General features: G+C 49.3%; 4 protein-coding genes across 6 annotated transcripts; 1 reads left to right on the top strand and 3 right to left on the bottom strand.

The window, feature by feature from the left end:
• Positions 1-9,640: 9,640 nt before the first annotated feature.
• On the bottom strand, positions 9,641-18,585 carry RBFA (ribosome binding factor A). Its single transcript, XM_086472581.1, has 7 exons — positions 18,470-18,585; positions 17,885-17,927; positions 17,061-17,237; positions 14,471-14,583; positions 13,235-13,319; positions 10,991-11,064; positions 9,641-10,372 (listed from the first exon to the last, which is right to left on the bottom strand). Exons 1-7 carry the CDS (start codon positions 18,583-18,585, stop codon positions 9,982-9,984), a joined length of 999 nt encoding a protein of 332 aa, XP_086328707.1. The 3' UTR covers positions 9,641-9,981.
• A 584-nt stretch (positions 18,586-19,169) lies between these two features.
• On the bottom strand, positions 19,170-23,336 carry LOC104341240 (uncharacterized). The gene is made up of 5 exons (XM_009950270.2): positions 22,955-23,336; positions 21,840-22,011; positions 20,327-20,505; positions 19,707-19,803; positions 19,170-19,323 (listed from the first exon to the last, which is right to left on the bottom strand). Exons 1-5 carry the CDS (start codon positions 23,334-23,336, stop codon positions 19,170-19,172), a joined length of 984 nt encoding a protein of 327 aa, XP_009948572.2.
• Positions 23,337-30,088: 6,752 nt separating this feature from the next.
• On the bottom strand, positions 30,089-38,710 carry LOC104340996 (uncharacterized). Of its 2 annotated transcripts, none has more exons than XM_009950391.2 (6): positions 38,681-38,710; positions 34,004-34,388; positions 32,646-32,817; positions 31,634-31,812; positions 30,827-30,923; positions 30,089-30,433 (listed from the first exon to the last, which is right to left on the bottom strand). In XM_009950391.2, the coding sequence occupies exons 2-6, from the start codon at positions 34,383-34,385 to the stop codon at positions 30,277-30,279; spliced, it is 987 nt and encodes a 328-aa protein (XP_009948693.1). In that variant the 5' UTR covers positions 34,386-34,388; positions 38,681-38,710; the 3' UTR covers positions 30,089-30,276. The 2 variants fall into 2 exon arrangements, with proteins under 2 accessions (XP_009948693.1, XP_086328735.1); XM_086472609.1 differs by lacking the exon at positions 38,681-38,710 and adding an exon at positions 36,468-36,644.
• A 445-nt stretch (positions 38,711-39,155) lies between these two features.
• On the top strand, positions 39,156-46,021 carry TXNL4A (thioredoxin like 4A). 2 transcript variants are annotated; one of them, XM_086472540.1, is made up of 4 exons: positions 39,156-39,186; positions 39,379-39,552; positions 45,049-45,152; positions 45,844-46,021. In XM_086472540.1, exons 2-4 carry the CDS (start codon positions 39,400-39,402, stop codon positions 46,013-46,015), a joined length of 429 nt encoding a protein of 142 aa, XP_086328666.1. In that variant the 5' UTR covers positions 39,156-39,186; positions 39,379-39,399; the 3' UTR covers positions 46,016-46,021. The 2 variants fall into 2 exon arrangements, with proteins under 2 accessions (XP_086328666.1, XP_086328667.1); XM_086472541.1 differs by having other exon boundaries at positions 45,049-45,247; positions 45,844-45,882.
• Positions 46,022-62,503: the final 16,482 nt, after the last annotated feature.

The raw sequence follows: 62,503 nt of genomic DNA, 5'->3' as shown, positions 1-62,503 counted from the left end.
TGAAGAGAAGAGAAGAGAGAGAAGAGAAGAGAAGAGAAGAGAAGAGAAGAGAAGAGAAGAGAAGAGAAGAGAAGAGAAGAGAAGAGAAGAGAAGAGAAGAGAAGAAGAGAAGAGAAGAGAAGAGAAGAAGAGAGAAGAGAAGAGAAGAGAAGAGAAGAGAGAGAAGAGAAGAGAAGAGAAGAGAAGAGAAGAGAAGAGAAGAGAAGAGAGAGAAGAGAAGAGAAGAGAAGAGAAGAGAAGAGAAGAGTTGAAAGTGACCTACAACGATCATGGAGTCCAACTGCCTGACCACTTCAGGACTGACTGAAAGTTAAAGCACATTATTAAGGGCGTTGTCCAAATGCCTCTTCAACACTGACAGGCTTGGGCATCAGCCACCTCTCTAGGAAGCCTGTTCCAGGGTCTGAGCACCCTCTCGGTAAGAAATGTTTCCTCATGTCAAGTCCAAACCTCCTCTGACGGACACAGCTTTGAGCCACTCCCATGTGTCCTGTCCCTGGATCCCAGGGAGAGGAGATCAGCATGTCCCTCTCCACTTCTTACTGAGAGAGCACTGAGTCAGCTCTGAGCCTTCTTCTCTTCAAACTACACAAATGCAGTGTCTTCGTCCACTCCTCACAGGACACACTTTCCAGCCTTCTACCAGCTTTGCTGGTGTCCTCTGGACACATTCAAGTACTTTCAACATCCTTCTCAAAATGGTGGGGCCCAGCACCGCACACAATACTCAGGTGAGGCCGCACCAAGGCTAAATCCAGCGGGACAATCCCCTCTCTTGACCGGCTGGTCATGCTGTGTTTGATGCCCCCTAGGATGTGGTTGGGCTGCCAGGGCACTCTGCTGGCTCCTATTCAGCTGCTGCCACCCAGCATCCCCAGATCTCCTTCTGCAGGGCAGCTCTCCAGACACTCCTCTCCCCATTTAGACTGGTGTCCAGCACTACCCTGTCCCAGGTGCAGAATCCAGCATTTGTTCTTGTTCAGTTTCATGCCACTGATGATAGCTTCCTGCTCAGTCTGTCTAGATCCCTCTGCAAGGCCTCTTGTCCCTCAAGAGAGTCAACCAACAGCACCTCCCAGTTTGGTATCATCAGCAAACTTGTTTGTGGCACGTTCAACCCCTGCATCCAGATCGTTGATAAAAGTGTTGAACAGAACAGGCCCTGGAAATGAGCCTGAGGAACACCACCGGGGACCGGTCACAGCCAGATGTAGCCCCACTCACTCACTACAACCCTCTGAGCTTTGCCCTTCAGCCAGTTCTTTGCCCAGCGCACCATCTACCTGCTCATCCTACAGTTGGACAACTTGTCCAGAAGGACGCTGTGAGGGACAGCATCAGAAACCTTACTGAAATCCAGAAAAAACTACATCCACCACCTTCCCTTCATCCACTGGGAGGGTGACCTTACCATAGAAGGATATTAAATCAGTGAACCCCGTTGACTGTGCCTGATGATTGCACTCTTCTCTAAATGTAGTGGTAGGATGAGGGGTAACGGTTTCAAACTGAAAGAGGGGAGATTGAGATGAGATATTAGGAAGAAATTCTTCCCTGTGAGGGCGGTGAGGCACAGGCACAGGCTGCCCAGAGCAGCTGTGGCTGCCCCCTCCCTGGCAGTGCTCAAGGCCAGGCTGGATGGGGCTGGGAGCAACCTGCTCTGGTGGAGGTGTCCCTGCCCACGGCAGGGGTTTGGACTAGAGGATCTTTGAGGTCCCTTCCAACCCAAACCACTCTATGGTTCTGATAGGATTATGAGAGTGTCTTTACAAAAATATAGCACCATTTACCCAGGGCTGGTACAAGGTACCACAGACCTAAACAGTGAATAGATAAGGAGGAGAGTGTTTTTGCAAGTACAGGGCCTTGTTTATCCAGAGGAGCCATGTGTTTAGTAAGTAATAAGACTAAGACAAGGAGGTCTTGACAGATATACAACACTATTCAGCAGGCCTCATAAAACAAAAAGGTGCCATTATCTCAGCAATTAGAGAATTTCAACAGGAACCAAGGACAAGACTACAAAGCTCTGTTAGATAAGACAGCTTGCAAGAGACAATTAGGAGAACTCACCAGACAACAAAGCTCTGTTAGCTAAGATAAATCATTAAAAATTTTCCTCGAAAATTTCAAGGGAAGTCTGAACTTTTCAACTTTAGGAAACAGTGCACAGGCTTAATAGAATTACTAACTTCTCTGCCCAGGAGATGCATAATGACATGCTAATGAAACACACGTGCATGATGCAAAGGGGGGTACACGTTAAGGGTAAAAATGTAGTCTATGTAGTAGGCGGGTCAGGAAGTCTCTGCCTTCTAGTACCTCAGCCAGTGGGGAATGGGAGAGGGTTCTATGCGGCCGGGAAATTAGGATAAATAGGGGGCTGCGACCCCAGCAACTTCGAGAGACCCCACGGATGTGCCCAGTGGACTCTCCTTTATTCAAATAAAGTTTATTTTACAGGACTCCTCTGTCTCCTTTGTGAACACTGACCACTGGTGCCAGGATTTTCTGCACAGTTCTATGTAAGAAAAGCTCTATTCATACCTGACAAGTAATGCTGTAAATGTCCATACAGCTTAAAGAAGACATTCTACAAAATTTTATCTTATGCCACGTGACTGTGTTCTCTAAATATACACTGTCTACTGGTATAACAGAGACAGAGATGATAGAAAAACTTTAAAAGTTCTAGCAGCTTGATTTAATGTGTTAGTTGACGGGTGTATGCCCCTGTAAAAATTAAACAACAGTCAAATGAGGAAATGGCACCTCTTTCCTCCTCTTTCCCTAGTCCTTTCATACATTTTCAGAATCATATCTGTAAAATTTCATGGTATGTTTCCTTTATCTAACTCCAGTCTGCAAAGCAGTCACAGCTAAGCCAAGCACACCCCACACTGCTTCATAGACCCACTTCTTGCAGCAGCAGCAGGTCCCACAGATGTCACAGGGGCCTGAGCACAGCCTCGGGGAACAGGGAAGCCTCTCCCTGCCCTCTGAAATGGAGCCTCTGTAGCTTCAACAGATCTGGAACTTGTTATCCAATACCCCAGCAATAAGCATGGACAAGAGAGCCCATACTAACCCCACGGGAACTCTCTTTGAGCTGCACTTAGGCAGAGAACTTCTTCAGTTCTTTGAACAGGCTGCATGGCAGGTGAATGAAAGCAGTGGTTTGAAGTGCACTCTCCTTTTTCTCTGCTAGTCTACGGCCATGTATCACCAACTCGTCCATAACATCTGGCTTCCCTTGAAATACTGACCTGTCTGGGGAGAGAAAAAAAAAATAATCACTGTCAAAGCCAGTCATCTGTCAGGATAAGGTAAGGTGGGAATGCAGCCTCAAAAACCAAAAGGGGGGAAAACCAGAATTACGTGCAGTAAGTGTGAAACAACACTACTTGGGCGCTATCAAACAAAACTTTGTTAGAGCTAAGGGTCCCCCAGGAGGTGGCACATATTCAGATACAGGACCTGGAGATCAGAAATGAGCACAAGAGCACCAGACACAGGGTTGGTTTACAGTCCTGTTCTGCCTCTGCACATCTCGTCTCACTTCACTGGGATTGCAGCATCCCATCCCACTCTTAAACCTGTTGAAAATGTCCCCAGAAAGATCAAAAAGCCAAAGTGATAGCATAGTTCATAAAGCTGAAAGGCGAAACATATGGGGAAAAGTAAAAGCAAGTCTGACAGCTTGTTCTTGCAAATTGCGATGTTTATTTACCATGACAAGTGTCTTACAAATCTGCCAGCAAACAGCCTATCAACTTAAATAGAAAGTAAGAATTCTGTAATGGATGCACTCAGAATAATGATTTTTAAAGATTCCCATCCCACAGATCTTAACGCAAGCGGGCAATCATTGCCAGGAGTCACACACCAAAGGGCAAACAGAAGCCTGAGTGTCTGGGACTGACCGAGCGTCAGGCGTCGTTTCTGTTCGAATAGAGGTGTCGACTCCCGCTCGCTGCTGCTGCCGGCACGGAAACAGAAATGCACAAAATGTCAAACTCTTAAACAAAGCAGCCAGAGGTACCAAGGAGGAAGTTAAAGTTCAGGCATCTAAACCAGTGGCGCACAGAGAGTACCCGGCTGTCTTCTGCTGGCCTTTGAACGCTGCTGAGTGCCTACAGCTTGTCCCAGCCTGTTCCCTCCATTCTTGGTTACAAATCACCACAAATACAAATTAAAAAAATAAAAAGTCTAATTTGCAGCAGAAACTTTGCAAACAGAGGAGAGTTTGGGAGAAGGAAGACTGAAACCCATTTCCCCTCTTCCTGCAATATATTTCAGCGGTGACAAGAAGGAAAAGACTTGAACCGACTTTCCATTGACGAGATATTCACGATTTTGCTCTGAATGAACTGAACTGCCAAACTCACCTTTCAGTTATGCAGCATGGCCCATGCCAGCAGGACGCAGGAGCTCTGCAGCAGCCCCGCAGCCTGCCCCTCCTTGCACCCCGCCCCCCGCAGAGATGGGGGTCCCTCGCAAGACGGGAGCCAGACCCCATTCCCACCTGGGAACAGGGAGCTTCAGGGTAGTCACAGTTCCCAGGCACAGATGAAATCCGAGTACAGATAAGGTGAATAATTGCATCCAGCCTGGAGAACACTCCTGTGCATTTTCTGCAGGACATGGTACTTTCTTGCTTCTACCCCATGTCCTGGTTTGGGCTAAACCAGAACTAATTCTGGTTTAGTGCTTTAACTTTTCAGTCAAGTCTCCTCTAACTAACGGCACTCTCTGAAACAGCAGCACGTTTTTCCAGATGGTGACTGCTCCTAGCAGTGACACCCCTGATGGTTACAGTCAGTACCAAGGGATGGGATGCAGAGAGGCCCTGGCTTGGACTTGTTCTTGTAGCGACCAAGGTCACTGCTAAACCTTGTACCCCGTGTTGGGGTGCCGGGAGGGAAAAGGGTCACAAGCACAAAAAAGGTCGCCCCTGCAGGGAGGAGCGAACCGGACAGGTGACCCAAACCTGACCCACAGAGTGTTCCACCCCATAGACGTCATGGTCAGTGTAAAGCTGAGGGATCACGAGGGTCTCTCTCTTCTTCGATGGCCGACATCTGAGGAGGGCTCTGTCTGTCCTTCTGTTGTCGATCCCGATCCATGCATCCCTGAATCCAGGGCCTGAGTCCAACTCCTGCATCCCGTCCCTGTCTGCTGCCCAGTCCAGCCTGGGACTGCCCCAGTGCCAGCCCTGCAGCACCAGGGGTGACGTATTGCCATCAGGGTGGGGGGAGTTGGGTTCGGTATTGGTGTTGTATCTGTTTGTGTATATTTCATTATTTCCTTATTATTATCTTTTCTTTTACTGTTATTGTTTCATTAAAGCTGTTTTAGTTTTCTTTTCCAAACCATAAAGTCTCTCTCTCCCTTGTTCTCTTTCCTTTTCCCTTTTTTGAGAGGGGAAAGGTGTTAATAGAGAGCGTCTGTCACTTGTGAGTGACCGGCCCAGCCTCAAACCGTGACACCCCAAAACCCTCTGTAACACAACCGTTTCCTGGGCAGTGTTTCCTTTCTTCTGCAGCAAACCTCATTGCTTCTTGATGGTGGCTGAAGAGGGAAGCTGTGGAGTCCGGCGCGACAGCTGCAGTGACTGCTCCAGGAGGGGAGCAGGGCTGCAAAGGGAAGACAGCCCGTGTGGATCTTCTGTCGGGGCTTGCCCAGGTGTGCGGTGGCACACGGGTGCTTGGTGCAGCGTAACTGTATTTGTGTGTCTGCCCTGAGCTCCACCATCCACTTTCACACCCCAAGCTCTCACCAAGTGTCTTTCACTGTGTTTGAGGTCTTGCCCGGCGGCAGAGACCACGCGACATGAGTCAGCAGCAGTGATGAAGGATTTGACTCTCTTAATGAGGAGATGGTATCATATCACTGCTTGCTGGTTTGCTTTTGAATATTCATTGAAGCTATTCAGCATCTCTCTAAGGAGGCGCACACTCCCTAGGCTGTAATAACCAGGTGGAATCTACCAAGCAAAACCAGCACTGCCAGCAACAGGCAAACCCACATGCACGTCAGCTCTTCAAACCTGTTGTGCTGCCTAAGGAAAAAATATGTGAAGTAAGCACTTTGGCAGCCCTTTCATTATATATGAATTGTGAAACGTTAGATGAAGTTCTGCTTCCTCCCCAGAAAAATTGGCCATGGATGCAGCTATTTGGAGCCCATTAGCTGACAACCTCCATCTTTGTGTTTTGGGTGTAATCATTAAAGCCTGGCTTGATCGTTGCTCAGGACAGATGACACTGTCTCCAGCCAAGCACTCGGGGAAGGCAGATTTACTGTGTGAGCAGCACTTGCTCTGTGAATGAAGCTCCCGCACCTTCAATACACTTTCCTCATTGGTTTTTGCCTGTTTAAAAACCTCAGGCTAGCGCAAAAATGTCAGGCACTCCCTTTGGTGCTCAGTTCAGCATTCAAGAAGGTATGAGATTGCTCTAGCACAGCTGATCCTTTCTTTCCATCAGCCTTACAGATGAGAGACGTGATTTTCTTTCCGTACCGTGGGATTTATGCTGGATAGGTATTTTGTTCCTGTAGTTCCAGATATTTTCTAGCCGTAAGTTTGTAGTGGATGGGGATTTTTGTTATGTGTCCAGGTGTTCCCTGGAGCTCGGGAGTTGGTCAAGGACTGGGTTAGGCGCTTCTGCATGGTAGCATTTTTGTTTTGAATTGCCTGCTTCCTCTTTGGGAACACCATGCTCTAGAAAAGCCGCGTGTACTTAGCAAGTCTTGGCTCCTCATTTAGCAAGTAATTAAACACAGGCTGAATCTTAAGATGATCATTTATTTCAGTGTTACTAATTGTTCACAGTATAGGGCACGGAGCATCTCTCATAAAAAGGGAGACTGAGAGATATAGGATTGCTCAGCCTTGAGAAGAGGGCTCAGGGGGACTTCAGCAATGTTCATAAATACCTGGTAGGAGGTGAAGAGAAGACAGAGCCTGGCTCTTCTTAGTGCTGTCGAGTGACAGAAAAGGCAGCAGGCAGAAACTGAAACACAGGAAATTTTGTCTGAACGAAAGAAAACACTTTTCTACTGTGAGGGTGGTTGAACACTGGAGCAAGTTGCTGAGAGAGGTTTTGGAGTCTTCTTTGGAGATATTTGAAGTCCAGCTGGACATGGCCCTGGGCAACCTGCTGCAGCTGGCCTGGCTTTGAGCAGCAGGGTTGGATCACACAGTCCATGGAGGTCCCTCCCCTGCTCAACTGTTCTGTGATTTTGTGGCTGCCATTGTGGCTCGTCATCAGGCCAACAGGAGAAGAACCCAAGCTCTGTTGCACTGGGTTTTCTTTTGTCAGGAGACACCCTGTGTTCCCAGGAGAGACTTTTTGGTCTGATTGCAGCCAAAGGTGTATCAAGCTGCCTAGAGCCCAGCAGTAGCAGCTCCCCCTTCCTCACTGTTTGAAGCCTCTCCTCAGATCAGGTGATGATGTTCAATTACAAGTTTAGCAATGTCAATACAATGTCAATACAGTTAGCAAGGTCTTGTGGACCAAAGCAGGGGACTGCTGCAAAATCCTGGACCAAAGTTTTCCACTGAAGAAGTAAACAGTAGAAACAGAGAAGCCTCCTTCTCCCGAGACACACACCGGTGGAGACACTCAAAGACTTCTCAGTCTAGCACTGAAGCAAGCACCTAGCACCCTTGAAACCCCCATGTCAAAGAGAGTAAATACTGACTTCTGGCTTTAGTGTGGGAGCCAGGAACAGGCATATATGCAGTGCTTTGATTTGGGAAGCCACGAACACACCACCAATAACAAAAAGTTTGTAAATCTTGCGACTGCAGACAGATCAAAAAAAGGCTACAAATATTGCTTGAACCTGCAGAATAAAAACAATCATCACATGAAATGACGCCAGGTTGTCCCAGGTAAGCTGCTGAAAACTGTGACAGCCCATGGATCTCAGCTGCTGAACTTGGCTCCTTCACAAGACACCGCAGATCTCAACACACCAGCTGCAGCACCGCCATTTTACTGCACCCATTCCTATGGCTTCGTTTCCTCTCTCTTGCTTTTCTTACCTATTCCCTGGAGCCAGAGAGTAACTAACTGAAGGTAACTACAAGTGTTCTCCATTAGAATTTGCTTTCCAGGAAGTCCGAACAAAGCCCACCAGGTACGATGGACTACCTGAAGGATGTACTACCAAAAAAAGTCAGAATTACCGCAATAGACAAACATTCCTGCGTTTTTATTCTTACAGTTTGAAGTGTGATGCTTTGTTGGTTGGGTCTTTATGAGAATGACTGGTCTTTCACCACAGTAGATTTTAAAGTACAAACGAGTGCAGCACAGCAATGCGCCGTCAGCAGTGACCGAAAGCAAGAAAAACAGGCATGCAACTCATTATTCCCAATTAATGAAGATTTTCTTCTGGCTTGACAGGGCACATCCTATAGAGCTTTGAAATCTTTAAAACTAAACCTTTTTGTCTTCACTTGCAGAAGTTAGATATAGGACAAAATGGCAAAGCATCGAGCAATATACCCATTCCTTTCTCTTTGCTGAGCTTTCATTCTACAGTTCTTGGCTCTACATATGCAACCAAGTCTTCAGGGTAGATTGGCTTTCATGACAAATAAGTAACTCCTTGGACAGAAAATAAGATCTCAGCCAGAGGTGCATCTTGGTTTTCTAGTTTCCCTTCCATGATGCCAGTTTTGTCACTGGCTTTTCTGGAGACTGTTGCCCTCCTTGCGTTACACGTTCTGGAGAGGGTTAGTGAACTCCTCGCTGTCAGCCCATATCCTCTCCATTTTCTTACAAGCAATCAATCTGTAGAACATGCTTCGAGGGGATTCTTTAATAACGTACAGTGAAATTCAGTGTTCTTCCCTGACCTGAACTCCTCTCTTCAACCTAAAAACCCTTCAGATTATTTTTTATACCGTGGAGCTTACACTCACTGTCTTTTTGAAAAACCAGAGCAACGCACTGCAGCGCAACCTCCCCGGCATTGTCTGTCTTTACTTCCCCATTAACTAACGGAATTAAGTGTTCCTTACTTCTGGTAGAATTCCTTTTTACTACCTTGTCAATTATAACTCATTTTGAAGCTTCAGCCCTTCTGACTTTATACACTCATGCCATTATTTTTTACTTGTTTTGAGCCAGAAAGCTTTATTCTCATTTTTCTTATGATTGCCCACCCATTCCCAAATCTCAAACAGTTGCTGGGGCATTCTTCCCTGCTGCTGCTTCTCCACCTTTGAGTTTTTAATACATTTTTTCAGCCATGGTCAATGCTCTGCCCAGTTTTACCCAACAGATGAGCAGTTCTCCATTCTTTTCTGGTTACAGTTCCTCTTGCACAACTGTACATTTCTGAATATTAAAATAAATAAATTTATTTTTTCAGGGTTGTAACTTTATTGGCCATAAGTGCAGTAAGTTTCACCTTCTTGTGGAAAGAGTTCCCCCATGAGACTCAGTCCTCTAGAGAACACCCCGTCCTGGTCTGTGTGCGCTGAAGGCTGCTCTTTGAACGCCACTGTCATTATTTTGTTTTCCTCTTCCTTCCTGACCTTAGAATAACAGACACCATCACTTTATGGTTATTTTTATCCAGATGACTCAAAAAAAAAAAAAAAGAAGACATTTTACTTCCACATAGAAACCATAATTTTATTGCAAATAATCAACAGAACTGCAAAAAGTTCCAACTCAGTGTCGCACTGTGTGTATTTTGTTATTACAAAACCGCTCGCTGGTTAAAAGTCCTACAACTGCAGCAGCTCGAAAGCTGCTTAACAGAAGGTCGCAAACAACATTTTTGGTTTTCTCATCACATACCTTGTGCTAGCAAACCTCCCCACGCACGGCAAGCCTATCAGTTTGAAAGAGGAAGTGGTAAATGGGGGGTTGGGGGCAAAACTAACCTTTCGGTATCGATGGCCGACGGGCTTTTGCTGTTGGCAGCCTCCGTTTTAAAGGGAGTGGCTTTTTCGCCTCATTCCAGTTTAGCAGGAGGCTGACTTAGAGTTCTGCTATCACCCGCCTCCAATTCATTGACCTCATCCTGTAATTCATCCTCCAGCTCACAGCCCGAGCCCGACCCAGTGTTGTCATCCCAGTACTCAGCTTTGTATCTGTCCAGCAAGTATGTCTGTGGGGTAATGTCATCATCAGGAGGATTCCTTGTTTTTTTCTTATTCTTTTTCTTTTGAATCTTAGAAAGCTGCTGCTGCTGTTCTTCTGTCCAGGCAATGCTTTCTGTATCTCTTGACACTTTCAGTCTTTTGTAGTCCATTATCTGCTTATTCAGCAGTTCATGATCGATACCAAACAGGTTAGACCGCATCGGTGAATCTGCAGACTGAGTTCCCGAAGAGAGCAGTTTACTGTGGAAAGGAAAACAAATGCTGTGGGTTTTCTCCCTGTGTATATTTCAAGGGGCAACGCTAGTTGTGACAATTTGACTAAAACAGAAATAAATGGAGTTTTCAGTTTATTACTGCGCTGTGCTCAGCACTGTGCTCCCTATGCTAAGAAGGGACAGATACCACCATGTCCACGCACAGGCTCTGTATAAGCCTGTCAGCGTTGTCAACAGATTTAATGGGAGGAAGCCAACACCACAACTGCATTCCAGATGAAACGGCTTGTTTCTGGGAGAAGCTGTGCATAGGTAACTGTGAGCACCAGACCTGGGAGCCCCAAGGAAGTCAGACTTCTCCCAGCTCCCCCAAGAAGGGAGAAGCAGCAGCAGCCTGTGCCCAAAACACATCACACAGACCCCCGAATGACAGCATATGGCACCTTAAGCGGGACTTACTTCCACAAGACACAAACAGAGGAAGATGTTAGACGCCCTGTGGAAAAATCTGTCACAACAATGATTTCCCCCAAGAAGCTATTTCTGATTTGCACCTGACTTTGTCATGTCAAATAATACCAATTTAAGGTGGCCAACAGAGATGAAAACAGACACTTGTACAATTCTGATTCAAAAAACCCACCTAGAATCATCTTGAGATAATATTTCTTCTTCTTCTGGAGGTCCAAAATCAGCAATTGACAGCAACTCCTCAATCTGTAAATACAAGAAGACAATAGATATTAAAGGTCCTGTATTAAATTTACTTTCATCACACCTACTCAAGAAACAGACAAGTATCTAACAGAGATATTTTATTTTCTACATGTTTGGAATATTTAGCAAAACCATTTCAAAACAGCCTTTCCCTCCATCGACACAGAACTGCCTGTACTTCTTGCCTGGGAAGTTTGTGTCAAATGGCATAACTGATCCAGGGACTCCCACAAAGTCTTTTGCCTCACGGACATTCTGCACAGTTGGCTAGGGATTGTGGGACATACATCATTTTTGGTTTATTTGGTCTTACTTCAGTCTTGCAAATCCTTTTTCGTAACATTCTTACACTGAGATTTTTTTTTCACTTCTGCATTTCTGCAAGTTTGTGTTTCTATTACATGTAAATGTTGAGTTCCCAGCTCCCTTTTAACATGGCACCTACCCAGTAAGTGCCGCAAATTTAGTACATCCAGTGCTTATAGACTGTACCTAATTGTGAAAATTTTATCATCTCATTTGAAACTTTTATTCCTATTTTTCTTCACATTACTTCCCTTCTAGTTCAGCATATTATTCTGGGAGTCGAATTGGATGGTCCTTTCCTCTCTTCCAATACTCAAAAATCAGGCTTGATTATTTCAAGCCTTGTTATTTGAACCTCTGGATGACACGAATCCAATGATCCACAAAGTGTGAAAAGATATTCCAAGGGCTTCACAGTGCCTTCCACTGACAGAAGCTACACAAGGAGGGCTTTCACTGCCTTGTGTGGTTAACTTGCTTGGTGCCTATGCACTGAACTCAAAGGTAAGGTAGTCCAGGGGTTTTCTTCTTCAAAAAAGAGTGGACGTTTAGCAAAGTTGGAGAAATAGTGATTAATGGAACAGGTTCCTCAATAACAGACCTGAAAGGCAGGACCTGCAGGAGCAGATGTTTATCGCTCCATCTGGGTATGTTAACAACAGAGTAAGAGTAATAACAAAGTGCTTCCACAACCACTCGTTACTTGTCGTGTAGAACTTCTTGTGTTGATCAGGGGGAGCAAAATAACGAATATAAACAACTTTCAGAAGCGTTTAGAACACTTCTATTCTTGTGGGTTTGGTTGATGCTAATGCAGGTGAAAAATACTCACACTGTGGATCAGCAAATTGGCATGAAACTCAGAATCTTTCTGACCACAGGAAGTTCAAGCAGTTCACTGCATTTCTAGAGAGCCTGAAGTTCTTGTTACCCCTCCCAGCTCTGCTAATACACACTGCCTGAGCCCGTAAGTCACTAACAGTAATCGGCTGTAATAGTAACGCAGCTAAGGATAAAGCACTTCAGGGCACAGAAATGGGAACACGCTCTTTTCAGTTAACGTTCTTTCCATTCACATCAACAGCTGGAGAGGTTTTTCAGGACATTCCACTCGCTGGTGTCATCTTTCTCTTCTGGAAATCTCACTATCGAAGAGTTCTCTCTTCACAGCCCTAATGACAGAAAATTCCTAGAAAACACCATTATTCTAGCAATACTTCAACTAGTTAAAACTAGAACACCTTGACAGAAAAATGTGAAATAGTAAAGATAATTTTTTAAGTGGAAAAAAAAGTAGTTATGAGTGAGCTTACATCCTCCGTTCAAAGATCTGCACTACCCTAGAAACGTTTCAACAATTTGCAGATGGAAAAAGATTGGGGTTAAAAAAAAAAAAATTAGATTCAACAGAATTTTAAAAACACAGAACATTCAAAATGCGGAAGACAGCTCCTCAGAGCTCATTTGTATAATCATGTACACCAGGCAACAGACAACTGCCTACTCTGTATTATTCCTTAAAATTGTAATTTCACTTTTTAGGATTCCCTTATTGGCTTAACGATCCGGCATACAAGCTTCTCTGCAAACACTACTTCGGAAATTTTAGTAGCAGCATCAAAAGAAGTTCATGAGGCAATAGCCACAGGGATTCTTTTACATTGTATAGAAGCACCAGCCTTGCTCAAGATTCTTTGCCAAAATGCTTTGGAACATGAAGAGGAAAGGGTATAGGCAAAGACTGATATTTAATGAGATGGAACTGAATGACCAGCTCTCGCTGTATTCCTAAGCACTATGGTAGGCCAAGGGACCATGGTTGCACATCAGGGTATTTGCACATTGAGTCAAAGATTACAATTACCTCTTTCACAGCTGCAGCTTCTTTGTCTTTGATAAATATTATCGGGGGTACATTTCCTACAATCTGCTGACTCTTCAGAAGATACCTGGCAAAAATACAGCAGTCACCAGTATGACTAACAGTACAGCACCTCCAGGACAGATAAAAGATGTTAAATTAATTCCAGCAGTACTGCAAATTTAAGGATATGGTTTGCAAAACTTGCAGTCTGATGGGTATCCATTCAGGTTACTGCTGAGCCATACATCGCTCAGAACCCCAACTCTGAATGTGCGACATACAAAAACTACCAGCTGCACATCCCGTTGAGATTTGCCTCCTATATGCACAGGCGGGCGCAGGTCTTGCCCCACTTCACTTGGCTTCCTCATCCCCACTGTAGGGCTATGAGCAGCGGGGGAATAGAGCCCCCACAGCAGGGCAAGACAACAGGTCCTACATGCCAGCTGCAGGAAGGACGGACAGGGCTCCCCTCGTCTCCTTCCCAGCCAGCAACACTCCTGCTCAAAGAGTGGAAGCTGTTGGGAGTAGAAGCAAGCACTGTGCTGGAGCAGGAATTACAGAGCCTAGGGAAATGGGGGGAAAGCAAACGGCTCTACGAGTCTGTTTCAATGTCACCTTCCCCATGGGCTGAAGTCCTGATCCTCCAACAGACTGGCTGGATAGCAGAGGGTAAGCCAAGGGAAGAGGGAGAGACAAAAACCTCTATGATATCCTGAAAACTCAGTGGACTCTCTGCCAAAAATGGGTAAATGCATCACAATAGACAGCAGCATCCCGCCATTTCTTTTTTTAGTATCAGTATTGTGAAGAATTTCTGTACTATCAGTCCTCCCTTCTGGAGGTCCAAATTGTCCCTAGCGATCGGAATGGCCCAGAGAATCTGCAAGGAGATACTGCTGGTAACTGCCAGTCCTCTTGTGCAGCGTCCTATTCCGGCCTGCTCTGGGCAGAGCACGCCCAGCCCACCGCCGCTAGCACGACCAAGTGACACGTCACCCGGGCTCCTCTTTCCTTCTGCTCAGCCCAGGCCAACCCTCGGAAAGCGCCGAAGCCAAACAAGCCAGCTGTGCTCCAGCAGGAGGCTCAGCACAGGAGATGCTCTGGCTCCAAATATCTAAAATCCTAACGCATCCTGACAGGTCAGACACAGGTTGTTAGAAATACTTCAGAAATGGTGCCAGTACATGGCTGTGAATTCACGAGGGGGTCTCACTGTTTACCCCACCGCAGTACCGTATACGGGGAGCGCTCCTCTGCAGCACGCCTTCCACGTAACTTTCTTTCTCCGCAGTAGCAGCAGGATTCCAGTACACACGACACGCTGAAAAGTTTGATGCCAGGGACACCTGCAAAGGGACAGATGTTTCTTTAAAATTATATACACACACACACTTCATCATCAGCGAAGTCTCTAATTCATGATTAAGCACAGAATGACCGAAACTGGATATGTAAATTCTTAGCAGAATCTCTTCTTCCATCTCTCCTCTCAAGAACCATAATTACATGGTGCCTTCACAGAGGTAGAGTCTAACACCAAATCAGATTTACATTCAGCACCTGAAAGGACTTCTTCTATGTAGGCAAGGCACTGCCTGATCTCCCCTTCAACTGAAATCAAGTGCAGAAGCCTGCCAACACCTCTGCGTTACTGACAGTGCCACGTTTAGTCAAGACAAAGATGCCACCGTCACAAATAGTCCAGAACGACGACTTACAGCGCTGCTCTGGAACAGAGTTGAAAGCCTAAGTTTCCACCAAAGAAGGACCTGTGACACTGCCTGGTTTGTTGTCACTCAGAGTCTGTCACTGACAGAAAAGAGGACGCCCTCCACACCACAGTAACGTCAGAGTCTTCTCTCCAGCTCTAAACCCTGCTGGGAACCTCCAGCGCCCGAACCTCTGGCTCGCTAGCAGATAATACCCTTGGCGGTCAGGCACTGCAAACGCGTGGTGTGCAGGGGCCGAAGCACACGTGAGACAGACTGGCAATCCTCACAAGAGCAAACTTCTGAAAGATGAACTGGATTCTAAAAGATCTCTGCTACTGCCCTTCAGCGCATCTAGCAGCGTCTGACCGAGCAGGTTCTTCCTACGAGAGCACACTCAGCAAACTTCTAATACCCGTCTGCCCCGGCCAAAGGAAGGAGCCGAGCAAGGGGGAGGAGAGAGCATCAATGACCCGTTGGAAGGCACAGTTCAGCAGCCACCCAGTCCAGAAACCAACTCTTCACACAAACAGGGGTCTACATACATCAGTGGGAAAAGGCAGCTCCATCGGAGTATTCCCGGGAGGGAAAACGGCACCACAGCCTGCTGTCGGCAGCGCTGCTCTCTCCTAGGGCAGAACCAACTGTCCCCAAAAACCGAAGGAGATACTGATTTTTTCCACCACCAAATAACTCCTCCCTCAGGAAACCCACTGTGATCGTTAACCAGCTGTTTCTACCGCAGGACCAACCCTCCTCATCTCCCACGCTGAGTCCAACGTAAGCCCATGGACAACCCTATATCTAACACACGCCATTTCTTCGTCATCACATGGGTAGTGTTATCAAGTGGGTAAAAGCTTGATGGCTCAGCCTGAAGCATGATTCTTGTCTGTATTGCTATTATGTAATTTTGACTTTTGATACCGAAAAAACCAAATTCTGATGGATTGCAGAAAGCCTACTGGGGTGTTTCCTTTGATAATGGAAGTAACACTGTCAGACCAGAATGAGCTCAAGAGGAAAGCAGGACCGAGCCTCCGCCACGTCCCAGCGCAGCGCAGACTCTAAGCACTGCGCAGTTACAATACAGACTGCACTGTATTTGGAAGAAGGCTCCCTCCGTTTTTTTGTTTACAGCAGTATCTCTTGAAAGTGCTGTGGCTTGCCTACACCAGCCTGTGTTCTTACGTGCCAACACGCCATCCGAGTTGGACAAGCAACCCTCAAAGCCCTAGAGAGAGCGAACTCCTGTATGGAGGACACTGCACGTACAGAGCTAAAGATCCAGCTTGCCCGTGTCGTTTTACTCACGTGCCCAAAGACAGAAGGAATTCAGCCGGCAAGAACATCCGTTTCAGCCATAAACGACAAACCCCTTGTCAGAGAGGGAGCTATGAGGTACAGGTTTCTTCCCACGCTCCTAACAAAGCGAAGCCCATCAAGCTTTTATGCCAAACATTGGCACCATTTAATCTCAACAAAACAGCAAGCGTAGAAGAAAAAAAACCACAGACTGAGAATGTGGAGACTGACTTAGTTCCTGAATCAGAGCTTTAACATCCCTTTCAAACCCATGAATTATGCCAACACTAGCTAAAATTAGGTACCAATTCCAATTCTTTCTGGAACCTTCCTTGCCAATGCCATTTTCTTAGCCTTGCCTTTTTTTGGAACTAAGCTCATGCCCCACACTTAGGTCTTCTGCCTGTTAAGGATGCTGGTGAGGGACACAAGGAGGTGTTAACTCCCACACAGCTGCATAAAGGCTCTTGGAAAGATACACCCGAGTCAGTAAAACCTCCTGAAAGCACAAGGCAAATAGTACATGTGCCTGTAACAGAAAAAACCAGTCGTACCAGCAGAATCACCATTTAGTGGGCCTAAGCTGCAGTTGTGCTACAGCAGCAAAGGTCTGCTAAGCCGGGTACAACAGCGGCAAAGCTCTCCTGCTGTGCGAGGTGAACCCAGAGCCCCGTCTCACCGCACCCTGCCACGCCACAAGCGATGCAGTAAAGCTCCTCCTGCCCAGATCACAGCCCAGGGGAGCTCCTCTGGCGTGCCGCGCTGACCTCAAGGCGCAGCCCAACACAGGCTGTAGCTTTGGCACTTGCCTTGCAGATTTCCAGCTTGAGGTCATAAAGCTCTTGGTTAACTTCACAGGTAGCCATCATCTCTGTCACAGCTTTATGAAGAAGACCATTCAAGACTCTGCAGCGTATGTTATCTTCTTTTCTAGTTTTCATCCAGTCTTCTTTCCTTACCGAGGCCAACTTGGCTGGTTTATACATCTTAAAAAAACCCAAACAAACAATGTATTAATCAGTAGTTACAAACTTGTATTAGGCAATTATATACAGCTTTGTGCACCCTACTAAGTATGCTGTTAGAATGCCATTACTGCAGCTGTGATGATTTATTTATATAGGTCTTATGTGCCAAGTGTTTCAACGAAGAATATTTCTGATCACAAAATCTTTGACCTTCATGTATTACAGTCAAAGTTTCTTAGTTTCTTTATTATTTTGTAGCAAGTTCTACAGCTCAATAAATTCATTTTCTAAAATACAGCCTGCGTTAACTGAAAAGCATTGCTTGTTTGAAAAACAAACATAAAACCTTCTTTTCCATAAAAGTGAAACTAAGCTGGTATAGAGGAGTTTTAATCTGGATCAGTTCTCTGCTCTGGGCTCAAGAGTGTGCGAGAGAGGGTCGGTGCTGGCGCGGATGAGAGATCAGCACAGAAGAGGAAACAGCCACGGGGAGCCAAATGGTTTCTGTCAACAGCAGCCCCAGCATGTCATAGGGAAAGTGGAGAATTCACCAAATTCTGCTATTTCTCCACCAGAACAAGCTCTTCCCAAAGTCAGACACAACGGCAGGAGCACAAGCTTGCTCCTCCCGGCACAAACACAGCACCTTAAAAGCCTGCACTTACCGCTGCAGATCCCAGGGTAGGGCTGTCGTACCAAAACTTCTTTCTTTGGGAAAAACGAAAGGAAATCAGCTTTATCCTTCAGCAGCTCAGCGGAACAACGCGTCCCCCGTGTCACCGAACCGCCCCACGCGCTTCAGGCCGGGGGGGCGGTGCGGGGCGCAGCGCTGCCTCCCCCGCGGCTGCGCCCGGGCGGGGAGCGGGGGCAGGACGGCCCCAGGGGTCTTTCGGCATCGGAGTCACTCGGCGCGACGCTGGGGCACCGTCACCAGAGCCCCCGGGCGCTGCGGGGCGACTCGGAGCGGGCGGCTCTCCCCCGCGCTGCCGGGACACGGGAGCGCCCCACAACCCCCCCCCCCCCCCCTCCGCCCCCCCCCAACCCCCCGCCCCAGCTTCACCCCGCGCCCACAAACCGCGGCGGGGGCGCAGGCCGGGCACGGTCCCGCCTGCCCACCCCGGCGGAGGCAGGGCAGGCCCGGCAGCCCGCCTCACCCCGCGGCCCGGCCCGGCCCGGCCCGGCCCGGCGGGAGGGCCCGCTGTCCGCCAGCCCCCCGGCCCGGCCCGGCCCGGCCCGGCCCCCGCACCCACTTGTGTTTGCGGAGCATTTTCCCCAGCAGGTTCCTGGAGCCGCCCAGGGCGGCGGAGCAGCGCAGCGCCCGGCACCACCGCGGCACGGCCGCAGCCGCCGCCCGGCCGCCCCACATGCTGTCGCACCGGCACGGCCCGCGGCTCCCCGCTGCGGCGGCGGCGGCGGCAGCTCCCCCTGGCGGCGCGGCGGCCGGCGGCACCCGCGAGGGGCCGTGCCCAGGCTCTGCCGCTCGGGCGAGGGAGTGCGCGACGCTGGCAGCGGGCGGGAGCCCCGAGGCTGCCCCGGGCCCTGCAGGCCCTGCCCCAGCCCCGAGGCTGCCCCGGGCCCTGCAGGCCCTGCCCCAGCCCCGCGGCGCTGCCGGGGACGGCCGGGCCGACACCCGGGCTGCGGGGCCGTGTCGGGCGCCGGTGGCACCGGGAGACGACTAAAACATCCTTCCAGTCGGAGGATGGGCAGCCCGAAGAGGTGCGAGCGAAATAAATCACACCGACCCAAGTCTCCAGGCTCTTGAGTTTTTCATTGAAGTTCGTGACAAAATACTGCAGTTTCCCACCAGAATCACTTTTGGTTAAAGAAACCCCCACATTATGTGTTTTAGCTGTGTAACGCTCGCGGGACAGTTACATGAAGAGTGATGGAACCACCGTTTCCTCACACCAGGACAAACGCCAGTGGCAGCACCATTAAATGCAGGCGGCTTCACAGTGACACTTCGTTAGGGACAGGCAGACCTGCGAGAGCCGCCTGGATGCTCTCAGTCATGTTTTCCATCATAACGCGGCGTGTCTTTTTGGTGGCACTCCCAATGTGAGGGGTTACTATAACGTTCCTCAGCTTTAACAAAGGGTGATCCCTGGGAAAGGAAGAGAAATACTGAGCTAGTCACTCGCAGAGCATTTATCTGTTATTTCGTCACCTGAAGGGAGCGGGGGAAACATTTAAACCAATTATAACTAAAAATAAAACCTAATTGCATGACCCAAGCATACTCAGAGGAGTTCAGACTGCTGCCTACCTGGTGGGGGTTTTTACGCAACAAATCCCCCAAAGGAGTCAGCGTGACTTTTGCTTGGCTAGGACAGAAAGATCGGTGGCGGCGTTTCAGTAGGACCCGTGCAGACATACCACGTACCCCTACTAACAAAGCGATGTAACCCCTCACATGCTCACAAACTTGCACTGAGTTTGAACCACACACATACGCTCATTTATATTTAACTGAGAGACATGTCTGACCTCGGCAAAGGCTCGGGGTGCGTCACATCCAGAGCTGCTGCCTTAATGACTCCGTTCTGAAGGGCTTCCACCAAGGCATCCTGATCCACGACCAGACCTGGGGAACAGCAAGGAGGACGCTCTCACTCCCAGAGCTCTTGCCCTCTCACCCCGGCTCTGGGCACGGCAGCGGGGCGAACGGCAGGGCCAGCCCCGCTCAGAGAGCAGAAGCGGCCGCAGGGCGTGCGGAGGCGGGAGGGGGAAGCCTGCCTGCGGGCGTCAGGGGTGGGCAGCTGGAGACTGTCAACGGCCGGACGCAGAGGCACGGTGCCAGGCTTCAGTGGGCTGCGCCACCCTGACGGGTGGCAGCAGCAACGCTGCACCAAGCAAATGAAAAGCTGAAGTAGGGGATCATACAAACGGACGTGGGCTCCAAACGAACGTTTGAGAGACCTACTTGCTCATAATTACGGAAGTGCTTGAATGTTTCGCTGCGATACGACCACGGACATCTAAATAATCTACTAATCGGAGGATTTACTGAAAATTTTGGAGCGACAGACTCTATATTTAGGTTGGGGTTTCCCAGGACTTTTCATGCCAGCAAACCATAATGCAGTTTCATTTATTCTGCACCCTACCTCTGCTGATGTTAATGAGAGTAGCCGTGGGTTTCATCAGCTCCAGCTCCCTCTTCCCAATCAGTTTGTGTGTCTGTGGAGTCAGGGTCACAGACAGCAACACAAAATCTGACTGCTGGAGCAAATCATCGATCTTCTTACAGTAAACAGCTCCAACGGCACTTTCTTGTTCCTTGTTTCTGAGGGGAAAAACCTAAAATTAAACTCCAATAGTAAGCAACAAGAAAAAAGCTCAAATCACCATTACAGAAAAGGTTTCTTAATTGTTTTCTTCGCTCCACAGCGCAGACCAGTTAGCCAGTTATCTGACTGAAACTCAGTAAAGGAACATGCTAAGCTGTTTCCCACAGTACCAAGTGTGCCATACACAAATGTGCAGTACTACACCTGTTGGGATGGAGAGTAAGAAACGAGTATCATGTAAATGCCCTGAATGAATAATAAAATAAACGCATTTGTGTCACAGATGCTGAGTGCAGTGGGAATTCTTTTCCAGCCCGAAAGCCAGACTGATGTTTGACATGAATTCCTTCCCCTGTGAAAAGTAACTCGTCTGAAAATTACTGAGGAAACCCACGAGACAAGGCTGGGGTTAAATCTTCAGCAACTCGTGTCGGCAGCAGCCTGCTCGCTCTGTGCGTCAGTGCTGGCTCACTGAAACCGCGCTGCAGGACATAGCAGGACAAGGCTGGGGCACGTACTGCCCAGCTCCCAGCGGATTCCCACAAAAGAAAGGGATGGGATTGGATGGGACGGGCCCCTGGGAGTCACGGCACACGTGGAGGTCACAGCGTCCAGAAGGCAGCAAACGGGATGGCAAGTCCGGCTCTTCATCGCCAGCTGGCTCTGAAAGGGCGAGATGTCTCTGCCTGCGACCCTGCCTCGCCTGAGCCACAGGAGTTACGTCCTCCCAGACTGTTCCTCCTTTCCTCAGCCTATTGCAATGTCACCGAGATGACAGAAAGGCCCAGGGAGCCCCAACTGATGGGGAGACCAGTGAGATGTATCTCTCCCATTCCTTCCTGACTGGGTTTCTGTACAAACTGGGAAATCAATGACCATCTTGAAGCAAGTGTGTGTACTTTGCCACTTAAAGAGCCAATAATAAGACAGTGACTTATTGTCATGGCCCTGAGGACACCACCAGCCCTGGCCAACCCTGTCTGGCCCCTCAGGGCTCCCCCACTTCCCGGGACCCCCAGCAGCTCCCCCTGGGGCCATCAGCCCCTGCCCCAGTGAAGATGTAGCAGGGCTGGTCTCCAGCTCCCCTCAGCCCCGACCTGGCCTCCACCCGCCTTATCACCATGAACTCGCCTGACAATTTGGACTTTTGGGTGAAGCTGGCCACGAACCGTGGCCTCGCTGCTGCCTGGCACAATGTTGAACAACAGCAGTGCAGCAAGCACATCGTCCTAGCCTGACGCAGAGAGAAGAGGAGATCAGTTTGACCGTGAAAGGTACATTTAAAAGCAGTGACAAAATAGAATTTTTGTGGAGCTGCAACCAGCCTTACCTCTGATTCCTGTTGTGGTACAAAATCATCATTTCAAAGGCTCTGGCTCTCTGGGCCACTTTGTAGCCAATGGTGCCCATTCCCACGATGCCCAGAGTTGCCCCAGAAACCTCAGCCCCCAGCCAGTCAGCGGGGAAGTACTGTGTGTCAGGGGAGACCGCAATCTGATAGCCTTGGAGGAGGGAAAAGAAGGAAACGGGTCATGCAAGGGATGTCCAGGCATCTGGTCACTTTTTTTCCACTTCTTAATCACAAGACGAGGCAGAAGCACAGGAGCAGTAACATCACGTTATTGTGTTTCTGCGCAAGAAGTGGCTGATGCTGCACGGTCAACATGACATCTGACAGGGACTGCTTGCCTAGGATGGAAACACATCCAGCCCCTCTTTGGCAGACAGGGAAGGGAAGGCCAAAGCAGCGGCCCCCCTTCAATGTACACCACACGCCTGCCCACCATCTCTCTCTGCCTGCAGCACAGACTACTGCACTGCTGAAATGCACCTCGGCAACCACACAGCTTCTTACACGTGGGGGCTCACCAGCAGGGCCACGGATGTCACCTATGCTGTGAACACTGAGCGGTGCAACTGATGAATCAGTGGTGGTATCATCAGGACTTTCAGCAAGGCCAAAATGCGATTCCCAGCTACCCTGCAGATACACCAAAGCTGGCAGGGAAAAGAAACCGAGCGCGTGGTGGACAGATTTCTGGACAGCTTGTTCATAATGACTCAGATACATGTCGGCTTGGCAAGGACAGGTTTCAAGCCTCCTTGAAAACACCTCCTTTTAATCCCCTTTTATTGAAACATAAAAAGCACGACTGCGGTGAACAAGCACAACGAGTTAGTGGCTAAGGGCTGAGGGAGAAGAGGCCTGAATTTAGTGCTGTCTGAAGAAGGAACGCATCCACCTTGCCGATATGCCCGTTTGGAAATGGTATGCACTGCGTGCCAGTTGTCAACAGGACAGGTTTGTCTTGACTCTTCCCTCATCCCTGTATTTTCCTGTATTTCTACTTTCAAGCTTACCTTTGCATCAGCACACACTTCCCAACCACATGTCTTGGAGAGCCACCTTTTCTATGAAAAGACTAAGACCATTTCAGTTATTACCTTCCACAAGTCTCCTGGAAGATGCCAACATCAAAGCCATCGCGAAGTCCGCAGTGTCGGTGGAAACAGCAAATGGAGTGTTGGACACTTTCACACCATAGCTGAAGATGAGGTTCAGGTCCAAGTGATCTATTCCCACTCCGGAGACTGCAACTATCTTCAAATTAGGCAAGCTCTGGAGCAGCTCTTCATTGATAACTGGTTTATGATACCACATATAAATAGCTCTGATCTTTTTGCTGAGAAGTTTCTTGTTTTCAAGGTATTCTTTCATGGTGATGAGATGAAAATGTTTCTCCAGAAATTCAACATGATCTTCATATACTCCATGCTTCCCTCCTACACAGTCAATTAGCACGTAAGGCAGTTCCTGACCCTCCATGCCCTACAAAAGCAATGAGAAACCAAAAGGACATGTCGTTAAGTGGCCCATTATACTTTTTTAAAAAAACAGGGCCTGACTGGCTCCATGACATGCTGTTTTCCCACCTGATGGCAGAGTTGGCTAAAGATACCACTCCCACAGGCAGAACTTTTCCACTGTTCTTGCTGTGCTATTCAGAAGGACGTTCAAATTTTATATCGCCTCGTTAATAAGACCAGAAAACATTGGTTTTGGCACACCAGCTATGCGACCACTTAAAAGAGCTACCAGATGTCACTCCTGCTCCGTATTCAATATTCAAAGGCCAAAGTCTTGATAGTTGAAGAATGAGGCCAGGTGAGCAGAAGGGAACCTTTTAGCCCCCAAGTTCTGCCACCTATATTACGGAATTAGCGTTAACGAGATTACTTCAGAGGAAATCCCGTTTCATAGAACAGAGCCATAATTTGTCAATGATGAACTTCGGAGTCATCAGTTAGAGCTTAAGTTTACCCTTTTCCCCTCGGTCTCCGCTGGTCTCTTCACAGCTCTCTACTCCGCCGACTCTGGAAGGAACGAAGTCCATCACCCCAGCCCCGCACACGGGACCCCCTGCCGCCCCCCGCCGCCGGAGGGACCGACGGGGCCCGGGCCCGACACCGGCCGCCGCCCGCTCGTCCCGGCGGACACCGGCAGCGTCCCCAGCTCCGGGGCCGCTCCCGCACCGGCGCCCCCAGCTCCTCCTGCCCCACGTCCCGCCCGCGGTGTAACGGGGGTCCCCCGGGCTGCAGGCGAGGCCGCAGGCGGGACCGACAGTAGGAAGGAGCCGGACCGGCGGCCCCGGACATGGACCGGCCCCGAGGGACGGCGGGGAACTGCGCCATCCCGGTCCCGGTCCCGGTCCCGGTCCCAGCCGGGTCGGGCCGCCGGGCGGGGCGCAGAGACCCCGGCAGACCCCGTGCCCCGCGCGCCCGCTCCTACCGACGGCACCTCCCACCGCGGCGGCGGGCCGAGGCGCCGAAGACCCCCCGGGGGGGACGGCGGGCTGCCGCGGCCGGTGCTCGGGGCCCGGGGGTCCCGCCGCGCCGCACGCAGCACTCACCCACCCGCCAGCCCGCGGACGTGCCTCTGCGGGCCAGGCCGGGGCCCGCCCCGTCCCGCCCCGCCCCGCGCGGCCTCCGCGCCAGCGGCCCCGGCCCCGGCCCCGGCCCCGGCCCCGGCCGGCCCCGCCGCCCGCCCTCGGCCCCGGCCCCGGCCCCGGCCCCGCCGCCCGCCCGCCCTCAGAGGCGCTTCCGCGGGCCGGCGGTTGGGTGAACGGGGAGGAGCAGAGGTGCCAGGGCGGCGGGGAGTACCCCAAACCCCGCCGGGGGCCGGGAGGGAGCAGCGGGTGTTCACAAAGAGGGGTGTTCTTTTAAAAAATGTGTTTCTGCGCCGTTAGTAATTTCCAGATCGTGGGGAGCTTCGCCTCAAGCGGCCTGCTCTTTCCTTACCGGCTTTGGGTACCCACCGTGGTGTGGTCTGGTCTCTCTGCTGGTCACTGCACTGTTTGCACGTCTCTGTGCCAAGAAGAGCCGTCTCTGACCGGCAGACGCCAGCGACAGGTCTCATGGCGCGTGTGAAGGTCTCTTCCAACCCAAACAATTCTAACCCACCCTCGAAACCTCTCTTCAAGAGCGATAAGCGACGGGGCAGGCCCAGGTGCTCAGTCACTGCGGCTGTTCCCTGGCCGCGGGCAGCCCTGCTCCCGCCCCAGCTGACAAACCTGTGAGCGTGTTCCCGACAAGGTTACTTGGACTGTAAATCTCCGGCGATGGAGGCCACCAAGCGCAGCTCCAGCGCTCTGCTCGCTCAGCCTGCGCTAGAGCCACCCGCTGCGCCGTGCGGGCGGTTGGCACCCGCTGGAGAGGTGCGTGGCTGCTGTGGTGGGAACGGCTCCGGAGCCGGGGAGCGTGGCTGCTGCGGGCACCGGGCACCCCACCCGCCACGCTGCGTTGTAATCCGCCATCGCACGCTGCTGTGTCTCTCCAGGCTACTGCAGCAGAGTGGATTGCAAAATTGTGTCGTCTTGGATTCTACCAGACATAGTTCGATATGCTGGACATTAAGGCAGTCAAGTGTAACACCAAATCTTCTATAAAATGACTAACGAAAAGACAAAGTATAATAAAATGCTGCAGTAATTATATAAAATCATAAATTGTTCTTGTTATCCTGGTGATGATGTTTGGGTATCATTTGCTTACGTGGATTTCAAGGTCAGACAGTTCAACTTTAATGCAAAACCTCATCAACTAGAGCAAGATGGAGTTACAGCATATTAACTGGATTCTTAGTTAAGTCGACTTGAATTTTCTTCTTTAAAAAACCAACGAACCATAAAATGCTTGCACCCTCCCTCTTTCCCAGCAACTGCTTCCAAGTTTGCTGACAAGATGCAAGGGGTGATCTTTTAACTTACTGCTCACGTGGCAGTACCTGAGATCAAAGGACCATTGTAAAGCCTCTCGCAGAGACACAAGTCACCCTTGCTGTGAACCCAGGAAGGAGGTCTACCACATTTTAGTTGTGAAGGTAAAAAAACTTTGGAGGGACGACATGGTAGTGTTTCCCTTTGTGCATCAAATTAACGAATTTGAAGGAACAAAATGAAGGAGCGATTTGTCAGAAGAGCCAAAAAAAGTAATAGTCAAAGGAATGTTACTCTTTTTTAAGCAAAAATCCAGGACATACACATCAAACGTCAAGAAAATGGGTGTGTTGAGTGCTTAGATGTGGAGAGGATCAGACAGCTTGCGTAACTTGCACATCTAATTTTCAAGCTATGGTTCAGGAGACAAGATACCTCTATAGGAGATGTAGCTGTACAGCAACACAGGTGACAGAAGAGGCCAGACAGAAGCTATCTATATTTTCAGTGACTGAAGAGCTGGTTGAATTACCAGGACACGGAACGCCACAGAGTAGAGCTGAGTGCGGAGGTACCATCAGCTAAGTCTGGTTGAGATGAGAGCGCTGCACCAGTGCCCTGCCGTGTCCTAAGGAGACTGAATTTGCGGAGCACCTGACAGGCCCCCCTGCAGCCTGCTAAGCTGCATTACACAGCGCTGCAGTGTGCTGTTAGTTTTCTATTACAGAAAGGGATCTACTAGGGAAGGGAAGGCCCTATTGGCGACCGGACCCACTTCTGAGGGAATTCTGCTGCCTCCCTGGGGCCAGGGTCAAGGACGTAAAAGAAAACTTCCTACCCCGGTTCTTCCCTCAGATTACTACCTGTTATTAATTTTTCAAGTAGGTAGTGGTGAACTTAAATCAAGAAGTCCACGGGCCGTGAAAAGAGACTTCAGGGCCCTGGGTCAGCTGGTTGAGGGATCGGGAGCACAAGTGGTGTTCTCCTCTATCCCTCCAATTGCAGGGAGCGATGAGGGTTTTGTCAGGAAGAGCCATCAGACGAATTCTTGGCTTTGAGCCTGGTGTCACCAGCAGAACTTTGGGTTCTTTGACCATGGGTTTGACCATAAGACACCCAGCCTTCCCTCTAGTCTCAAAGAGGGAAAAGGACCAGAATTAGCAGGGCTTATAGAAAGAGCTTTAAACTAGCTTCGAGGGGGGGACAGGAATGAAACCAGGCTTGCCAGAGAGGAGACTGGATGTGGCATATCGGTGCTCGTGGGTCGGTGCGCTGGTGTGTTCTTTCAGGCTGACATCTCAGTGGAGGTGGGGGATGGTGACCCAAAAACACTAGGCTTGATGATAAGTTAGTGACCATGGAAGAGGCTGAGAATGGTCAGGTAGGAATTAGAACTTCTCCTCCCAAAATGGAGGCAGGGTCCATAGCTTGGCTGAAGTGCACCTATACTAATGCACACAGCATGGTCAACAAGCAGGAGGAGCTGGAGACCATTCTGCAGCAAGAAAACTATGATATAGCTGTCATCATGGAAACCTGGTGGGATGACTCCCACAAGTGGAGCCCTGCAACCAATGGCTACCAGCTGCTCAGAAGGGATAGGCGAGGAAGAAGAGGTGGTGGGGTGGCCCTCTGTATTAGGGAGACATATGAATGCACATAAATTAATGACAGTGATGATAGGGTCAAGTCACTATGGGTAAGAATCAGAGGAAAGGCAAACAAGGCTGATATCCTGGTGGGAATCTCTTACAGACCACCCAACCAGGATGAAGAGGTGGATGGAATATTTTATAAGCAGTTGGGAGAAGTTTCACAATCGCTACTCCCCTTGTGGGGGACTTTAATTTTCCAGATATCTGCTGGAAATACAATACAGCAGAGAGAGAACAGTCCCAGAGATTCCTGGAGTGTGTGGAAGAGAACTTCCTGACACAGCTGGTAAGGGAGCCAAGCAGGGAGGGTGCTCTCCTGGACCTGCTCCTTGTGAACAGAGAAGATCTTGGGGGGGGGAAGTAAAGGCTGGAGGCCGTCTTGGGCATAGCGACCGTGAAATGCTAGAGTTTTCAATCCTTGGGGCAGTAAGGAGGGGGGTCAGTAAAACTGCTGTCTTGGCCTTCTGGAGGGCAGACTTTGGCCTGTTCAGGAGACTGATTGTCAAGTCACTTGGGAGGCAGCCCTGAAGGGTAAAGGTGTCCGGGAAGGCTGGACATACTTCGAGAAGGAAGTCTTAAAGGCGTAGGAGCAGGCTGTCCCCATGCGCTGAAAAACAAGTCGGAGGGGAAGAAGACTGGCCTGGCTGAATAGGAACCTTTGGCATGACCACAGGAACAGAAGGAGAATTTGAGACTTTTGGAAGAGGGGGCAGGTCTCTCATGAGGACTATGAAGAAGTAGTGAGGCTCTGCAGGGAGACAATTAGGAGAGCCAAAGCCCAATTAGAACTTAAACTAGCCAGAGCTGTTAAGGACAATAAAAATGTTTCTATAAATGCATCAACAACAACAGGAGGGCTGGGGACAGTCTTCCTCCTTTACTAGATAGAGAGGGAGACACCGTGACAAAAGATGAGGAAAAGGCTGAGGTGCTCAATGCTGCCTTTGCTGCAGTCTTTAGCAGTAGAACCAGTTGTTCCCCAGACACCCAGCCCCTTGAGCTGGAGGAGAGGGAGCAGGGGCAGAATGTTGCCTTCACAATGGAAGAGGAAGTGGTCAGTGACCTACTGCAGCACTTAGATGCACACAAGTCTGTGGGGCCGGATGGGCTACATCCAGGAGTATGGAAAGAGTTGGCGGATGTGCTCACCAAGCCTCTTTCCATCATCTACCAGAACTCCTGGCTAACTGGGAGGTCCCAGTGGACTGAAGAATAGCAAACATGACACCCATCTACAAGAAAGGCCGGAAGGAGGATCCAGGAAAGTACAGACCTGTTAGTCTGACTGTGGTGCCAGGGAAGGTGGTGGAGCAGATCCTCTTGGGTGCCATCACAAGTCGTTTACAGAACAGCCAGGTGATCGGGCCCAGTCAGCATGGGTTTATGAAAGGCAGGCCCTGCTTAACGAACCTGATCTCCTTCTGTGACAAGATGACCCACCGGATGGATGAGGGAAAGGCAGTGGATATTGTTTACCTCGATCTCCGTAAAGCCTTCAACACTGTTTCCCATGGAATTCCAGTGAAGAAATGGGCTGCTCATGGCTTGGGTGAGCACATGCTCTGCTGGGTAAAACACTGGCTGGACGGCCGGGCCCAGAGAGTGGTGATCAGTGGGGTTAAGTCCTGCTGGCGGACGGTCACACAGGGTGTTCCCCAGGGGTCAGTGCCAGGGCCACTCCTGTTTAACATACTTATCAATAATCTCCACGAAGGGATGGAGTGCTCCCTCAGTCCGTTTGCAGGTGACACTGAATTGGGTGGCAGTGTTGATCTGCTGGAGGGCAGGAAGGCTCTGCAGAGGGATCTGGACAGGCTGGATCGCTGGGCCAAGGCCAACTGTGTGAGGTTCAACAAGGCCAAGTGGCAGGTCCTGCCCTTGGGTCACACCAACCCCAGCAGCGCTGCAGGCTGGGGATCTTGGAATCCTCTACAGCAATCTTTGCTGTTGTCTCATTAGTGGTATTTCACTGTTTGCATCTGGATGCCTAACTCTTGGGCTGTCGGCACTTCCTGTGCTAAAACTTCATCTTACCACCCCTTCAAGAAGCCCAACCATACCACAGAATAATGGAAAGGCTTCCTGATTTTATGGAGATGACAAACATTTCACTGAATTTTCTGACTTTGTTGCTTGCTCATAGGAAAGAGAATGCAAGAAAAACCTGGCCTTGGGCTGCAAGTTAGGACTGATCAGTAATTTTGCTCTAGGTTGTGCCCTCACCTGTGTGATTTCTGTGGTAGATCTACCATTGCTTCAGGGCTAGTCAAGATAAAAGCATCATTTTTGTCTCTTGGGATTTACTTTAGTTTTCAAAGGATCCTCTCAGGAAAATCCTAAATACTTTTTCAATGACTGGCTTTGCTTTGATTTAACACCTAGATAAAGCAGAGCTCTTCTTACATAGGAAAACCTTAGGCCTATGATCATTTCAAAGGAGTCTGCTTTCTTCAGTGTTTTGGTATAAAAAGAGAATATTGCCATATTGGGTGAAAAATATTGGCCGTTTCACGATATAGTCAAATTTCTGCAGGAAATTAATGCTCAATTCACCTTTAATATATTTGAGAGTGTTACACAAGCCGCTCGGTGTACTTGCTTATCATTGTGTAGCAGCAAGTACTGGGAACAGAACACAGGTAATCGTTGAAATAATGGACTGAAGATATCAAAGTGCATAACTGCTCAGTTTAAAATCAGCAAACAAATCCCTTTCATCAGGTCCGCTTTATTTTTCAGAATTGTAAATCACAGTACAGATCCAGTCTAGTGAGACAACAGCTTTGCAGTATCACGCCAACAAAGGCAGCGCAGGAACAGGTTGCTTTTTTTTAGTCTAAACGTGGTGCTGTAAGAAATAATGCCTTCCCATACACAGGAGATAGTCTGGCACACGTCATTTGGGAAACACTTCACTTGGAACGGGCTGGCCATTGAGAACAGCCAGCATATTTGCTACTGCTTCCTCTGCCATCATACGGATAGCTTGGACTGTTGCGGTTCCAATGTGAGGGGTTATGACGATGTTATTTAATTTTAATAAGGGATGATCTCTGTAAGAAACAGAAAGAACAGACCGTATTACCCAGGGAATGTACTCGTCAGCTACCTCACGCTGGTCGTTGAGAACCCAACCTCAGGGAACAGCAACGGCACGTTGAGATAAAAGGGCCACAAGCACAGACCCAGCAGAGAGCCGTGGGAAGCTGGCTAACCCAGTTCTTCCTCTCTGTTGGTCTCGTTGCCTTGCCGGTCAGGCTGGCAAAGAACTGACAGACGTGGGAAGGGCGAATAGTTTGTCATTTATTTACGGTTCTGCGAGACAGGCTGAGGTTCTGCCCTTCAACAGTGAGAGAGGCTCCTCACGGAGACCGAGGTTGCGAGCGTGCTTTCGCCCACAGCTTAAAACATTTCAGATTAATAGAACAGAAACCAGGTTTCTTTACCTTGGCAGAGGCTCAGGGTACGTCACGTCCAGGGCGGCAGCCCTAATAACCTTACTCTGGAGAGCTTCTACTAATGCGTCTTGGTCAATAACTGCACCTGCATTGACATGAAATCTTGCTGCCGTGATGAGCTAATGAACATGTTTTACCTGGGGAGGGGGAAAGGTCTCAAGGGTCTACTGAGAAAAATTACAGGACCTTCTAATAACTATTAACCAAAAAAAACAGAGAGTTTATTTTTAATCTTTAATTAGAGGAGGATTATGGTCCACTGCATAAGGCTTTTGCAGGGATGTGACTGGTTTCAGTCTTTTCCTCATTTTGACACTGACTTCCTGTATTTTTATAGATTAATCATTTAATCTGTTCAAGCTTTCCACTCTTTCATCTCTGCTTTGTTTACTGAAACTATAATCTCTCTCATATGCTTATGCAGTGCCAACAGATCTGTAATCCCGTGTGTGGTTTCTTTTCTGCGTAGCTGTTCCAAATGAAACAAGTTTTTCCTTGTACCCTATTCATCCTCGGTGATGACAGACCTTTCAGTTACTTCCACAAGAAAAAGCTGTCCTTAGGATAAGGCTAAAGAGAACAGAACATCTGCTGAGCACCCCTAAATTGCACAGGACCTTTGAACACATAGTATCTGATCCGTGCCAAGTTACTCATTTGTAGACTGCCAGCTACTTCACGACTCAAGCAATAGGGGGATACCACAGACAGAGGTCCGAGCGGGGAACGTCAACATAATCAGCAGAACACAACCCTAACTGTGGAGCCACAAACAGTGCTTTGAGATCGTCCTACCTCGGCTGATGTTTACCAGAGTTGCTGTGGGTTTCATCAGCCCCAGCTCCTTTTTCCCAATCAGTTTGTGAGTCTCGGGAGTCAGGTTCACAACCAACATCACAAAATCGGATTGCTGCAGCAAGTCTTCCATCTTCTCACAGTAGTGGGCACCAACTGCCTCTTCCTCCTCCTTTCTTCTGAAGGAAAAATGACCACACCCCCAAACTGACACAACTATTTCTAACTGGCTTTAACAATCAGTCAACCCAAGGAGAGATCTGGAACAGCACAGAGACCGAGAGGTTTGAGGCCAAGGTAAAGGAAAAGACATTGATAGGTCCAGATGGTGGAAGGGAGGCAGGAAGGATGGGGGCTTGAGGGAGCAAGAGGCTAGAGGAGCGGTGGGACACTGAGGGAGGGATGGATGTGTGAAAGCAGAGCACGTAGGCGGTGTTGGGCACTGGAGGTTGGGGATGCAGTCCGACCCCACTCTTCTCTCATGCGTCTATGCCAACCCCTGTAGGGTCTCTCCTTGCCTGGCAGGCGAGTAATGACTTGGGGTGGAAAAGGAATGAAGGGGAAGTGAAGACTGCAAGAGAGGGAACTATAAAACTAAGAGAAGTTAAGACCACTGGCAATGGTGCCAGTGTGCTGAGTGATCTGGTTGGGCTGTGGAGAGGGGTCACCGGCTGGGTGAGCCGGGGTGCTGCCAGAAGCCAAGAAGAGTCTGGCAGGACAGGGGACACGATGAGGGCACAAGGCCTGGTTTGCTTGCACAACATCTTCAGTACGCTTACACGGCCCTTGTTCCAAACTGCGGGCGGCTCGCCAGGGCAGCGCGAGCAGAGGAGGCGAGGGGGAGCTGCTTCCCAAGGGGAGCAGCAGGGAGCCAAAGCGAGGGAGCAGTGGCACGCTGGTGCTCCTCAGGCTGCTTACAACTGCCACAAGTGCCTAGGAAGAGCCGGGACACAGAGCAGAGTGGTGGTTTCCACCATTGCCCCCGACTCGTGCAGAAACCAGACAGTTTTACCTCCGGTTCCTGTTATGGTAGAGGATCCTCATGTCAAAGGCTCTGGCTCTCTGAGCCACTTTGTACCCAATGCTGCCCATCCCAATGATCCCAAGCGTCGCTCTGGTCACTTCTACTCCCAGCCAGTCAACAGCAAAATGCTTGGTGTCTGGAGAAACCGCAATCTGGCAGCCTGGATGTAAATACATGCTAAATGGGTACAAAACCGACCATAAACGTAGGTTTCGGGGAAAGAAAAAGGTTCTCACCATCACAGCAGTGGGTCTCTGGAGCACCCCTTAAAACCCATCCTAATTTTGACCAGTTTATAGACGGGCCTGAGTGATGCCATTCCCTACAGCCAGGGCTGGAGCCAGTAACACAGGGAGGCTCCCGGGTGGGTACTGTGCTGGGGGGAATGGCCTCCTCTTCCACAGCTGCAGTATGTTCTTGGAAGTTCAAAAATAGCTTCTTTGACACTTATCACCCTGCAAGCATTGACTCCACTGGTTTTTAGCTGTGGTAAATCTCATCATTTCTCTCCTGGATCACAACCCAGAGCAGCCCCATTGCTTGAGTGGGAGTGAGGGTTGCAAATTCCAACTCAGCCAGGGATCTCTACGAGGTATTATACAAAGAATCAGAAGTCCAGCAAGATGCAATCATGAGAAAATATCATGAGGAAAGAGGTATTATTTCATGCTCAGGGGTGGAGCAGTAGTGACAGAAAGACAATCAGTCCTTGAAGACAGAGGCAACTTCTTGTGACAGCCTCTGCTGACACTCTGCTTCCCCTGAAAGGAGTTGTGTAGCAAGGGCCTGTGGGGAAAAGAGCTACCTTTCAGGACACGAAGACACAGACTAATGTTGGTGGTACTGTTTGGAATAACTTTGTCAAAACGATTATCAGCTATTTCAATAATAATGCTGATGCTCTTCTGGAAATACAACCTGTTGGTTTAGACAAATTCTTCACAGAAGCAGGAAAACCCCAAAGAGTTTAATTAATGCTTTGTACCTTCCTGTAGCTCCTAACACTTGGTGCAAGGAGAAACGGAGACGTGGTGACATTTGATTTGGACGTGTTTTGTATTCAGTTTTTACAGCTGTAAACAAACCACAGCCAGAGGAGAATTAAGCCCCAGACACTATTCCAAACAGTGACCTTAAAGTGCGTAATTTAGGCCTTACTCTTGTCACTGCTGCCTTAAAAAAGAAGCGGGACACAGGAAAAGCAGAGGCCTCTAAAAATGGAGTTCTCGGAAATTTTTTCCCCATAAAAGCATCCCAAATATTGATTCGGACAGATCATCTGTATCATAGCAAAAGTGAAATATGCCAAAGAAGCAGCTAAGACCCAGGAAAATTTAAAACATTACCTTCCACTAGTCTTCTGGCAGAGGCCAGCATCAAGGCCATTCCTATGTCTGCTGTTGAGTCCGCCACGGCATGGGGGGTGTTGGTCACTTTTACGCCAAAGTTAGAAATCATTTTCAAGTCTAAGTGATCGACTCCAACCCCAGAATTTCCAATTACCTTTAAATTAGGCAGGCTTTCTAGAAGCTCCCGGTCAATAGTTGGCCTGCACTCAAACACGAAAACAGATTGGATTTTTTTGCTCATTTCTTTTTTGTTTTCAAGAAGTTCCCTCATGGTGATCACGCGAAAGTGTTTCTTCAAAAGGGCTGCAAGGTTTTCTAGCACACCATGAGATCCTCCTATGTCCAGAATCAAAACACCTGGCAACTCTTGTTCTGCCATGACCTGCAATAGGGGAACAAAAGAAATACTCCTTTGTTTAGGAGAACACCCTTAAAAGAGCGATGATTTATGATAATTTAAAGTCACATCTGTAAAACAGGAAACTGATGGAACTCAACAGTATTTTAATGATACAGGATAACTCCACAGTCACTTGGTACTAGCACGGTACGTTAGACAACCTGCCAGTATTTTCTTTAAGTGCTGATTCAGACTATAACACCAAGGAATATCCACCCCCTTAGATCTAAATCCAGTCCTACAAGGTGTTCTTCTCAAATAGTTTCATTTTAGTCCTGAATCGATCTTGATTTCATACAAATCTGGTAGATTCTCAACCTTATTTGCAGATTTGTTTCTATAAGCAGTGGCATGAAACAGAGGCCGCTGGAGAGTGACTCAAAGCTTCCTGCCTACCGATGATGGCCGGTGAAGCCACAGGGAGGCTCTGAGGCTCAGGTGGGTCTGACAAACATCTGTCAGGAATGGTTTAGGGCTAACAAATGGGCATGATGAAGGGCCATCCTTGGACAGCTGCTACCTCAACTTACCTCACACAAAATTTAGCACACCCGTGCCTATACGCTGAACCAGTGGGGAAGAGCACTAGAGGTGATAGTAGAACGTTTCCCCTGCCCAGACAGTTTTGAGCCCGGTCCCTGGGCTGGGGCTCCAGCCAGGGGCTCCACAGCCAGCCACATGCCTCAAGAGAGGCAGCCCTTACTGACAAAACTGGTAGCCGAAGATCCACTGCATGTCTTAACGACAGCCATGCCTCATCTCCTACAACCCTGTCCGCTGTGCTCCACTCACTTCAGGTCTCTATCCCATTCTGTGTCCAGGAAACCTGGTACTGTGCTAACTGAACCAGAACAATTTTCCACAGCCGTATGCGGATTTATTCTGGGCACACCATGCTGGGCAGAGATTCCCTGCTGCTTCAGCCCCCTCACAGTCAGTAACCAGATTTCAATCCTGTGGCAAAAAGGCGTCAATGCAGATGGGAAGTTTCTCTCAAATCGTATTTACCCTTGTCCTGAGCAAACTCAGACTCGTGCCAACTGCATCTATTAAATGTTTACAATCTCGACACCAGCGATACTGCTTTATCCTGGCTGTGACCTGCATTTCTGCCTCAGCTCCAGTCTGGTGCTCTACAAGGGCTAGAAGGGGCCTCTGTGGTAGGACGGGTCTGCAGTTCACCATCCACAGTGTCTCTGGTCACACTGACCAGTTCTGAACAGCAGCAAACAAAGCAATGAGATGAATAGTGCAACTGTACTGCAAAGGAATACCGCATTCTTAAATATATCTAACCTATTTCTTGCCAACTGAAGTATCTTGAACCCTGCCAGCCCCATATGGTTGTGAAAACTGTGCAAATCTCCCCAGCTGTAGTCTGTATATTTCTTGGAGTATCACACAACGTGACCTTAGAAGGATAAACTAGATTTGTCCTCCGGAATGAATGACTCGTAGAATAAAAGACAAGATTTGATGTTATATTGCGACAGCGTTGTCCAGCTTCTTGATGATCAAACCTGCTGTTCCTGCAGCAACACGCTCAGACTGGATGGCAATTACACCTTGTGCCGTTCAGTGGTAGAAAACTGGGCACCAGGTATGATCAACTGACGGGCAGATGCCAGTAAGGCAACACTGTGTTACACCATTTGCTTCATCACCTCTTCCTCCTCCACCACAATACACCACACATGAAGGTCAGTCAGCCCCGCATTGATTTTGGAAGTGCTTCCTAAACTTCACCAGCAGAGAGGGGATCCATGACGAAGCCACAGCGCAGCACAGGGAGAGCTGGTTTGGCTTTAAACAGCCCAGCTGGTGCACTAGAAACAGGCTCGTCGTATGTAATTAGTATTTTCACTAGTGTGGACATGCTGAGTCCGCCACAATTTCAGCCCTGTTTGATGCAGGCGTGAACCATTAACAGGCTGCAGCTTTGGTTCAAGAGCTGGACTTCTGCTGGTACCAGGCACCACCTTAACAAATTATATTGATAGCAGTAAATTAAAACCACCCAAAGGAACCTTGCAGAGGGAAGGGGGCTCTCCAGCTACCAACCTTGGTCTGAGAAGCACTTACTGGGTATGTCTTGCACCTCTGTCTGTAATCCGTACTTCTGTGACAGTGACATCCATGAGAGGCAATAGCTGGATGAATACATTTGTAAGCCAAATTTGACTGTCCAGACATCAAGTGAATTGGTTTCAACAGACTGAGTGCTTTGCTCCTGAACATAATTATTCAGCTATCAGATGTCTTGTCCAGTCTGCTAAATGTAAACCTGTTAAGGATATGAAAATCTTGGGTTTGGACTATATTGTAGTCTTAATATTGAAAAGATTAGATCCGTATGTAATGTGTAATGCCAATAGTCCTGCTCGTCAGGTCAGGTTCACAGACAGCCGGCCCGCTGTGTTCTGCCTGAGGGCCCAGGCGGTCTGTGCCTGGCCAGCTAAGGCAAGTCAGTCACTGTCCCAGCAACGCCTGCCTTGAACAGTAACTGAAAGACTGGCAAAAGAACAACATCCTGCCCAAAAGGCCAATTTCGTTTATGCTTAGTTTTGGAGGAGTCAGCGTAACAACAGATAATAGTGCCCTTAGAAGAACTACCCTCATTGCAATACTAAAAATACACCCCTTAATTAGAATACCCTGCCCAAAAGAGACCCTGACCCTCTGAGCATGTGGAATAACGAAGTTACGTAATTGTATGCAAATTACTAACCAACTCCATAACAGCTGGGAGGTGTCCAAGGCAGGGAATACTGAAGTAAAAGTGTGTATAAACAGTAAAGCGGACCAAGGAGGCCTGCTAGCTTTGGGGAATTATCACTGAGCACCCAGCTCTGCACAGACACGAAATAACATCCCTCTGCTCTGGGCGTGTATTGGCACATATTGCTGTGAAGGACTGTCTGATTTTTTGCCTTAAACAACCTGTTTTGCAGATTTTATGTATGTGTTGAACAAAGCTGTTTTACAGTGCATGTTTTATGTATCTGCCCTAAAACCAGCATGCCTTTCAGTACAGCCTGCTCCAGGGAGGGAACAAGCCCTGCGAAGGTGGAGCCGTGCTCCCTCCTCGGAGGTGGGAAGGTGGAGCGGTGTTCTCCTTCAGAAACTTTGGTTGGGGTGATCGATAAGGGGGCTGCAGTTGGAGTGGCTACCCAACCTCCCCTATCCAAACGGACAAACCCTACAGAAGAGGGGTGTTGCTGGACTTGGGGAGGCCCTTTCCCTTATCTATAGTGGACCAAACCCCCTTGGAGCCCCCAAAATGTTGTATACTGCGCCTGAGTCCTAAATAGCATGGAAAGCAAGAAGAGGAGGGGATAACGTGACCAGGACTCATGAATATTAATACAAAGGGACAATAAAAATACCAATAACCAAGACATGGGTGTGCACCCGCTACCGAAGAACCAAAGATCAGACTGGACCTGCAAGACATCGCTGGACCTCAGGAGTGGTGATATTTCTTTCTCTCTTTCTTTCTTCCTCCTTTCTTTCTCTTTTTCACTCTTTTTTTTTCTCACTCCATATTATTAGATAAAATTAGGGAACGCCTTACCTTTACCTGATCTGTGAAACATTACCTTTATCCGATCTGTAAAATATGACTGTTATCCAATCTGTGAAATATGACTAACAAAGTGCTTTATTGCTGCCAACCTACCGACCAAAGAGGGTTATTAACTCGCTACCTTTGCCAAGCAAAGGAAAACCCCTTTTAGAAGGGAGGATACAAAAGATTCACCTACCCGGAAACCTAATGAGTGCAACGGGACAATTGCTCACTGGGTGCTGGACACAGTTTGTGGGCTAACAGTATCACCTGCAGGATTGCTAACCCTCTTTCTTTTTGTTTTGTTTTTTTTAGACCTGACTCTCCTCACTTTTCTCTTTACCTAAGATTATCTGCTTCCAGGTACGTACACGCCTACAACCACATGTAACACCTTGACATAATGTACGTGTACTAAGTTTTGGTCCTCGCGCTGCAGAGAAGCCTTGGACAACGTGACTCAGACCAGGACAAGCAGGCGAACAGAAAGGAGGACCTTTACCCATCAACTTCGGTGCCGACTGGAGCTGTCTGTCTTGTGCGGGGCTTGACTCACTACCTGCAGATCCGTTGACTGGTACTTCTGTGTCAAACCACAGCAAAATAAACCTACATCATTTTTCCCAGCTCTGTTTTAAATAAGTTAATAGCAACATCCAGAATAAATTCCTCCCACTAACTTCTCCACAGAAGAAAACGAAATTACCTGAATAACTGCCAAAGAACCAGCCGCGGCCCGTTTCCCTCCGAGGAGCCCCCGCACAGCCCGCACAGCCCGCCCAGGCAGCTCCCCGCTCCCGCTCCCGCTCCGGGCCGCCACACCCGCTCCTCCCCCGGTGACCCCCCCGCGCCGGCGGCCGCGGGCCCCGGCTTTAACCCCTGCCCCGCCAGGGCGGGGGCTCTGCCACGGCCGCCAGGTCACCCCCGGCCGGCGCCGCTGCTACCTCGGCCCCCCTCGCCGGCTTGGTACGCTCCGAGCCGCTCTTCCTTCCCCTCCCCGCCTGCCTTCACACTTGGTATGGCCCAAGCGGCCTCCCCGCCCCCTTCCCCGCCCCCCTTCGGTGCGCTCTGCCCCGCCCACTGCGGGAACGCCCCTCCCCTCCGCAGGGCAGGAGTGCGTTGCCCGGCCGTGCTGGCGTATTGCCTCACTTCCGCTTCCTCCCGCGCCGCGGCCGTGTGGCCCCGTTTCTCCGAGAGAAGGACGCCCACGGGGTGCGGGGGGGTCGGGGGAGGGGGTCGGTCCTGGCGCCCGGCGGGGCGGCGGCACCGCTGCGCCACTAACGGGATGGGGCGGGCGGGCGGGGGGGATGTGGGATGTGGGGATGTGCCGGGGGGGGGGGGCGGCGGCGGCGGCGGCGGCGGCGGGCCGGGCTGTCATCTCCCGGGGTTGCTGTCGTCCCGCAGGCCCGCCGCCCGGCCGCCAGGATGTCGTACATGTTGCCGCACCTGCACAACGGCTGGCAGGTGGACCAGGCCATCCTCTCGGAAGAGGACCGAGTCGTGGTCATCCGCTTCGGGCACGACTGGGACCCGACGTGCATGAAGATGGACGAGGTGCTGTACAGCATCGCGGAGAAGGTGAGCCGCGGCTGGGCCGAGGCTGCGGCCGGCCCCGGCGGGGCTTCTGGAGCCGTGCTCCTGCTTGAGGAGGCAGCAGGGGAGCGGTTGGGTTGGCTGTCGTGATGAGTGTCCCCTAAAGGCACCGGCTGCCCCGGTGTTCATGGTGTTTCATGGGGTGAGAAGGGCGTGGCGAGGTCTGAGGTCGCCGTCGCTGCCTGTTGATAATCCATCCGTCAGTGATGCCGTTCGCGGGGGCAGATGGCGTTCCCGTGGAGTTGTTGCAGGGGATGAATTCAATTTTAGGAGCTAAACTGCGAGGCTGTTTTCAGATGGGAACCGAATGCCTGGTGACATTTGCTTAGGAAACAAATCCTGAAGGAAGATGAGGCCATTAACATACCCAGTCAGCTAGAATTTACCTTTTCCTGTGTTGGGTAAAGGTTTGGCATAGTGATAGGTGTAGAAAATGGAAAGCTTTTCTTTAACTGCACCACACAGAAGATGAAGCAGAAAACATCTGAACCAGAAATGGTAATTTGGGTAGGAAAAGGGGGGTCAGCTGTCTTCAGGCAAAATTGTGTGCGTACCGCGTGACTCGATGCCGAGTCCCTTCCGCGGTGTGACTGTCCCTGTGTGACCCTTCAGGAAAGGAACTTCTGTCCCTAGAGCCCCTGCAGGGAAGGATCTGTACGGACAGCCAGGCGTTAAGGAACAAGAGGATACAGCGAGGAGTGGCGCCGTGGTTTAACTCGGTGGTTGTGTGTTTAAGGTGGCGGGAGTGCCTCACGCTTGGGGACTGTTAGGATCAACCCCTGGCAGGGTGCTTGGCAATTTGGCGAAGGTATCGGCAGTGAGGCGTGACTGGGGGAAGAAAGAACAATGTAACTTCTTATTTAAAAATCTCCCTCTGCAGAAATGGCAAATTAAAGGGGGAGATCCTTCCTCATCCTCTTGCTTACAAGCCATGTCTGGATCTCTGCTGTTTTAAAGAGTGAGTAAAAGTTCCAATTGTACAGGTGTTTATCCTAGAGAATAACACAGGATGTTAATGGGATTGCGGGCAACGTGGGAAGCAAACGTAGCCATGTTTTGCATTTGTTACCATGGTGCAATATTCTTCTAGCCTGCAGCTTGTTTTGGGGTAGCAGTGATATTTTTGTGTACTTTATAATGGAAAAATAGGATTTTTTCAATTTGAACCCTTATGGGGGAAAAGAAACTAGATGACTGCTGTATGAATATACAAAGCATGTTTTTTTCACTGAAACGTACTCCGCTTAAGAGTTGACTTTTTGTTTTCCCCCAGTGTTAGACAAAGTTCCACAGTTTCAGAACAAATGGTAATTGTAAGATGTAGGGGTTTGCTTTGTCAGGGTTTCAACCAAACGTCTAGGAACTGGGCTTTACAAAATTCCTCTAGAACACCTATTTTAAAAATACACTTTTTTTAGAAGGAGGCTTACAATTCTAAAACCCCATCCCTTGAAATACAGGGCTTTGGCTGCTAAATTACTTTAATACTGCTTTTTAAAGAAATACTTTAAACTCATGATTTATCTTGGACTGAATGTTGTGAATCAGATAACCTCTTGTGAAACCAGGTCACTTTAACCAATAGGTTGTATTGGGTCAATGTGGGTTTAGGGAGGATTGCTCAAATGTTTTGCGTTTATTTAACTGTAATCAGGCATGTGAATAGCTGTGGCTTTTGCTCAAACACTATTTGTGCCTCTGCCTGTCTGTGCAGGTTACATGAGAAGTGAGAGAGGAAAAAGAAAGGGGGGCAGGGAAAGAGGAAGCTATAAAAACCTATATTGGTATTAAAGTTACTGGTGTTTGTAACTAAAGCTGAGCGCAGCCAATCCATGTACTCATGTCTGGAGTTGTCGGAATTGCTAGCGGTAAGTGCTGCGCTCAGCAGATAATGTCTTTCTCTTTTTTTTTTTTTTTTTCCTCTCAATTTATCAGCTAATTTTACAGCATAATTAGCAAGAAAAAAAAAATCAAACAATTATTGACAGTACAGACTTCCAAGTTAGTGCTGACTGTGTTTGCAGCCCCTTGCAGGTCAGTAATGCCAGCCCGCCAGCCGCCCTCGACGGGACTGATGTGTCGCAAGAGCTGGTCTCAGTTCCTGTAGTTTTTTCCTTGTGATTTCCTTGTCCATCAAGACATCTAAATGTGAAAAACATTGTCTAGAAACGGGTTAGGAAGATGAGAAGATGGAATCTTAGCTCTTGTCTCAGATTTCCTTAGGTATTTGCTGTGTGCACTTTGGGCCATAAGGTAACGTATGGCTGTGAGTTTTGCTTCTTCAAGGGAGTGGAAATCTTAACCAAAAAAAAAATTATTACTTACCCGTAACAGAAATGTAAAGAAACTTCATGATTGTTGCCATTCTTTGTATCGTGATTCCTGGATCGTGTTTCTGTGGTGATCTCGTGCTGTAGGAATGCATTCATTCTTTTTGAAGGACTTTGTTAAAGTCAGGAGGGAGAACTTTGGAGGACAAATGAGATTCATTTCATCTGGCATCTGATTTTTTTTCCTTCATCTGTGTTTCCTATTTACCAGCAGGTGTGTGGTCTTGATCAAGACAGGATACAGAATCTGTACCTGGCATTAAGGGTCCTATAGATTCCTCTGCTCTACAGTCCTGAGCTGTTCTGTTAGAAGATTTAACAGCAGTCCACCCAAGCAGATACAGTTCTGTGAAGTATTAAAAGAGCCTGTAACTGTGGCTAGGCTGTAATGTTCTCTTGGGTTTTGTATATGCCTGTGGAGTGATGTAGGCTAATCTGTGGGGCTGCAGTAATTAAGAAGAAAAACAAAACCAAACCAAAAAACCCCCCAACAACAACAACAACAAACCCCCACAAAAAGCAAACCACCAAAATTGAAGCCCAGTCGCTGAAAGTAAGTCTGATAAACTTTTGAATCCACGCTGCTCTTTGGCTTTTAGTGCCTACTCCATCCTGTCCCCATGGACAGCAGCTACGGTGGCCTGGTAAGACAGAGAAAGTTTTGGACTGAAAGGTGGGTAAAGGAAGTCACAGCGTGTCAGAGATAAAGCCATTCAAATGCACTTGTGAGCGACGTGGTTTGAGACTGGTAATCTTGTCAGACTTGACATTAGAAGGCAAGGGGGAAAGAGTAGAGCCAAGTAGAGAAAGTTCTGAATTCCAATTTGAGAGTCAGTATCTAGGTTCGAGCTCTGCTTTAGACCTCAGACACGTTCTTGAGGAGGCGACTGCCATCAGTTTCCCCTCTATAAAAGCAGGGAGCTGTGCTTCGGTTGTCAGGAGAGAAGGAAGATTCGGTTAATGTATGAGACGCTTGGATTACGGTGGTAACTTCCATATATGCTGTCCAAAGGCGATTTGAATGATCCAGTCCTTTTGAGTAAGATTTAAGTAAGACTTGAATAGTCTGGTTCTCTTTTCTAAAATCTTAGGCTGTTGCTGTTCACTGCTAGTGGCAAGCATTTCTGGTTCTGCAGTGGCTCAGCTCAATTACGTGTACGTAATGGAAAACTACAGGTTCTGTTGTTCCACTGCTATGTGGGGTACACAGTTCTTGGAAGTAAAATTTTGGTTTGGAAGTGCTTTTGTAGTCGTCTTCTGGTGCGGCATATAGTCTCCTTGGACTAATTTTTCCATGACAAAGCAGGTCCTAAGGATGTTATATTAATGCTTGGTTTAGCTTAAAATCCTTTTCTAATCTCTAAATTATTGTTCAAAGATGATGTTTAGTTCGTCAGAATTGCCAAATGCATTATAGAAATTTCCCCACCCAGAGACATTATAGGACCAAAAGAAAATGGCTTTTCAGGTGGTTGGGTTTTTTTTTTTTAAAAACCAAAACAAAGTAAACAAAAAACCGCCACCAAAAAACCTCAAACCAACTATCTTTTGCTTCCTAAGGCTAACCAGGGAGTAACTTCTCACTTCTCAGCTGAATTGTTGGCTCTGATCATCCCACTAAGTTTCTTAGAAATCTTGTGTATAAAATGGAAATGGGCATGCACGGTCACTTCAGGGGGCGTGGGAGTCTGATATTACGACGAACCTGGGTTTTCGAGGCTGTTTTGGAACACGGCTTCAGAGGGTTGTTTTCGTTAGATTATTGACAGAGTCCAGGGTTGTAACTGGCTCCATAAAGGCACAGTAAAACCTATTTAAATGCTGTTTCACTCCAGAAGAGATTTTACTCTATTTGCTACTAATACTTATTTACATCCTTGAAGCGTGATTATTTTTTGTAATGTAGACACTCTCTTGAAGCAGAAGTCCATCAAAATTTCGTTACTGTGTGCTGCTGGTTTTTGTGAACGAGCATCTCCCCGCTTTCTCAGTTGAAGTGCCTGCCAGGGTGTTTGAGTACAGGCACGCCAGCTATGAAGTTCTGGTACAGTCTAACCCTGGTTTGTGGACTAAAATAAAACATCTTTACAACAAACAGAAATTATACTTGTCAGCATTTCCAGGCATTTGATAGCAAAATTAGCAAGTGGGAAGTCCTGTGGCCAACAGCAAGGTTGTCATAAATCATAGACCATGTGTTACCTCAGGCTGGTAATTTTGTGTGGTCAGAGGGGAAGGACTGGAATGGTGGTTGTGTGTAAGTAAGGATGGGAGGCAAGGGGGTGTGTTCATGGTGTAACGCATGAATTCCAAGTAAAGGGTTCTGTAATTCAGGTGCCAGCTGACTTATATTTTAATGTGTGTAATTTGTACTACGTGTGTACGAGCTAAGTTTAGAAACTACAGCTTCCCCCAGTTCTGCTTCAGGTCATATATGCTACATCTGGGAAACAGAAACATGGCACGGCTTTCATCCAGGAATGAAGTACATTAACTGTGACGTTAAAGGGGAGGGATTCCTGTGCATTTAACTCGGTAACTCTGCAAAATGAAACCTGTTCTACCAGAGTTGCCCAGACAGTAGCTTCTCATCAAGGTCTTTTCTTTCATCATCAATTGAATTTTTAAGCACATGTGTTTGAGCTTTACACCTTGGAAAAAAACCTATCAGTTTTTATTATTAAATTATCAGTTTTGTTTTCATTTAATGAGCTTTGTTAAACAAATAGATGGTTTAGAGGGGAAAAAAAATGCTTGGAGGCAGGCGCCGGGGCATTTTAGATCATTAATTTCCCGAAGGCTGTAAGCAGCCAGTGCCGGCGGCAGAGTGAGGAGCTCCTGCCCTTGGCGGGAGCGGTGCCTGTCCCTGAGTCTCAGCTGCGTACGAATGGCACTTGCTTCTCTGGACAGTGGCTTAGCACGGTATCTCTGCAGTTGGTCCTGGGTGTGAAATGAGCATCTTGGCTCTATGTAAAAATATCCTCTGTGTTAATTGGTGGCTGTGGTTAAACATAATGGCAAGTCTGTTTACTATGACTTTATATAGTCAGTGTTGCAATAATGAAAGCTTATGTCTTTTAATCAGTAATGCAAATAATCAAAGGCTTGGTAATATATATTGCTTTTGTATCTCCTGTGTTCTTCTGTTTAGGTAAAAAACTTTGCCGTTATTTATCTTGTGGATATCACTGAAGTACCAGACTTCAACAAGATGTACGAGTTGTACGATCCCTGTACCGTCATGTTTTTCTTCAGGTACCTGATGGTTCTAGAACGTAGCTCAGTTCGATGCTTTGCGGGTCAAATACGGTGTCTCAGAGGATTATTTCTAAATGCCTATCGACGTGCTGGTGCGTATTTTCAGTGCTCTACAGGAGAGTAAACTGAGTAAATAGGGGAAGGGCTTGCTTTCCAGTTAGCCTAGTAAAAGCGTTTTGGTATTAGTGATAGTGAAAACTGCGTTTTATTATCGATTGGATTTAGTTTTAAATCTGAAACTCCCTGTGTAGACCACCGCAGTAATACAGCAGTAAGCTTGCTGTAAAGATAGACCCAGAGTATTAAGGGGTTTTGGAGCTAAGGCATCTACATTGATGAGGTAAAATGTGCTCCTGACAAGCGTGGAACTCTCTGGTGTTCGGCATAGTGGGAAAGAAAGCTAAACAACGAGGAGTACGCTGAAGGGTAATTGCACAGAGCAGCAGGCTGGGGGGCGTGTTTGCAGGCTTTGTTCTGGCTTTAGAAACAGGAGGTAAAATGTCAACGTGAGTGACAGAGTGGATGCTCGTTCTTTGAGGCTTATTTTACAAGCCTGCTTGTGTTACAAGGGCTGCTTCGCAGTCCTACAGAGCATTCTTGTGGGGGTTCTACAGTTTCTGTCTGAATTATAGCACCATGTTAACTTCTCTGGTTTTGTTGTTTTGTTTTTTTTTCTTTCCCTTCAAAGGAACAAACACATCATGATTGACTTAGGTACAGGTAATAACAACAAGATCAACTGGGCAATGGAAGATAAGCAGGAGATGATTGACATTATAGAAACTGTTTATAGAGGAGCCCGCAAAGGCCGAGGTTTGGTGGTATCGCCAAAAGATTATTCCACTAAATACAGATACTGACATTTCTTGGGGGCTGCCTTTTTTTTTTTTTACCCTACATCCATTTAAATTTATTCTTGTGTATGTGTGTACATATATATACATTAAAAGGAAAAAAACCCCAAACATACAAATCCTTCAACTTCGAGCATATTTTGAATTATTTAAAAGGTCTGAAGTCCATTTGGAAAAGCAGAAGACACGAGGCCTGGAACTGTCTGACTGCAGTAATGCTGTAGCTGAGTTTTGGGTTGTTTTTTAGTTTTAGTTTTTAAAGACTTCACTCTGTGCTGTCCTTTTGGTATTATGTATTTTTGTACACAAAAAGCCTGTTTGCAGAAAAAATTTCAACTGGTTTTGTCTGCTTTTGTTACACAAATATCTGGGAAAACTATACTATAGCTTTTTTTAAAATAATAAAGTGAGTTCCACTCATTCACCTTAATTTTCTTTAGCTAATTAAATTTGAGAACGAAAACAAATGTAATGGGATGCAAAGTCATGATGTCGAAGACGAAGGCTTATCGCTTCCGTCAGGATGTCCTTGCCTGGTATCTTGGTCTCTTGTATCCACCGAAAACAGGAATTAAACGCTAAGGTGCATTCATTAGTGTTTAGCAGAACTCAGAAAACACATCTTCTGTGCCTTTGTGCACATCTCCCCCCCCCACACACGCTTGACTCCTTTTTCATGGTGATTATACGTGCAGTAGTGACTCTGGGTACTGGGTGATTCTGCAGTGCCAGAGGGGGGTGAGGGCAGTCCTGGAGCTGGCTGCGCCGCCAACAGCTGAAGAAAGGATGAGCCATGCTGTCTTTCAGCTGACCTTTTGCAGATGTACTCGTGAGACTTGGATGGGGTTCCACGGTGCGTGGCTTCTGAAGGTTCCCTTTGCCTTGCCCACAACTTTTGTTTTGTGGTAATGGAGCTGGCAGTACGGGGCGGGTTTTGTTTGGGGGGGTTTGACTGATTATGGGATTAAGAAAAAAAAGCCAGACTGTACCTGTATGTTTGGGCCCGTTAGTCACAAGATGAACCCAAATGTGCTTTTGTAGCATCAAGTGTGTTTTAGAGGATTTAGAATGAGTCCAGAAAGTAAAACACAGGGTCCCAATATTTTAGTTAAGTTAATCTGGTTTATAGTGGTTATTAATTATGGAGTCACTTCTGTTGGAAGGGACCACCAATCTCCCAGTCAAAGTAGGTCCCACTTGATCAGGTTGCCCGGGACTGTCCAGCATTGAGGATCTCTAAGGGTGGAGATTCCTCAGCCTCTTGGAAAGCTTACTTTGGAGCTCGAGCACCCTCGTAGCTGCAGTGTTCCTTGCGTCTGGCTGGAATTCCCCATGTTCCAGCTTGTGCCTGTTTACTCTCTCCTGGGGAACGCCTCCAGCAAGAGCTGAACTGTTCCCGTGCTCTGCTGTGGGGCAGTTGTTGCCAGCAAGAAGCCGCTGTCTTGTCTTACGGCTGAACTACCAGAAACCCTCTCAGCCCTCCACAACATCTTGGCGGGTCTCTGGTTTAACTCCCTCGTAACAACGTGTTTCGGGAACTGGGGAGCCCCCGCGCTGACGCGTTATTCCAGGTGTGCTCTCGCAGGAGCTGAAGGGCGGGCGGTGACCTGCTGGCTCCGCGTGTGCCGAGCTGAGCAGCCCGTGGCTGCAGCCTTTGTGGCCGGGGCATCCCACTGACGCCTCGGCCACCAGACCCTGCTGCTGGCCAGCCTCACACAGCTTGCCCTGTCCTGGAGCTGGGCTTGGCGCTCGCATGTGAACTTCGTGAGGTTCTGCTGGCCTGTGCCTCCTCCAGCTGGTCCTCTGGTGCATAAGCCTTGCCCCCAGCTGGACATTGCTTGCAAATCTACACCAATTAGAGCATTGATTAGAATGATTTCTTGATATTAATGACCACTGTAATAGATGCCAAGTATCAACACCTGCCAAAGTCTAAAAGGCAGTTCTCCTCCATGAGCTGAGGTAGCCTATTGACCTGGCGGTGCTTTGACTTCTGCGTTTGGTGTAAGAGGTTCCCGTGAAGTTTCAAACAAAATCTTTTCCTGCAAAAAGCGCGAGTGTTTTGGTGTATGAGAACCTTAACATTAGTGCTGACGTCCTGTTTTCTTTGCCTCTGCCATGTCTGGTTCAGGATCTTTGGTAACTCCAGGTCCTTACCAAGCTCAAAAGTCTTTAAAAGAGGCTCTTTCCTCAAACGGCCTGATGTTAAAGAACTGAAACTGGCACACTGCGCACTGGGATGGCGTTACTTGCACAGCTTTGGTGAAGAGTAATAGCTGTGCTCTGTGCAAAGGCTGCCATTTCGCTTAGTTGGGACAGTTGATATTCATTGGACCCAGGATGTTTTGCAAAGGCACCGCTGCACTAACATCAAAGAAGAGAAGGTGCATTTTGTAGTGTAAAACACTAAAAGAAGCACCAGAATGGCACGTGCAAATGGAAAAGTTTTGCCACAGAAGGATCTTGTTATTCTGAGAACATTGAAGTTAAAAAGGCAACAAAGAAATATTGTGAAAATTTTAATATTAAAATAAATTAAATACATTTTCATACACTGAAAAAGTTTGTGACTGGGTTAGTTCACTGTATAGGTTACAGTTTTCTATCCAAAACAGAGGTTTTGCCTTGCCCAAAACTTGCCCAATTACAGGAGATACGGTGTCTCATTTCGATGACTAAACCCAGCTCTCTACTTTTTTCCTGGGGCAATAGCTTAAAAAAAAAATTGAGATCCTATCGTGACATGATGCAAGTGTGTTTGTTTTCGCTGACACGTTTTTGTGACCGGTGACGCTGACTGTAAACTCCCAGATTCAGCGCGGTGCTGTTCTCCCTTCATCTTTGTAGAGCACATCCTCCCCCCAGTGCTGCAGGGAAGCAGTAAGTAGGTTAGTGGTTTAATTATTCACAAATGTGACTCAGCATAAAACCAGGAAGATCTCGGTAGAGTTAAATATATCTTCATGGACTGCCTTTCTAAATGGTTTCATCGCTTATCGTGAAAAAGGCATCAGGACGAACAGATGCCTGAATGAAACGCATTTGCGGGCATTCCTGCCGTTCAGCGGGTAAGCAGTCTGAGCGACAGTAACTGCCGTGTCCCGGTTGGAGTGGGGAAGCATGCCGCAGCAGGAAGAAGACATCACTCGCCGAACACGGAAGCAACGCTGTCTCCTAAACACCGAGAACACCGACTGAGGGGGCGTTTGCAACAGACAGCAACGCAAAATGGCGCACACAATCCTGAACTAGCAGGATGTTATATTGCCGAGCGTTTGACAGCAACACTAAAGTTACCCTCGCTCCTTCATCCCCCATCTTACTGCTGCAAGGACGAGCTGCCACCGTGTCGGGGTGAACGTACTCCAGGGGTGCCCTGAGCCAGGTTCACCAGCAGCCGTACGTAGGCCCGTGCCAGTGAGGCTCCTCGGCCGCCTCGGCTAGGGTCCGTGAGGGACAGGAGGGGTGGGCAGCCGCGCTCTCTGCCACCCGCCTTCTGGTACAAGCAGCTCGCTTTGCCTATCTGGGAGTAGCTTGCGCTGTCCTTGTCTGAGGCGCTCGGCTGGAGCAGATGCAGCGAGCTGCCGTTTTGGAAAAGGGGTAGTGTTCTTTGGCTCTTGGCAAAAGGAAATCCAAGGTAATTTAAAATATTTTTTAAAAAAATCTCAGTACAGTTAAAATCCAAGTAAATACAGGTATGATAAATAATGTAAACAGTATTTTCATGCTAGGTGCTGCCCATAGTTCAAAACTAAGTGGAAATACGTAAAATACAGTAAAACTTAAGTTTCTTTACTCATGACTCTTTATTGGTGTTTTCTATCCCAGCCTCCGTCATCAGGTCAGCAACATGCTTCTCAAGGTCATCAATGCGCTCGCCCATTTCTTCCAGTAAAAAGTTAAAGATAATGTATAAATAAGTAAGAATTCAACATTTTTATACTTGTTTTCTTCTGTGAGAAAAGCAAGCAGCTTTCTTCCAGGTGTCTCAGCCTCTTATTCATTGTTAATGCAAGATGAAGCACAGACAAGGTTGTATTATTACAGAGAAGTGTTCAAGTTCGTAGCATTTTGAAATGCCTTCCCGTATGCCCATGAGCGAACGGGAGTATTTTCTGTGTAAGAGATTGTTTTCTTTCCAAGGAACTACTTTAGGTGATACCATACAGCCAAGCTACACAATCAGAGTATGAGTGCTCCTAAAACGTTCTCACACTATAGCAGCAGCTCCCTGAAAGGCCAGGTTTCAGAACAAAATGGAAAAACATAAGTTTGCAGTGTCAGAAAGCAGAGGTAGTTTTTCCAAGTACATCGGTGAGAAAGCTCTGAGCCCCTTCAGGTCTTAATTTCTGGTTTTGGGGGGCCCACCTTCCCATGCTTGGGAAGGGAACAGCTGGGTTTAGCCAACACTATGCTGATTTCAGGGGAATTTTGGAAGACGGTTGCTTTTTTAGCGTACCTTCAGAATCTTTACGCATAATTAGACGCTTATTTTACTTGAAAGCAAGAATTGCCACACAGAGACCAGCTCGCTGGGAGCTCATGCCGCTTTTATAAGGCCTTTTTCAGGATTTCCTTCTTGTTAAAGGAAAAATAAAGGGGCTTAGGTGGCAAGTCAGCTGTGTGCACATCACAGCTGTTCAACGCCAGCCGCTGCGGCTCCATTCGGGGTTGGGGGACGGCGGCAAAAGGCGAACCCCCTCGACACCGCCCCCCCCCCCCCCCGCTCCCTCCCGCCTCCCAGAGGATATTTCTCAGCGTTATCTTCTCCGTCAGAGCCTGAAACTTCTCCTGCAGCTCCTGCAGCAGGTTTTCCGCCTGCGGGGGGAAAAACCAGCGACAGCCGAAGGCCGCAGCCCCGGGCACGCGAGGCGGGGGGGGGGCGGCTGCGGGCCCAGCCAGCCCCGGGCCCAGCCAGCCCCGGGCCTTCTCCCCCGCGCCCCTCCGCCGCCCTCCCGCCCCTCCCCGCTCGGCGGGAGCCGCCGAGGGGCTGCGGGCCGCCCCGGTGCGGGGCAGGCGCGCCCGCCCTAAGCGGAGCCCCGCGGCGAGGCCGCCCCCGAACCCGCCCCGCTCCCCGCCACCGCCGGCCCCGCGCTCACCAGCTGCGAGAGGTCCCCGGCGCCCGGCGGGTCGGCCGCCGCCATCGCCGCCGCCTCCCGGCCGCCGCCCACCGCCCGCGGCCGCGGCGCGGCGGGGCGGGCAGGTGAGCGCCGCGCCCGCCCTCACGGAGCCGCCCGCCCTCACGGCGGTAGGCAGGGCAGCGGGGCGACCCGGCGCTGGGGGGGCGGGGGTTGAGCCGCGCCGTCCCGTTCCTTTAGGCGCCAAAGAAACCGTAATGCCGCAGGGCGGCGGGCAGGTGGGGGCGGTGGGGGTCGGCCCTCAGGTCTCACGGCCTCGGCGGGCAGAAGCGGCGCATGAAATGGAGGAAAAGCCTTGTCTGCCAGCAGGGCCCAACTCCGGGGTTCGGGGTTTTTTCCCTTGACGTTTGTGTCCTCCCCGTGTGACAGAGCGGTGAGAACACCGTGCTCGGGGGAGCCCCTCGCACCAGAACGTCTGAAGGGACCAGACCGAAGGCCTCGGCGAGGGTCGGGCAGGCGCGTGGGGCACCGTGCCGGCGGTTTGCAGCTTCACGGCACAGAAAGCTCCCGGTGCGTCCATTGGGGAGGTGTCGGGTGCGCAGATGTCCTGGGCGCTGTAGCTCCTGCTGGAATTTAATGAAGAGGTCTTCAGCGCACTGTGCCCGTATGGTCAGGAGAGTATTGCTGTTGGGCAATAGCTTTCCTGAGTCTGTTGCTTTATAGAGATGCCAAACACGTCGCAGTGCCTTCATCCACAAAAAGTTTCTCTCCTGAGTTCGCAGTGACCTCAAACACTGCAAAGATTGTCTCCTGTAAGCCTACCACTTGGAACCGTTCTTAATGGGAAGGTGTGTTGATCTCCGTGGGGAGATCCTGGCGCCAAAGCAAAGCTCCGCATTGCTGCCCGCTTCCCATACTCGTGCCTTCCCCTCTGCACGTCCTTGTCTTCCCGCTCTTGCAGATTCTCCTCTTTGCCTTTCTCGTTGTAGAAAGAAAAGGCGAGCCAGTTTTGTGGGGCTTGAGCGCTCTAGCAGCGTTACTGCTCTAGAAAGCTTAACAGTCTGAACAGCGATATGCATAGATATGCTTCGCATTTGTACGTAGCCACTACCTGCAACCACATAGTTTTTTTATTCTGTTGCTTAAACAATAAACAATTGTTCCTTCTTACCTGTTTATTCGTTGCTAATAACCTCCTTTCCCTTAGGGCAAGATAGTAGAGCTGTACCACTTAGCATTTTCACTCCTGATAATAGCCCTAGCCTTCCTGCTCTTCCCTCCTGCCAGCACAGCGACCTGAGCTTCCCTCTCAGGCTGCAGTGATCTCGCCCGGACCCAGTGAGGTGGCTCTGCCTGCTGGTGTCCCAGGGACGAGCTGGCAGGGGTAAAGGAACAGCTGGAAATGCGGAGGAGCAAGCGTTACGCAGCCAACGAGTTTGCGAGAAGGGCACTAAATCTTGGTAGCGTCGTGTTTCGGCAACGGCCAGCTTAGAGTTCAACCGAAAACAAGCCTGGCTTGGTGAGGGCTCTTTGTAAATAGCTCGGCTTGTTCGCCAGGCAGGTCAGCGGGGTCAGAACAAAGCCCCGTGGTATCCAGCCAGCCCGGCAGCGGAGGAAGGGCAATTAAAAGTCTGAAGAAGAGCGGAGGAAATATTTCACCATGCGTTTCCCCCTGCGAAGGTCTGGTCATTTTACTTTGTGGCCTCCACATCCATTGATGATTCCGCTCCTCTACGCTCTGGTGAGACCCCACCTGCAGCGCTGTGTCCGGCTAATTTGAATGGCCCTCCTTCAAATCCTGAGCTGAATTAGGCCAATAGTCCACAGCTGGGTTTATGGAATAATAATGAAGTGTCTGTAAAGCCAAAAATGGTCATGGAAAAGTTCCACAGTTCAGAAAACCTGAGAACAGAAGAGAAACAGCAAGACCAAAAAGCCTTTGCTTAAGAATGACTTTGTTTAAAATAGAATGGGTGCTCTCGGCTTTGCCCTGACGTTCTCTGTTCGCTCCCTCAGAGGGCTCAGTTTTTCAGACCTGAGCTGTTACAGACATTTCCAGGGTCTGAAATCCAGGAATGTTAAGATGAGCCATATTTTAAAAGCAGCAGTCCATGTTAGGCGTGTATCCGTGGGCTAAGGCAAGTTGAGCAAAAGTCTTTTTTTTCATTTTTTTTGTTGTTGGTTTCAAAAGCAGAGGTTTTGCTGAGAACCAGTAAACAACCAGTGCTGCCGGTGCTCATGAGAGCATTTACTGCAATGCCTAAAGAATATGTCATTTACTAAAAGGGTACCAAGAAGTTCATGCTGGCAATGAATACAAAAAACCAGTCCTGAGGGGGTTAGAGAGAGGAGCAAAGGAGAAGATTTGACAATATAAATTGATTTTCCATGCCAAAATATGCCCTATGCTACTTTCTTTCAGTAAAAAGCTTAGGCTTTAGTCACTTTCAATTTAGATATCTCCTGGTGTGAAGCACATGAAGTAAAAATAAAAAATGGGGTGACCTGGAGGCTGGGGAGCCATCTGCCTCCATCCTATTTCAGAAAGGCAGGTCTGTGCTGTGAACTCTTCACACTGTGCTTTTATACTGAAATGGTATCCAAAGTGCGTTTCTCTTGCTCTTTCCTAGGGAAATTCCAGTCCCTCCGAGGCTGGAAGGAGAAGCCAGGGTAGCAGGATAGGAAATAAAAGTATGTTTAAACATTTATAGTCCTAAGCTCCAAGTTCAATGCCACTACTCCATGGTGCCACGCTGTAAAAGCTGGTGGTGTGGCACAATAAAGGAATTGTTTTGTAGGAATGCATTACTCTTGTTGTTCAGTTGTCACACAAATTCCCTTCCCTCCCCTCTTTGCTGACAAATGAGATTTTATATCCCAGGGGCCAGGAACCCTCTGGTCACGTACTCCAAGCATGCCTGGCTCGGGGCCGCTTTGGAATGAGGTGAGGGCAGAGGGGGCATCTCAGAAAAAAAGCCTAATATTGCGTGTGTGGTAAGAAAGAAAACAGGAAATTCAGTCCTGGAAGGAGACAAGAAGACAAGTATTCCTGGGCCACCAAGGCAGCTTGTCTGGCTGCAGATCAGAAGGCAGGAAAGGCAGGACACAAACCACACTGTAAAGGTTTGGGCTTTGCCTTTTTTTTTTACTTCCTGGCAGAGGCACGGTCAAGTTTTCTCTGACGAGAACAGTGCTAGGTACAAGCCGGTTCTTGCACCACAGCCGTGGTATTTCTGCTACCAAATTGTAGGGTTGGGTCTTTGAGTCATGCTGTGCTTGGTCTTTGCCTCTCTGAGGAAGCTTCTGTTGTGTCACATCGTTGTTCAGAGGGATGCTGTGCTGAAAAAGCACCTGGCTTTGCTGGGTCGTCAGCTTTTATCTGCTGAAATCCTAAGTGGTGCCGATGGTTCTTGCAAGCAAACTACTAACATTTCCCTGTTCCTCTTGACTCAGCATAGTGTGGTTCAGTGAAAGCTTATTCCAGAGGAATGCTTGCTGGTGAGGACATCACTTTTCTTTCATCTGGTAACTCAGTAGAAGTAACAAGCCGCTGTTACTTAAAAGCAGGGAAAGCTGCGGTGAGTGAAATGCAAATGCTTCAAGCAGGGGGAAGAGGCATTCGGGCAGTGGTGTCTTATGACTGTGGTGCTCCTTTGAAAGACAAGTCGTTCGAGGTGAATATTAAAAGCTTGGGTGTTTGTGCATGGTTCAAATTTCAGGCTCTGCCTCTTTGAAGAGAAAAGGCTAATTCCAGCGGTCGGAAGCCTGATCCCTGATGGAGGTGAAAGAGTGGCTTTCTGGGGCTGCTGCTCACATATCCCCTTATCGTGCAACTTGCTCAGTCAGCCCCTTTCTGCGAATTTCTCCAGAAATAAAACTGTCAGGGTGAAGGATATTCTTCATCAGAAGTTCCTTGTGTGCACCACGGGTGTCATGGATTGCTAAGCAGCTGTAGCAGAAAACGGGGTACAGTTTTCCCTGGGAGTGTTCTGCGCCAGGGATAGACGTAGGAGCAGCGGAAAGGCCGTGGCAGCTGCTTTGGGAGCAGAGGCTGGCGTGGTGGCATCCTTGGGCTCTGTGAAGGGTTGTGTGTAGTTCGGGGCTGCGTGAAATCACCCGTCTGGCTGCTGTTGACTGAATTATTATGTGGCAATCTAGAAACCTCCAGCTGTATTTCCCAGGAGCAGCTGGTGAGAGAGGTTTTACTTCCCATGCTGCTTTCTGCTCCAGCCTTGTTCCTGCTGGCTTTGGGCAATGAGGGTGTAGGGGCGTTCGCCGAGCAGTTCCGCTCCTGCAGGGCTGCAGGAGGGAGCTGGAGATACCTGTCCCCAGTGGAAAAGGGCCCGGGGTCTGTTTCTCTGGCCTCACGGCCCGCTGGTGGCATGCCTGACACCGGGTCTGGAGGCCGTGTTCTCGTCGCCCCGCAGTCTTGCTCCTCACGCTGGGTGCTGCACACGCACAGCGGAGCTTTCTTGAAGAAGACACGGTGTGTAAGGGCCAGGCTCGGCCAGCCTGCGCTGGGTGGGCAGGACGCGGCAGCCTCGGTGGCACAAGGACGGTGATCTGACCCAGCGTGCTCAGCCCTGTGTGGCTCTCTTCCAGGCACCCCGTGGCCCAGAGCTGAATGTGTGTTTTGCACACAGGGATTAAACGTGGCGTGGGGGCGGGGTGCAGGATGGAAAGCGTGTTTTTCTACAAAGTTTGGTAAAAGAGCCTGTGCTGAAGGGGCTGGAAGCTGGGCGAAGGAGGGAATGGTTCATTTGCAGACACCCGTTTTGCGTTTCCAGAAGCTGTAAAGAACCATGGCTAAAGTTTCCTGTGAGCAAACTGCAGCTGTGTTCATGCTTCCTTGCAGCTTCAGAGATAATTTATCCCAGAGAAGGCAACCAGAGTGTTTTCTTGGTACAGGCAGTTTAAATTCACCTTGACTTAGTGCAGAGCACTTGACTACGGTTGCAGGAAACATGGGTGGATTTCAGCAAATACGGGGAATAACACTGGGGAACCTCAGGTGTAGGATAAACAGTAGGTGCTCTCACAGCAAGGTTGGAATCAGTGAGCAATGGCAGAAATATCAAAACCTAAGGATGTAGAAATTTGGTTCTTTGGCTATTTTTGTTGGGAGAAAAAGCTCGTGCTTCCTTGTCTGAAACAAAGATCCTTTGCAAATATGCATTTAAGACTGACAGCTTTACTGACAGCGCCTGCCTGCTTCACTTTCTTTCTTCTGTGAGACGTTTGTGGCAGAGGGGGGTGCCAAGAGAGATTTTCTGCAGCTCGGCCGCTGCCGGAGGCCCTCACACCCCTGCTCTGGTTAGTGCTTCCCGGGGCGTTTGCCAGCAGGACGCTTGTGGGTCCATATTCCGAGTGTGCCTGGCAAGAGGCGTCTGAAATGACAAGGACATGGAGGGACAGGAGGGAGCCGAGGAACACTGCCAGTGTAGGCTGGCACAAGTGTCACCTGGGCAGAAGAGCACTGGACACTTGGCCCTCCATAGCCAGGGGTCAGGGTGCAGTGGCCATTGGCCCCCCTGTAGCTGGAGGTTGGGGTGCAGTGGCCATTGGCCCCCCATAGCCAGGGGTGAGGGTGCAGTGGCTGCTGGCCTCATGGCACAAGGGCAGTGTGTCTGACTCTGGATCATGAAGGTTGTGTGTTCCAGTCACACTGAGGTCAGGGGGGGCCCCCAAGCCTGCTCCTGCCTTCGGTGTGGGTCAGAGGGCACATTCTCTCCAGGTAAATGCTGTATTGGTCAAAAAGGACCAATAACTGCAGCTCCTTGGGGTTTCAGAAGAATCAGGCTGCAACATCTGTGTCGGTCTTCTTGTCTCGGACTCTGTTGTTACTCAGGCAATGAAGCTGGTTTTTGGTTTTTTCCCCCTGCTGCACTCTCTGCCCCTGGGAAGGTCAGCATAGATTTGTTTTGTTCTGGTCTTATGTGTAGCAGATGTTCTTATGTGTAGCACAGATATTGAGCTTATCTCAACAGAGGCAAACCAGGAGTGTGCTATAGTGCCTAAATGCCGCCAGAAGCACTTTGTCCTTCTCCCGGAACAGAGAAATAAAAAAGTTTGGGTGCTGTAATGCTACTGACTCCAGATCACATGGTGGTATTTTGAATCATGCTGTAGCTATAGCGTCTCTATCATTTTTCTTTTCTCTCTCTGCTTCCAAGCCACTCCCCAGGTTCATCAAGAGGGAGAGCAAACGAAGCAGAGGAGGCTAGGGACAGACCTGGTGACACTGAGGACACTGCACTGGCACCCTCACTCCTTCTTCAGAGACAAAGCCAGTTTAAGGATTTCCCAAACTGCATTTCACTGCCAGTGCTGGGTCTGGCTGGGGTGGTGTTCACGTCCCCCTCCACAGCAGCCCCTACGGTGTTTGATTTGTGACCAAACCAGTGTTGAGAGCGCAGCGGCGTTTCAGCTGTCGCTGGGCCGTGCTGGCACAGCATCGGGGCCTTCTGGTTCTCATTGTGCCCCCCAGCAAACAGGCTGTGGGTGGGCAGGAGGGGGAGAGGGGAAGCCGCCAGGACAGCCAATGCCAGTGTACCAAAGGGACTCGCCGGAGCAGGCAGCATCACAATCGGCAATAAAAGCGGGTGGTGGCGGGGTGTAGTTTCTTACAAAGCAGCCGCTGCTCGGAGGCTGGCTGGGCGTTGGTCTGCTGGTGGGAGGTGGGGAGGGGTTGCCTTTGCATCACTTCTTTTGTCCTTTTTCTTCACTTGTTAAAGCAACTTTATCTCAACCCTTGAGTTGTTTTTTTTCCCCGGCCTTGTCACCCTTCTGATTCTCTGCCTCATCCTGCTGGGGGGAGCGAGTGAGTGACTGGGTGGGGGCTTTGCTGCTGGCTGGGGACAACCCACCACACTGCCCCATCTCGCCCCTCAGTACTGGCAGCTCTTGTGTTTGGAACACCTCCAGCGATGGTGACTCCATCACAATGTCGTCGTTTGTTCATTTCTCCGCTCGCCTGAACTCTGCCAGTTGTTTCAAAGCTGTAATGGTTTGAAGAAGGGTTTGTGTGTCTCTGTCAGCTCTCAGGTTTATTCCTGCTTCTCTGGCATGTTCGGTTTGGGGCTCTTTCTTTATTTGCCTGTGGAGGTGGTAGCAGCCCAAGTACAGAGAGGACCCTCAGCAGCTCGGCCTGTGTGATCCTGGTTCCTGCTCCCCAGTGCAGAGGGTGCTGCTGCCGCTCAGAGATGAGCTTGCAGGCTGGGCACGTTTGCCAGAGGTCCTCTGCGTGCCGGAGGGTGCTCCAGCCATGCTTACACTCACTGTTCTGCTTATGAAGGCAGAAGGGGAAAGAAAAGGTGGCAAAGCTGTGCAATGAAACTGTCTCCTGTTAACGCTGGCTTGATTCTGTCCATCAGTTGCAAGAATAGGTGCTCATCAGTGTTCGAGGGGGCCAGGAGGTAGCTGCTGCCACCAGTTGCAGTGGGGTTGCTTTAGAAAATCGCGGGTGGAGAGGACAGCACTACTACATCTTGGTAGGAATGGCCAATTTCAAGGTACTTAAGACCCATTTACTTGGTTTATGAACAGTACAGTGAGTATTTCTGTTTAATCTCACCGTGACTGTAGTTGTAGAATGAGATATAATGTGGGAATTAAAGGGAATTTGGCTACTGCAGGAATTCACATAATCCTTATAACAACATTTATTGTGCAATGTGTTCAAGGAGTGACTTAGAGCTTATCTGAGCTGTGTCTTTAGCCTACATCTCACAGCGACTTCCTATGCTTGCTTTGGTGCAACAGCATTTCTCTAATGAGGGATATAAAATAATTTTAACACTCATCTTTCAAAACCAATTGTCAGAGCAACAGGCTGGTTAGAAGACTCACAGCGATCTGCTATTTTTGTTGCTGCAGTAGCTACAAGCGAAGCGCCAGCAGCCCCCCGTCTCCTGTAAAACACTGCAAAGACGTGTCTAAGGCTTCGGCCTCAAAACTGGTCCAACCTGGGTCGTTGATTCCTGTGTCCTTTTGGCCCTGGTGTCGTTCTGCTAGGAACACGGTCACATGGAGCCAAGTGTAGAAATGAGCCCCTGCTCACTCTTCTAATTCAGTGGACCTATTTGTAACCCAAAACCTTATATAATAATTTTTACCACCTCTACCAACGTTTAAAACCCTTTGAAAACATCCCACGTCTGCTCAGCACTTTCAGCTTGCGTAAACTGTATCCAAAGATACTCCAGGAACATTTCTGAACAGGTGGAATCTCTGTTGGATTTCTTAATCTGGAATAAATCAAAGTTCTTGTTATGATTGGAGGTTTAGGGACTACGCTGTCACCAAAGTGTTAACTGCTAGGAGCTAGTTCATAACTCGGTGCTAGAGCTGCTCACATACTCAATTTCAATTCTCTTACAGCAGTTGTCATAAAAAGGTTAATATTGGTCTTCAAAGATCGGGTGTGAAACATACTGCCTGCTTCTGTCTTCTGGCCGGGTAATGCAGTTCTAGCAAATGGAGATTATTTTTTTTTAATGAGGGAATTTTGCCAGTCCATGTGGAAAAGTAAATGCATCTCTCTCCTCACTCAAAGCCAGAGGACTGCTGTCTGGCAGTGAAGATTTACCCCACGGCAGCGGTCCTTCTCAGCTGCTTCTCGGTCACTACCAGCCAAAGAAACCCCGTTTGATGGAAAGCCTCACCCGGCTGAGCATTCTCGTCTGGCTGTGCTCAGACCTGCGGGCTGCAGAACTTCTCCTTGACGAGGCAAGACTCTCTTCAACCACCGTTGTCACCCAAGCTTCAGAGACGTTTTCTCCCGGGACTCTCCTACTGGAGTCTTGCTGGGCCTGTTGCAGCTGGAAATTCTGTGTGCGGGGCTGTGTGCAATGCTGGAGGCAGCAAGCGCTTTAGGATGGCATCGCTGCCAAAACCAGCTGCCCTCGTCTGCTTGGAATATTCCAAGACCTGCCAGGTCCCTCCCTGGTTCTGGCACAGGATTTGTGCAGCTGCTGGGCCCGAGGAGTCCCAGCCCAGCTGTCAGTCCTCCCCCTGCCCAGCGTCTGCACCGCTCCTCACTGGAGTTTACATAGGATCATGGAACGGTTTGGGCTGGAAGGGACCTCTAAAGCCCATCCAGTTCAACCCCCTGCAGTGAGCAGGGACACCTTTAGCTGGATCAGGTTCCTCAGAGCCCCATCCAACCTGGCCTGGGATGTTTCCAGGGATGGGGCTTCCACCACCTCTCTGGGCAGCCTGGGCCAGTGTTTCACCACCCTCATTGTAAAGAATTTCTTTATATCTAGTCTGAATCTGCCCTCTTTTAGTTTAAAACCATTACTCCTTGTCCTATCGCAGCAGGCCCTGCTAAAATGACTGCCTCCATCCCATCTTTCTTATAGGCCCCCTTTCAGCACTGGAAGCCACTCTAAGGTCTCCCCGGAGCCTTCCCTTCTGCAGGCTGAACACCCCCAACTCTCCCAGCCTGTCCTCACAGGGAGCTGCTCCAGCCCCTCAGCATCTTCGTGGCCTCCTCTGGACCCGCTCGAGCAGGTCCGTGTCTGTCCTGTGCTGGTGCCCCCAGAGCTGGACGCAGCCCTGCAGGGGGGTCTCACCAGAGCAGAGCAGAGGGGCAGAATCACCAATGGACTGACTCCTGAACAACCAGGGTGTTTTTCAGTGACCAAAACTGAACATTCACACAGCAACATGCCGTAATTCAGCAGTTTTAGCCTTACAATTTCAAGTAAGGGTAAATAACCTGAGATAAGGCAGTTGCCTGTTTCCAGATGAGCACTTTAGAGTCTTAATAGTGTATGAAATTTGTTATCACATAGACTTAAAAGCATCCTGGAGTTATTCTGGAAGCTAACTTGGAGAGCTGGTGTCGGCCTGGGCAGTTTCTTCTATGTAGGTAACCATTCCTTCAAAATACTGGTTTTCTCCAGGTAATTTCTCACTGTTTTCCCAAAACACTTCTATTTACATGGACAAAAGTTGACTTCCTAATCTGGGCTACTCTTATTTTCAGCCTGAGGCTTGTTTAGACCTTTGTGCTTAGGGAAAAATAGTGTGGCAAGGGCTCCCAAGGAGGGTTTGGAAAGAAGTTGGCGTAACTGCATGATTGTAGCAATGCACAAGTGATGTATGGAATATGAGCCATTAAATAATAAAATATATTTTAAATTAAGCAATTCATATGCAATTTGATTGTTATACTCCCTCTGAATTAGATGCTCTGAAATCAAGAACTTCAGGCTGCTCAGCCACCATCAGAATTAAAGACTTCCACTGTGTGTTTTTGACGATCGAAGTTTCAGGTCTGAGGAATGTAGAGCTTTGTTGGGACAGCAGAGCTACCCGTTCCCTGTTGGAAAGGCGAGTGCTCATGTTATCACTGGTCACCTCATCTATGCCGGAGGGTGTCTTGGATGTCCGTGTGATGGTACTCCAAAACCGGCCTTTGAAAAACACACGCTGCAGTAACGTGCGGGTTCACGCGCTACACGTAGGCTGCAGAAACTTGCCAGGTGGCAGCAATGGTTGCAGCTGGGCAAGGTGGGAAGGAAACAAAAGGCTTCAGAAGCCCTGAAACAAATATTTCTTCCTATTTTTAATTCGGCTCCTTTCCATTCCAGACTCACCACCATTTAACTTTGCTGATACACAGCACCAAATAACAACACACCACTGAGTTGCGGGAAACCCCATCTCACCTCTCGCCTGCGGATGAGCACCAGGAGCCCGCACGGGGGAGAAGGCAGCGCGTCCACGCCAGCACCACGGGGAGCCCAAGGAACCCCCTTCGCAGAGAGCGAAGGCCCAACGGATGAACCGGCCTTCTTTGCGTTGCTCCAGTTTGCCGCCACCTCAAGCCGCTGTTGGAGGACGCGGTGCCCAGGCTGTCACCCCGGTGCCGCGCTGGCACCTCTCTGCTGGCCCGGTGCAAGGAGCAGTGACGGCTTGCTGGTCACCCGCGGTTGGGACACGCACCTTATCGCCCCGCCAGCTTCTCCCAGTACCATGGTGGGGACACCCCCTCGCGTATGGCAGACGCACGGGTTGGGCCTCGGTAAGGAGCCACCGAAATGTCATTGCCACGAAGCGTGACGGAGTTTCCCCTGACCCCCGAGGCACAGAAGGCGGCAGGGGCGGGGCAGAGGCCCCGGGGCGAGGGAACAGGACCCGCGACAGCGCTGCGGGAAGGCTCCGCGGGGACGCCCGGCGGAGTTAAGCACCTCCACCCCCCCGGTCCGGGCGGGCCGCCTGCCGCAGCCGGCCCGTGTCCCCTGGCCGTGCCCGCGGAGCCGCATCAGCGCGGCGACCGGGCAGGAAGCAACGCCCCAGGTAGCGGCGGTGGGACATGTACCGGTACCGCCCGCGGCTGGCTCCCCCCCCCCCCGCCGGTGACCCGGCGCCGGCAGCGCCCTGCTCCTCGGGGCTGGGCAAAGCAACG

Source organism: Leptosomus discolor, chromosome 13 (genome assembly GCF_034619465.1).
Source record: "Leptosomus discolor isolate bLepDis1 chromosome 13, bLepDis1.hap2, whole genome shotgun sequence".
Classification (NCBI taxonomy): Eukaryota; Metazoa; Chordata; class Aves; order Leptosomiformes; family Leptosomidae; genus Leptosomus; species Leptosomus discolor.
Note: the sequence above shows the minus strand (reverse complement) of the source record. Positions and strands in the feature narration are given on the sequence as shown.

Bases quoted from the DNA above. Each gene is read 5' to 3' on its own strand.
- LOC104341240 (XM_009950270.2), bottom strand. From the start codon at position 23,336: ATGGAGGGTCAGGAACTGCCTTACGTGCTAATTGACTGTGTAGGAGGG. The intron at 22,012-22,954 runs GTAATAACTGAA...CCCTCCTCCAAG, and splicing joins TTCCAGGAGACTTGTGGAAG to GCTATCAGATTGCGGTCTCC. The intron at 19,804-20,326 runs GTAGGGTGCAGA...GCTGTTCCCCAG, and splicing joins TCTCATTAACATCAGCAGAG to GTCTGGTCGTGGATCAGGAT.
- LOC104340996 (XM_086472609.1), bottom strand. From the start codon at position 36,644: ATGTTCAGGAGCAAAGCACTCAGTCTGTTGAAACCAATTCACTTGATG. The intron at 32,818-34,003 runs GTAATGTTTTAA...ATTTACATCCAG, and splicing joins TGCCAGAAGACTAGTGGAAG to GCTGCCAGATTGCGGTTTCT. The intron at 30,434-30,826 runs GTAAAGAAACCT...TGTTTCTTACAG, and splicing joins TACCCTGAGCCTCTGCCAAG to AGATCATCCCTTATTAAAAT.
- TXNL4A (XM_086472540.1), top strand. From the start codon at position 39,400: ATGTCGTACATGTTGCCGCACCTGCACAACGGCTGGCAGGTGGACCAG. The intron at 39,553-45,048 runs GTGAGCCGCGGC...TCTTCTGTTTAG, and splicing joins TGTACAGCATCGCGGAGAAG to GTAAAAAACTTTGCCGTTAT. The intron at 45,153-45,843 runs GTACCTGATGGT...TTCCCTTCAAAG, and splicing joins ACCGTCATGTTTTTCTTCAG to GAACAAACACATCATGATTG.
- RBFA (XM_086472581.1), bottom strand. From the start codon at position 18,585: ATGTGGGGCGGCCGGGCGGCGGCTGCGGCCGTGCCGCGGTGGTGCCGG. The intron at 11,065-13,234 runs GTAATTGTAATC...TTGTATTTACAG, and splicing joins AAGCTGCAGCTGTGAAAGAG to ATTGAGGAGTTGCTGTCAAT. The intron at 10,373-10,990 runs GTGGGTTTTTTG...TCCTTTCCACAG, and splicing joins TTATCTCAAGATGATTCTAG to TAAACTGCTCTCTTCGGGAA.